Raw genomic sequence first — 70,376 nt, 5'->3', positions numbered from 1 at the left:
TGTGGGAATGTCATTGGAGTTCAATGTGTAATCTTATCAGTACCAAAACAGAGCTTTGGGCACGTGTCACTGTTAATTGATACTCTAGGCCTATAGGCATGGGAAGTCAATCTCCATTGTGTGCTAATCTCAGATCGGCTTCTAAAACAACATTCGTTGGCTGAATGAATTAGGCTTGGCCTAGCCTATACCTTTGACTCTAAAGCTGTAGTAATAAGAACAGGCTTAGCCTAATATCACAATGTGTTCTTGGGGCCTGAAATGAGTGTCAGAATATTGTATTGTGGTCTGTGCTTAACATGTAGGCTGAATGTTAAAACACAGGCATTGAGAGGGAAGTAGATTACTTGTGCTCTCTCAAAGTTGAGGCTGGAATGGCAATGTGTATGCCACAAACTGTTCAGCTTAGCTGTGGTGTATCAGTGCACTCTGATTCTCTGAAAGCACAGGGACGGGACCTTTGGACAGACATCGCTGGAGAGAACAACCTCTACACAACATTGTGTGTGTGTGTGGACCCCCCCCCCCCCTTCAAATGAGTAGATTTGGCTATTTCATCCACACCCGTTGCTGACAGATGTACACAGCCATGCAATCTCCATAGACAAACATTTGCAATAGAATGGCCTTACTGAAGAGCTCTGTGACATTCAACGTGGCACTGTCATAGGATGCCACCTTTCCAACAAGTCAGATTGTCAAATATCTGCCCTGCTAGAGCTACCGTGGTTAACTGTAAGTGCTGTTATTGTGACATGGAAACGTCTAGGAGCAACAACGGCTCAGCCGCAAAGTTATAGGCCACATAAGCTCACAGAACGGGACCACTGAGTGCCGAAGCGCGTAGTGCATAAAAATTGTCTGTCCTCGGTTGCAACACTCACTATCGAGTTTCAAACTGCCTCTGGAAGCAACGTCAGCACAAGAACTGGTCGTTGGGAGCTTCATAAAATGGGTTTCCATGGCCGAGCAGGCACACACAAGCCTAAGATCACACTATGCAATGCCAAGCGATGGCTGGTGTGGTGTAAAGGTCACTGCCATTGGACTCTGGAGCAGTGGAAACATGTTCTCTGGAGTGATGAATTACACGTCACCATCTGGCAGTCGGAAGGACGAATCTGGGTTTGGCGGATGCCAGGAGAACGCTACCTCCCCGACTGCATAGTGCCAACTGTAAAGTCTGGTGGAGGAGGAATAATGGTCTGGGTCTGTTTTTCATGATTCAGGCTAGGCTCCTTAGTTCCAGTGAAGTGATAGCTTAATGCTACAGCATACAATGACATTCTAGACAATTCTGTACTTCCAACTTTGTGGCAACAGTTTGGGGAAGGCCCTTTCTTGTTTCAGTATGACAATGCCCCTGTATACAAAGCGGGGTCCATACAATGCTCCTGTGGCTGAATGCTGCAGGGACTTGCTTCCAATGTTCCAACATGTAGTGGAACGTTTTCCCAGAAGTGTGGAAGCTGTTATAGCAGCAAAGGGGGGACCAACTCCATATTAATGCCCATGATTTTGGAATGAGATGGTCGACGAGCTGGTGTCCACATCATTTTGGTCATGTAGTGTAATTAGATCTGGTGACTGAGAGGATCAGGCTGTCTTACAAAGTAAACTGTAACTGAGAGAGCAAGGCTACGTATGCTCAATCTTAATAGGTCTACAACCCAATTAAACCTTTAAGAGCTACAGTGTATATGCAATTCTTTTTTTTAAAATGGGTGTAAGTAAACCTGAGCCATATGCTGTTTTTTATTGGTAGGCCTAGGTCTTCAGCAACTGCCTTTTTTATATAGAGAGACAAATGATATGTAGTTAGGGCTACATGCTTTCAAGGAGGATTGTTCACCGGAAAGAGCTCGCTAAGTCACGTGACATGCGTTCTAAAAGGGACCCGGGCTGTACACGACTCAAAATACTTTGACAGTAGGCTCTATTCCCATTCTAATAAGTTAAACATGCTTCAGTATTTGCCCAGAGTCTATAGTTGATCAAACTTTGAATCCAATCGGAGGTCTACTCCGGCGGTTGGGATGACGTGGAAGTCATAGGTTATAAGTGTCAAACTTTGAAGGTACAGATAAAAGCAGTGATTTTTCATCTGTTGCACTGTTGTTGGTCAGACCTGTGGTATAAATAGGGGACTATTGCACACATGTACACACAGTTTCCAGCCCTGTAGCTGACGGCATGCTGAAACCTGTTGAAGGACACGCGTGCGGGTGATTCTCATGAAACCAGTTTTTAACAATGGCAGTAGCAAGTTCGGTTAGAATACCATGATGTATTTGCAACAAACCACTATAATTCTGAAGACTGATTCCTAGTTTATGGCACAGTGTCTTATTTTGAATACATTTCTGCCAGAATTTTGTACATTTCACCCCAAATTCTCATTAGTGAAATCCATCCAAAAAGGCCTGGTTTTAACCTCCATCGTTTAGCCCCCCCCTTGAATTCCAATTAAATACTAGATAATAGTATTTTAAGGCAAAACCCTAGTTTTAGCAGAGATTTTATGAAAAGTGCCCATCTCCCTGTTTGCTGAAAATACTAGTATTTTGTTGGCCTGACATTTCTATTTATGAATGATGGACACACAATGGATGTGAAATCTTGAGCTTACTTTCCCAGACGTTTTGAATGGAAATGCTGTCATGGACACTGTCACATAAGTACCATCCTCTCCCCTTCAATAAATGCGGTGAATCTGCCTGGTTGCGTAACGCTCTAATCCTTTCCATTCGCCCGGGAATTGGAAAGGGCCTCAAGCACATCTGCGAGGCTTTTAATTAATTGGCTCAGACCCACTCTGGGAAACCTTGGGAGTGCAGCTGCGTAGAGTACTGTTTGTCATGGCTTTGGACTTGGTTATAGCATGAGTGTGATCAGATGTCTGGAAGGCTGACCTTGTGACCCAGTAGATCTTATGCTGATATGGACTGCATGCTTTGTGAATTGATTTTGGTAAATGTTCTGAACTAGATTTGTTAATACACTGAACAAAAATATAAATGCAACATGCAAGAATTTCAAAGATTTTACTGAGTTACACATAAATTCATTAGGCCCTGATCTATGGATGTCACATGACTGGGAATACAGATATGCATCTGTTGGTCACAGATACCTTAAAAAAGGTAGGGGAGTGGATCAGAAAACCAGTCAGTATCTGGTGTGACCACCATTTGCCTCATGCAGCGCAACATCTCATTCGCATAGTTGATCAGGGTTTTGATTGTGGCGTGTGGAATGTTGTCCCACTTCTCTTCAATGGCTGTCTAAAGTTGCTGGATATTGGCGGGAACTGGAACACTGTTGTACAAGTTGATCCAGAGCATCCAAAGCATGCTCAATGGGTGACATGTCTGAGTATTTAGGCCATGGAAGAACTGTGACATTTTCAGCTTCCAGGAATTGTGTACTGATCCATGCAACATGGGGCTGTGCATTATCATGCTGAAACATGAGGTGATGGCGGCGGATGAATGGCACAACAACGGGCTTCAGGATCACATCACGGTATCTCTGTGCATTCAAATTGCCATCAATTTTCAAAATGCAGTTGTGTTCGTTGTCCGTAGCTTATGCCTGCCCATACCATAACCCCACCGCCACCATCCAGCAAACCGCTTGCCAACACAACGCCATACACACTGTTTGCCATCTGCCTGGTACAGTTCGTCTGAGAAGCTCCAGAGTGGCGCAGCGGTCTAAGGCACTGCATCTCAGTGCAAGAGGTGTCACTACAGTACCTGGTTCAAATCCAGGCTGTATCACATCCAGCCGTGATTGGGAGTCACATAGGGTGGCGCACAGTTGGCCCAGCATTGTCCAGGTTTGGCCGGGGTAGGCCGTCATTGTAAATAAGAATTTGTTCTTAACTGACTTGCCTAGTTAAAACCTCTCTGGGATATGTGGGCTAGAGTCCCACCTCGACAACAGCCAGTGAAATTGCAGAGCGCCAAATTCAAAACAACAGAAATCTCATAATTAAAATTCCTCAAACATACAAGTATTATACACAATTTTAAAGCATAACTTCTTGTTAATCCAGCCACAGTGTCTGATTTCAAAAAGGCTTTACGGCGAAAGCATACCATATGATTATGTTAGGTCAGCACCTAGTCACAAAAAAAGTCATTTTCTCTATTTCTGCTTTTTGTGACTCCTCTCTTTGGCTGGAAAATGGATCACTAACCTTTGATCTTCATCAGATGGCACTCATAGGACTTCATGTTACACAATACATGCATGTTTTGTTCGATAAAGTTCATATTTATATCCAAAAATCTCAGTTTACAATGGCGCGTTATGTTCAGTAATGTTTTGCCTCTAAAACATCCAGTGATTTTGCAGGGAGCCACATCAATTTACAGAAATACTCATCATAAACGTTGATATAAGATACAAGTGTTTTACATAGAATTAAAGATACACTTCTCCGTAATGCAACCGCTGTGTCAGATTTCAAAAAAGCTTTACGGCAAAAGCACACCATGCGATAATCTGAGTACAGCGCTCAGACACCAAAACAAGCCATACAGATACCTGCCATGTTGTGGAGTCAACAAAAGTCAGAAATGGCATTAGAAATATTCACTTACCTTTGATCTTCATCGGAATGCACTCCCAGGAATCCCATTTCCACAATAAATGTTTGTTTTGTTTCGATAAAGTCCATATTTATGTCCACATACCTCCTTTTTTGTTCGCGCGTTCAGTTCACTATTCCAAATGCAGAAGGCGCATAAGTCCAGACAAAAAGTCAAAGTTGCATTACAGTTTGTAGAAACATGTCAAACGATGTATAGAATCAATCTTTAGGATGTTTTTATCATAAATCTTCAGTAATATTCCAACCAGACAATTCCTTTGTCTTCAGAAATGAAAAGGAACTCCGCTCGCTTTCATGGCCGTGGCGTGACTGAGCTCATGGCATTTTTCCAGACACCTGGTTCAAATAGCTCTTATTCTCTCCCCATTCACAGTAGAAGCCTGAAACAACGTTCTAAAGACTGACATCTAGTGGAAACCTTAGGAAGTGCAATATGACCCCACAGACACTCTATATTGGATAGGCAATCACTTGAAAAACTACAAACCTCAGATTTCCCACTTCCTGGTTGGATTTTTCTCAGGTTTTTGCCTACCATATGAGTTCTGTTGTACTCAGACATTCAAACAGTTTTAGAGACTTCAGAGTGTTTTCTATCCAAATCTACTAATAATATGCATATTCTAGCTTTTGGGCCTGAGTAGCAGGCAGTTTACTCTGGGCACCTTGTTCATCCAAGCTACTCAATACTGCCCCCAGATCCCAAAGAAGTTAAATTATAAAAACAACATTTGAAACCGGGATTCATCCGTGAAGAGCGCACTTCTCCACCGTGCCAGTGGCTGTCGAAGGGGAGCGTTTGCCCACTGAAGTCGGTTATGATGACAAATTGCAGTCAGGTCAAGACCCTGGTGAGGACCACGAGTATGCAGATGAGCTTCCCTGATATGGTTTCTGACAGTTGGTGCAGAAATTCTTTGGTTGTGCAAACCCACGGGTTCATCACCTGTCTGGGTGGCTGGTCTCAGACAATCCTGCAGGTGAAGAAACCAGATGTGGAGGTCCTGGGCTGGCATGGTTACACGTGGTCTGCGGTTGTGAGGCCGGTTGGACATACTGCCAAATTCTCAAACTATGTTGGAGGTGGCTTAAGGTAGAGAAAGGAACATTAAATTATCTGGCAACAGCTCTGGTGGCATGCTGACTGACGGAATATCCAATTGCATGCTCCCTCAACTTGAGACATCTGTGGCATTGTGTGACAAAATTGCAAATTCTTTTGGTGGCCTATTGTCCCCAGTAAAAGGTGCACCTGTGTAATAATTGTGCTGTTAATCAGCTTCTTGATATGCCACGCCTGTTAGGTGGCTGGATTATTTTGTCATAGGAGAAACGCTCACTAACAGGAATGTAAAAATGTGAGAGAAATAAGCTTTTGTGCGTATTAAACATTTCTGGGATCTTTTGTTTCAGCTCGTGACACAAGAGACCAACACTTTACATGTTGCATTTAAAAAAAAAAATGTGTTCAGTATACTTGGTCATGGAGAAAGGCACGCATCTTATATTCCAGATAATGAAAATTTTTCAAATGGCGAAAAACTGACTCGTTCAGTAAAATTATAAAATGATGTATGTATGACTTCAAGAGCAAGCCCAAAGCATAACTTAACAAATCTATGTGATGTCATTTCTTTCTCCCCTGTCTGTACACTGCTCTCTTGGTTCACTGACTCATCTCTCCTTCTTCCAGATTTGACTGCTGCCATGGCTGACATGGAAGTGTCTCTCTCCCCTGCCCAGATCGAGGCACTTTACCTCAGCCCCTCGCTGTCCTCCACCTCCACATTTTCCTGCCCTTCCTCACCTGGATCCTCTTCTTCCTCGTTCTCCTGCTCAGACTGCTCCTCGGACTGCCTCAACCAACACCAGTCGTCTTCCAGTCCCAGAAGCTCCAGCCCCAGTGGCTGCAGCAGCAGCGACAGCGATGGCATGCGGGGCTGCAGCCCTCCTTTGGATATCATATCTGAGGACGCTGTGGTGCTGGACCTGGTCATCAATCCTGAAGTGGCCTTAAAGGCTTGCCAGGAGGTCCTGCAGAAGGTCAAACTCCTGAAGGTTGAGGAAGAACCGGAGTTGTTGCAAAATTGCAGCCCGCAATGGCAGCTGCCCAAAGGGACCGTATACATGGAGCCTTGCAACACGGGTTCGACTAAAGAGGAAGAACGACATTATTCTCCTCAACAAATAATGCAGAAATGCCCTCCGTCACAACAGCCTTGTGACACAGGTTCGATTAAAGAAGAGGAAGAAGAAAAGTGTGACCCTCCCCGACAAATTACGCAGACATGCCCTCTGTCGCAACAACAGAATGGCGACCAGTCCTCTGCGGCAGCCAAGCAGTCCTTGCTTTTGCGGCTCTTTGAATCTAAGCTCTTCGACGTCTCCATGGCCATGTCCTACCTGTACAAGTCCAAAGAGCCTGGTGTCCAGGCCTACATTGGCAACCGCCTCTTTAGCTTCTCGGACGAAGATGTGGACTTCCACCTGCCCCAGCTGCTCAACATGTACGTCCACATGGACGAGGATATGGGCGACGCCATCCGGCCCTACGTGGTGCACCGCTGCCGCCAGAGCATTGCCTTCTCTCTGCAGACGGCATGGCTACTCGGCGCCTACTCCTCCGACATGCACATCTCTACCCAGCGCCACTCGCGCGGCACCAAGCTGCGCAAGCTAATCCTCTCAGACGAACTAAAGCCCCATGCAGCTTCTAAAGGTGTGGGTGCTGCGGATGCCAGGCCTGGGCTGTGGGTCGGTGCCCGCATTCACCACCACCAGCGGCACACCATGGAGCCATCCCTGGCCCACGACAGCCAAATCAACCCCGCCGATGCCTACCTCTCGCCTTCCAAGCGGACACACCAGCGGTCCAAGTCGGACGCCACACATTGCACGAGCCTGGGGACTAGCCTCAAGAGAACAGCCAGCAACCCCAAGGTGGAAAGCGGCTACGATGAGGTGAGTGCCTTAACATATTTTGTCATGCTAAAAGAGGGACGGGAGAGTGGTGTCAGAGTTGTGGAGTATAGAATGTCTTTGTATGTTTTTGTTTTTAATCATGTATTTTAATAGTAGGCCTGTTGCATACATGTTCTCTTTTTATAGTCCCTATGTATGATGAAGCACAGTAAACCCTGTGTGGATTTTAGTTGAGGAATCTGAGCCCCTACCCTGAATCCCAAGTTTTTCTCCATCTGTGTCAGTAGTAAATAGTTGTCCTACATAACACTGTGGGAAACTTGGTTCAACCATTCTGGATTGTGGTGTGCCAGCAATACTTTTATTATTCGCAGGTGCGGCATCTTCCATGTCTCACAATTATAATACTTGTGGCAAAACTGTTCTGTCAGAATTGAACATTCTTTGGGAGCCCGGGATTACAAGTGTTGGACCTTGAGGAGCTCTATTCCAGCTCTTTCTATGGTCTAGCCAGACTACCCTCAGTCTAACTAATAAAGGGGTAGGGGTTAGGTAGCATCTGTCCCACATCTCCAGAGTTCCCTCCCTATTGTTTTGGGCGTGCAGTCTCCTCCCTCTCCATTTTGGCTGGGCTTCTCAGCCAGATTGCTCTGCAGCTGGTGTCAGAGTGAGGTTGAGGGTGGGTCCCTCTCGAATGGAGAGATGGTGAAAAAATGGGTCACTTTCTATCATTGCAGACATTGGATTGTTTAGTAGACGCTTTTGTGAGCATGTTTGTGTGTTGGGGCAGGATTTGTCAGTGTTGACGAGTGATATAGTCCTTGTGGTAAATCGTGTGAAAGCCATGCCTCTTGGTTGGAAGAGAGACACGTTCAGACTGTAGTTTCCTTATGATTGCTTTGAGTGCACAGGGAAAGAATGTTGGAGAGTTTGTGCTTCCCCTTGTCTGGCCTTTCTCTCAGTCTCACTGTTTCTCTGGCTTGCAGCCTTCTGCCAGTCCCCTCTCTCTCATTAGTGGATCAGGTATTTTATGAGAAATAAAATGGGGTAGTTTTAGATGGGGCAATGTCCTGAACCAGAGCAGAGAGATGGTCCCTCTCCCCTCCTTGATATATTGTACTGTCCTCACAGTTACACGCCTTTAAAAAATATATAATTATAGACTTTCTGGGCAAGTGGACTCCAAGACATCTTGCTGTGTTATGCATTATCTCACTACTACCAATGTTTCCCCTCCCACCTCTCTTCATTCTGTTTATTTGTGCCTGTTTTTGTCATCCTTTTTAATATCCTCTACCCATCCCTCTCTCAGCTAATATCCTCTTTCACTCTCCCTCTCTCTTTTCCTTTCCTCCCTTCCCCACTTCTGCCTGCATCAAACCTCCCTGCCGATGTTGTGGCCAGTGATCCCGGTTTAATCTGTGTCGGTGCTGTGAAGAATCCTGTAGGGCACAATAACAATCCACAGAACGCAACCAACAGCCCGAAGGAGTTCAAGGGCGCTTCATTTTATTGACTTTGCTCTTTAGGATTTATTAGCAAAGATGGGTAGGAAACTGCTTCTCCAATAGAAATACCCGATTACGCTAGTAGGTGATGTCATGGCAACGTTAGCTAGCAAAGGTCCTGTGCAGAAACGCATCATCGGGTCTAACGGTCGTGCAAGCTGTCAAATCAAAGGCACTCCTTTGATATAAAGTTGGTTTTGTTGGAAATAAAAACGTGTCACTTTCGAGGTTGTAGTAATTACAGTTTCTGCCTCTTAAGCTCGGCTCGAATCTATGTTTTGGATTTAAAAAAAAATAACAATGAAGAATAGATTTGTCACTTCTCCCATTGACTTGCCAAACCCCCGGTCTGGTCTGCAGAGTCTGCTTCACAAGCGTTATGGGAAGTCTCGCTTGTTGCGCCTGTTTAGAAACTAGTGATCACTAGTTGGATGGCAAGCAGTCCATTTTGCTTTGATAAATACTGTACTGATAGTCCTTATTTCTAAGGCTTCACTCGCCATCTTGTTAGTCCTGGTTATTTGCCTAAGACTGACTAACTTTGTTTTGATCTTTGTACTTGGCCTCTGGCTGGATTGCAACAGTGAGGAAAAACCAAGAGGCACCAATCACAGTGAAGAGGAAGAAGAATGCTGTGAAATATGTCCACCATTTTGAGCCGCACTGTAATGTGAGTGGGACCGCCCCCGCAGTGCAGGTTGGGTGTTGCATAACGGCCCTTTTGTTTACAGTCTGGGCTCAGCTGTCAGTGCCCAGCATGCCTTCTCTGCCTCACTACTTCCCTCTTCCTGCCCCCTCGTGTTGTCTTGGCAACAGCCGCTGGGCTGGGGCACTGGTGGATTCAGATGGCTCCCTTTTTCCCAGAGTGGGATGCAATGTAAACATACACTACCGGCCAAAAGTTTTAGAACGCCTACTCATTCCAGGGTTTTTCTTTATATTTACTATTTTCTACATTGTAGAATAAAAGTGAAGACATCAACTATGAAATAACACATATGGAATCATGTAGTAACCAAAAAAGTGTTAAACAAATCAAAATGCATCTTATATTTGAAATTCTTCAAATAGCCACCCTTTGCCTTGATGACAGCTTTGCACACTATTGGCATTCTCTCAACCAGCTCCACCTGAAATGCTTTTCCAACAGTCTTGAAGGAGTTCCCACATATGTAAGCGCTTGTTGGCTGCTTTTCCTTCACTCTGCAGTCTGACTCATCCCAAACCATCTCAATTTGGTTGGGGGATTGTGGAGGCCAGGTCATCTGATGCAGCACTCATCACTCTCCTTATTGGTAAAATAGCCCTTACACAGCCCGGAGGTGTGTTGTGTCATTGTCCTGTTGAAAACCAAATGATAGTCCCACTAAGCCCAAACCAGATGGGATGGCGTATTGCTGCAGAATGCTATGGTAGCCATGCTGGTTAAGTGTGCCTTGAATTCTAAATAAATCAGTGTCACCAGCAAAGCACCATCACACCACCACCCCCATGCTTCACGGTGGAAATACACATGCGGAGATCATCCGTTCACCCACACCGCGTCTCACAAAGACACAGCGTTTGGAACCAAAAATCTAAAATTTGGACTCTAGACCATAGTACAAATTTCCACCGGTCTAATGTCCATTGCTCGTGTTTCTTGGCCCAAGCAAGTCTCTTCTTCTTATTGCTGTCCTTTTAGTAGTGGTTTCTTTGCAGCAATTTTACCATGAAGGCTTGATTCACGCAGTCTCCTCTGAACTGTTAATGTGTCTCTTACTTGAACTCTGCGAAGCATTTATTTGGGCTGCAATGTCTTAGGCTGGTAAATCGAATGAACTTATCCTCTGCAACAGAGGTAACTCTGGATCTTCCTTTCCTGTGCGGTCCTCATGAGAGCCAGGTTCATTATAGCGCTTGATGATTTTTGTGACTGCAGTTTAAGAAACTTTCAAAGTTCTTGATCTGTATTGACTGATCTTCATGTCTTACAATAATGATGGACTCGTTTCTCTTTGCTTATTTGAGCTGTTCTTGCCATAATATGGACTTGGTATTTTACCAAATAGGGCTATCTTCTGTGTACCACCCCTACCTTGTCACAACACAACTGATTGGCTCAAACGCATTAAGAAGAAAATAAATTCCTTTTAACGAGGCACCCCTGTTAATTAATATGCATTACAGGTGACTTCCGCATGAAGCTGGTTGAGAGAATGGCAAGAGTGTGCAAAGCCGTCATCAGTGCAAAGGGTGGCTATTTTTTTTGTTGGTTACTACATGATTCCATATGTGTTATTTCATAGTTTTGTCTTCACTATTATTCTACAATGTAGGAAATGGTAAAAATAAAAACCCTTGAATGAGTAGGTGTTCTAAAACTTTTGACTGGTTTTGTGTGTGTTTATATAGATGTTTTACGTATCCGTTCGGAACAGGCATTAATGTCGAGCCCTGCGTTATTGACTTGGACATCAAGACATTCGGTGGAAGGCAAATGCTTAACATTGATTTGACTGCTGTGAAATCAGTTGTAAGTCTTTAGACTGACTTCCTTATCAGACAGCTCCTCTGTACTAGCCTATGTGTTGTCACCATATTAGCTCCACCCTTAGAATACCTTTTTGTAACACGTTGCCCTGTGTTTAACAATCAGGTGCAATCAGGACTACAGGTGCAAAGGACGTCTGCTCTACTGCTGACGTACGTGCACAGACAATGTACTTCTGCCACACCTTGTTGTGTTCTGCAGGTAACCCAAGCCTCCGGCTCTGTCTCCCTGTCGACTCTATCCCCAAGGTAGTTGTCATCAGCAACGTGTACTTTGGTTACATGTCTATTGGGGGCGCAGCTAATCGCTCATTTTGGCTAGACTCCTGAAATACATCACAAGAGGGTGACACAAGTAGCTCAACCTATTTTTGTGTCATTTAAGCACCAAAAGTATAATCGGGCACACAGCCATGCAATCTCCGTAGACAAACATTGGCATTAGAATGGCCTTACTGAGCTCAGCGACTTTCAGCTTGGCACTGTCATAGGAGGCCACCTTTCCAACAAGTCAGTTGGTCAAATTTCTGCCCTGCTTGAGCTGCCCCTGGTCAACTGTAAGTGCTGTTATTGTGAAGTAACGACATCTAGGAGCAACAACGGCTGCGCCACAAGCTCACAGAACAGGCGTGGTGGGTGCTGAAGTGCGTAGCGCGTAGAAATCGTATGTCCTCTCCTGCAGCACTCACTACCGAATTCTAAACTGTCTCTGGAAGCAATGTCAGCACAATAACTGTTTGTTGGGAGCTTCATAAAATGGGTTTCCATGGCAGAGCAACCGCAAACAAGCCTAAGATCACCATGTGCGATGCCAAGCGTCGGCTGGAGTGGTGTAAAGCTCATCGCCATTGGAAACGCGTTCACTGGAGTGATGAATTACACGTCACCTTTTTTTTATTTAACTAGGCAAGGTTAAGAACAAATGATTTACAATGACGGCCTACTGGAGAACAGCGGGTTAACTGCCTTGTTCAGGGGCAGAACCACAGATTTTTACCCTGTCAGCTCGGGGATTTGATCCAGCAACCTTTCGTTTACTGGCCCAACGCTCTAACCACTAGGCTACCTGCCGCCCCATCTGGCAGTCCGACGGACGAATCTGGGTTTGGCGGATGCCAGGTGAACACTACCTGCAACAATGCATAGTGCCAACTGTAAAGTTTGGTGGAGGTGGAATAATGATCTGGGGCTGTTTTTCATGATTCAGGCTAGGCCCCTTAGTTTCGGTGAAGGGAAATCTTAACGCTACAGGATACAATGACATTCTTGATGATTTTGTGCTTCCAACTTTGTGGCAACAGTTTGGGGAAGGCCCTTTCCTGTTTCATCATGTCAATGCTCCCATGCACAAAGCGAGGTCCATACAGAAATTGTCGATCGGTGTGGAAGAATTTGACTGGCCTGCACAGAGCCCTGACCTCAACCCCATCGAACACCTTTGGGATGAATTGGAACGCTGACTGTGAGCCAGGCCTAATCTCGACTCTATGATAGAGCAGGTATCCACTCAACCTTTTCAAATCTAGGAATTACATTTTGGGAAGTATTACCCAGCCACTTTATTTGTTTGGAAAACAAATGATTTTGCCTCGTTAAGCACTGGTCCAGAATCAGTTTTGTTATTTTTCTGTCTAGAACAGTTGATTGGTTTGAATAGGGAAATCAGGTCCCAGGTATACTCGGGGACCCTTCCTCAACAGAACGTCCTGTCCACTGGAAATAATGTACAGGCAGTCTGACGTTTGGTCATGATCCAGAAAAATACACATCTTCACAGGAAAGGCATTTTGACATTTGACTACAAAAATAGAACGCAAAGGAAGCTGCGTGGTTTGCCTGTGAACACAAAAAGACCAAGGAAATCCTATGAAATACGGGTTCCTCATCCTGGAAAATCGGTGCTTGTGAATATGCCTAACTAGGGCTGTGCTGGTCATGAAATTGTCAGGCGGTAATAGTCATGCAAATGACTGCCGGTCTCACGGTAATTGACCTTTTTAACATAAACATGTTTAGTGTGCCTTTGGAACATCTAGATTTTAAAAAGTCAAATCTATTTTATATAGCCATCACAATAAAATCCATGATTTAGTTGTGATAAGACATTTAAGTTTATAGGCCTAAAAATCAAAACAGGCTGCATGATGCAGCTCTGTATCTTGATGATTTGTAGAGGGGGAGATCTAATCAATGGAAGATGGAATTAAAAGGGAAATGAGAGAAGGGTTACAATGATCAAAAGCCAACAGGTATGCTGCTATTTATGCTATAATCTGAGTGGAGTTATATGTAGGCTAACCGTAGGATGGTGAAAAGCGCATTTAACTTTATGGCTAGCCTCAATTAGCCTAGTTAGCTTGCTTCTCTCGGTTTGATGCAGTCAAGACAGGTACTGTGTAATCGGATGGGAGGATAAATAACTAGCAAGAAGTTAAGTGGTTGCGGTCTCTACCTCCTGTGCCTCCAGGCTCATGGTCCCCCGAGCCTCCCGTGTCTTACTCACATGTTCACACACACTCACTGAACGTTCTCCACTCACTAACAGCCTACAGCTTCTGTCTCCATGGCTCCGGTTGAATAAAGTAGCAAAACACCATAAGTTGTGACTAAACATCTCCAAGGCCCAAGGTATCTGGGTGTCGCTCAACTCCATAATTTTAACTATTGTGGTACTGCAATGGGTTGACATAGAATTTTATTTATTTGCTTCCTTCTCCCTGTGTCCATGCATTCTTAGTCTTATACCTCCCTTGGTTCTCTTCTGATTCCGCTCCTAAAACATCCTCCATTCAATTCCCATCATACCCATCTTCCTTTCTCAGCCTTTTTATATTTTTTGTAGTCATTCAAGGAAGGACCTGAAAGTTGTGCCACTTGTTATTTGCTGTAACTCCTTGTAAATTTCTTCAGAACACAAAAAGACATCGGTCTTGATCTAGATTCTAACTCTCCTCCTTGCCTCTCTCCTCCTCTCTGTAGCCTTTGCGCCTGACGCCGCAGAGGGAGTTCATCAAGTCTCTGATAAGCATCGGAAAGCAGCTGGCCACACTGCCCACCAAGGAGCAGAAGACCTGGCAGCTCATCTCAGAGCTGTCACAGCTCAACCACAAGCTGCCCGCCCGCGTCTGGCTGCCCACTGCAGCCTTCGACCACCACGTGGTGCGCATGCCCCACACACAGGCTGTGGTGCTCAACTCCAAAGACAAGGTGAGGCGACTTGTTGTAATATATATGTATAAGGAGGTACACACACACACACACACACACACACACTACAGGCTCCAAAAACAAGGTGACCAGAAGGCCTAGTAGTTTGACACGTTAGTTTTGTTATTATTCATTTCCTGAGGAGCGTTGCGTTTAAATGGAGTGGGCCCCAATGCTCTTTGTCAATGGAACTTCCTGCTTAAATGTGTCTTAGAAAAATAGGTCTAGAACTCCAGTCCCTAAGTATGACCTCTTCATTCTCCCCTTCCTCTCAGGCCCCATACATCATCTACGTGGAGGTGCTGGAGTGCGAGAGGTTCGAGACATCCGGCATTCCCCTGCGCATCCCAGAGACGCGCATCCGCAGTGCCCGCTCTGCGGACAACCTCCTCCCGGAGTGCATTGGCATCACAGCCGAGCAGCGCGCCGGCAGCTTCTCCACCGTGCCCAACTACGACAACGACGACGAGGCTTGGGCCGTGGATGACATTGGCGAGCTGGAAGTGGAGGTACCGTGTGGCACAATGTGACTTCTTCAAGTAACATTTTGATGACTAGGCTGTAAGGGAAGGAGGGAGTGAATCAGATTTGAATGTACTTTAACCCTGGGGTCATTCTATGGTTCCAGCTCCCAGAAGGCCACACCAGTAGCAGTGACAACATCTCCCAGTTCTCTGTGGACAGCATCACCAGCACGGAGAGTAAGGAGCCTGTCTTCATCGCCGCCGGCGACATCAGGTATAGGGTCACTGTCAGCCAGAATTGCTCTGCTAGCTTGTTTCTCTTTAAGAGGTTCTTGTTATAGTTTCACGTTTTGGGTCCATCGCTATTGTCTGGATAGTGGTTTTACAACCACATGTTTCTTTTGTCTTAGGCGACGTCTGTCAGAGAACCTGGCCCACACCCCCACAACGTTCCGGAAAGATCCGGAGGACCCGTCTGCTGTGGCGCTCAAGGAGCCCTGGAAGGAGAAAGTCAGGTGGGTGATTGGTACATAGAAATAGAATTACTAGAAGATACAGAAAATTGGTGGGCATACACAATCCCCCACTGAGGATGCATGTCTATCCCACTTATTTGTATTTATTTTTTATTTAACCTTTATTTAACTAGGCAAGTCATTTAAAACATTCTTATTTACAATGACGGCCTACCCTGGACAACACTGTGCCAATTGTGCGCCTCCCGTAGTTCCGCGAAGAACAACACATTGTCAAGTCATTTGCTGTGTCCTTACTATTTCCTTCCGCTCTCTCCATCCCTCAGGCGGATAAGGGAGGGCTCCCCTTACGGTCACCTGCCAAACTGGCGGCTGCTGTCGGTCATTGTGAAGTGTGGGGACGATCTGAGGCAAGAGCTACTGGCCTTCCAGGTGCTCAGTCAGCTACAGGTACTTGACTCTCCACAGTAGAGTCCCATTCCACAGAAATCCTCTGTGGTAGTGTTATTAGCGTTCACTCACTAATTCGCTCCACTTCTCCCCTTTCCTCTCCAGTCCATCTGGGAGCAGGAGCGCGTCCCCCTGTGGATCAAGCCATATAAGATCCTGGTGATGTCATCAGACAGCGGGATGATTGAGCCTGTGCTCAATGCTGTGTCTCTGCACCAGGTGAGCAGAGAGAATTAAATGGACCCAATTGGGAGCTTGATCTCATGACAAAGTTGCCTAACAATAACTTCAAGCCGAGTTGTTTAGCTTTGTAGTCCTGTACCTCTTGGGATGAAAGATTTTGGTAATATTAGTAACGGTTTGATCACGCACTGGAATTTTGTGTCAGTTGCTAATTCTAATGGAATGCTGTCTCTGTTGCTATTTTATGCAAAATGCTTTTCTCTGCTCCAGGTGAGGAAGCAGAGCCAGCTGTCTCTGCTGGACTACTTCCTGCAGGAGCATGGCAGCTACACCAACGAGGCCTTCCTCACCGCCCAGCGCAACTTTGTGGAGAGCTGCGCCGGCTACAGTCTCATCTGCTACCTGCTGCAGGTTAAAGACAGGTGGGCAGCCCTCCCTTCTCACCCCTCTTCAGTTTCACTACTTCTATTACTCGCATGTTCCATTTCCCCTCTTCCTTTGTCTTTGAGCCTGTTTGGCTGCGTTTACACAGGCTGCACAATTCTGATCTTTTTCCAATAATTAGGCATAAGGTCAGAATTGGGCTGCCTGTGTAAACTGTTTTTGTGGTCTGATCTCAACTACCACATCCCACCCTCTCCTGTAATTCCTAAACTGTTTACTCAGTCCCCCTATCCCTTCTCTTATCTCCTTTCTTTCTCCAGACACAATGGAAACATCCTCCTGGACTCTGAGGGCCACATAATCCACATTGACTTTGGCTTCATCCTGTCCAGCTCGCCCAGGAACCTGGGCTTTGAAACCTCCGCTTTTAAGCTCACCAGCGAATTTGTGGATGTGAGTCAAATAAATCCTACTGCATGCAAATTTGCATTGTCATATAAAAGTGTAAACCGGAAAACACTGTGGAATTGATCATACAACTAGCTCCCTAACAATCTGCGTAAATACATTTTGTTAGTGTTCAGACGCTATTAGTGACAATGAGTTTGCTGGTTAGCTGCAGTAGCCTGCATAACCTGTTGGTTTTGTATGTGTAAAGACTAACCTCTTGTCTGTGGTTCTCTCTCAGGTGATGGGAGGCCTGGATGGAGACATGTTCAACTACTACAAGGTGCTGATGCTCCAGGGCCTGATCGCTGCTCGCAAACACATGGAGAAGGTGGTCCAAATAGTGGAGATCATGCAGCAAGGTACCGTTGGCTAAAACCGTGTATTAGCATGATCAGTATGTTGTGGTGGTTTTCCACAAACACGATCTTTCTCTGTGGTCTTGGTATTGCAACTCCTCTGACTCCCTCTCCCTGGGTCTCCCCTCTCTCCTCCCCCACCAGGCTCTCACCTGCCCTGCTTCCATGGCTCCAGCACCATCCGCTACCTGAAGGAGCGTTTCCACATGAGCCTGACGGAGGAGCAGCTACAGGTGCTGGTGGAGCAGATGGTGGATGGCTCTATGCGCTCCATCACCACCAAACTTTATGACGGCTTCCAGTACTTCACCAACGGCATCATGTGAATGGTTCCACACCAAACTCTACCACATGGGACTACCACATGGGACAACCACATGGGCGAGCAAGCAAACATGCATATAAAGATGGTGGCAAACCTGTGCATATGGACTCACCCATGTGTGCTTGCCATAGCAGCACATTTAGGGAAATGGACTCTTGTATAGACAAGTGCAACAAGTTCCTGTTTGTGAACTCTGTATTTTCTTTGTCTTAGACGGACCTCTGTTTTCCCCCTCCTTGTTTTGGCCTTGTGGAGGGGGAGTTCGCACTTCCTCTCCCTCTTGACCTCCTATCCATAGGACTTTTACCGCATTGACTGTTCTAAAACGAGGCATAAAGCACAGTTCAAATCACACACTCGAAAAGGATTAAGTATCAATATCGGAGGAGGTACTTAATTGAAAAGGGGGAGGGGCAACACTGGAGAGGGAGTGGTCTATATTCAGAGGAGCCAAGAAGACTTTTATCAGAATGGATGAAAGACAAATAACTGTGGATCAATTGTGCAAGAGCGTCACAAAGCAGTACATATTGAATATATTTACTTATTTTTGTTCTTAGAGAGCAAGATGGACTTTGAGAAGCCACTGTGTAACGACAAAGAAAGCACAAGACATATCATTTGCGGAGGTTTTCTAATGGTCATTTTCTTTGTTCTCTGAAAATTCCTATGGTTATCAAGAATGAGCCAGTCTGTAGAGGGGGAAAAAAGGACTATAAAGACCATTGGTGTATGAGTGTTATCTGTCAGGAAAACAACTCCTTAATCCAAGGTTTTGATACGTTTTGAACAATGTTTAAACTCGAACTGGAAAATTGTGAACTAGGACCAACTCATCTCTTATTAGGGGTCCAAGCATATGCAGCAAAGCTGCTGGTTGTAAGTGTTTTTGTTCCCATCCTTGATAACAGGTCTAGTTTCATTTCAATCTGGGTTTTGGACAGCTGGGGCTCGTTCAGTAGAACACATCTGTAATGCATTTAGTGTTATAGATAGAAATGCCATGAAATAGAAAGTTCTTTATCATCTCAGTTCTCCAGGGACTCTTGTCCTTACTGATAAGCACCAAGCAACACAGACTATCAGGAAAGGGCAGAATGTTTTACCATTTTAATATGCCGACTGTGTCATACCAACATGCGTCATGTAGAACTTTGCTTTGCTTGTTTCACTCTTTAAACCACCATACTTGAAGGAACGCTAGCGTAGTGATGAGCCTCATGCACTTGAGTTATGTTGAACCAAAATGGCTACCTGTGGTTAAATTTATGCAAAAACTCAACATTGACGTTCCACTAATGTTAGTCTTTAATTTCTAACGAAATGTGATTATTAACGCATTATTATTGTATGTTTTGTTAACTGAGGTTGCATATTTAAAGAATGCTCAACACTTTCCTCTCTGGTTGGCTCTCAGGTGCATTCCTGTGAATAATTCGGGCTAATCTAGAGCGAGAGTTGTCCTTGAGCAGATTATGTAAATAATGGGAGTGATTTGTCATTCCTGTCCGTTGGTCTGTTTTATTTCTCCTTGTTTTGAACAGTATGAGCTCGCTATCACAAGTCAACTTTGTTTATGTGAATGTTTTTATTTTACTCTACTAAACCGTTTTTTTTTTTTGCGCTGTCTCAAACACAAACGTGTATTGAAGAGAGCGGTTTCAAGAGCTACATGCTTGGATAGCCTATAACTTCTATTACCTGCTCATGTCTGAAAGCTGAGTCGTTGGTGGGGGGGGGGGCTTTTGTGTGTAGCAAAAGTGACAACTTTTCTCTCATGCAGTCATTCCTGTGAGAGAACCGATGCCTTGACGTACAACTTTTATCAATGCAACAGTTGGGACAAGGGAGTGCAGGTCATGTACCCAGGAAGTGCTTTTATCAGAAGTTTAACACTCCTGCTTACTCTTCTCTAAACACTACTACTTCATTGCTTTTTCCTTCATTAATTCCAACCCTAACCTTATTCTGTAAGATGATATAGAACTATAAAGTGCATTTCATCTTTGCTGGAGTGGGTGCTGTCAGTCAAACCTTTGATTTTGATGTCTCCCCATTGAGAAGCAGAATTTTGTCCTTGTCCAGTGTCCATACCAGATACATGCTTGTCCATCCAAGGGGTATATTCAGTGCAGAACAATGTTCAGACTGCTCCTGATAGAAATGTATTGTATAGATCACTTGTTTCAAATAGAAAGTGATGTCTGCTCTATATGAATGTTTTTTGCCTTCTAAGTTCTGAACTGTGTGCCCTCCTGAAAGAGACATGGTTTTAGACAGAATTGGTCCACACCAAGCAAAGCATTTATTCCAGTAATTAACTATGGTTGATATGGAGTGCCTTTGTCCTTGATACTAAAGACATTTAGAATGTACAGGGGAAGAAATTTGTCCACTTTACATTGTATCAAAATGCTAACACTTAAGCTTCCTGATTGTTTCACTTGTGGTTGAGACTAAATGCATGACTCATTCAATAAATCAAATTGTTTTGTTTTTTACTTTTCTTGGTTAACGTGTGATAAATTACATATACACACACTCATTCAGACTAGTAATTTGTGTTGCAGTAGATTTCTAGTTTCCCAATTAAATAACATCCCACTCTGCAGATTTATCCAAAATTCATCAAATGAGAGAAACACTGAGTATACTAAACATTAGGAACACCTTCGTAATATTGTGTTGCCCTCACAACAGCCTCAATTTGTCAGGGCGTGGACTCTACAAGGTGTCGAAAGCGTTCCACAGGGATACTGGCCCATGTTGACTCCAATGTTTCCCACTATTGTATCAAGTTGGCTGATGTCCTTGGACCATTCTTGATACACATGGGAACTGTTAGTGTGGGAAAAAAACCGCGGCATTGCAGTTGACACTCAAACCGCTGCGACTGGCACCTAACATAACCCGCTCAAAGCTACTTTTCTTGCCCAATCACTGAATGGCACACACACGATCCATGTCTTAAAGCTTAATACTTCTTTAACCTGTCTTCTCCTGATTTAAGTGGATTTAATAAGTGACAAAGGGATGATAGGATTCACCTGGTCAGTCTGTCATGAAAAGAGGTGTTAATGCCTGTCTTGGACTCCCTTCGAAAGATGGAGCAGAAAAAGATGGAAAAGAAAGAGGGGCAGAGAAGTTGGGGCAAAGTTTTTCAAGAAAAAAAATAAAAGGTTCAAGGAGTCAGGAAGTAGATGGCTGCTTTTAAGAGAACGAGTGGGATAAACTTACACAGAAACGGGTTAAAGCGGACAAGAAGAAACAGGAGGACCTCGAAAGGAAGATATGACAAAGGTGGAAACCAAAAAAGAAGCCAGAAGAGGCTGCAAGAGCAGAAGCTAAAACAAGAAAAACCAATGATTGCATTTTTTCAAAATCAATGGTCCTGCAACAAGTGGAAAACTGTTATGCGTGTGATTAACTTCCATTTTAGTGTCCAGTTCCACTGTATCCCTTTAACAAACTATTCCACAAGTATTAGAAAATTGAGCTTAGCAGGTGAAAACAGCCGATAATGATGCTGGTTTTATCACATATTGGTTGTATGAGTCGATTATGTGAAATAATGACATTCACCAGACAAATGAGTCATTGGACACCATGACAGTTTGTTAAGATTTTCCTTTACTGACATGACAAATTAAATACAAATGAAGAAGTGGCGAAGATTAAGACTTGGCGTCAATGTGTGGTCTAGTACTGTAGCGTTGCTAAAAGCCCCTCCGCCCTAAAGCTACTTCAAAAGGGCTTGTATATCTGACCTTTGCAAAACTGCAGTAACCGCCTGAACTGGCCTTTGTTCCTAAGTACTGTAAATCAAATGCAGACTTCTTATAGTTGGTTCAAGTGCCAGGTTTGCTTAAAAATCTAGTGCAGTCAACGTGCTTTCCTGTGTGTATATATATATATAAATATATATATTTATTTCCACAGAGGTTGGAATAATATTGTGAAATTCTGAAAGATTATAACGCCGTTTAAGGGCTATTTGAAAAGACCGCCTGAAATGTCATTCTGTGATGAGAAAGTTTTGGCTTGCCTGGTGACATCAAACATCCAAACCGCTCTGTCAACAGCTGGTTTTCCCCTCCCCACTCAGACAGCCCTATAAGAATTCTTGCTTGAGAAATGGCTCTTTGCTAAGAAGCTATTTGTTTCTTTTTGACCATTTTAATTGAAAACAAAAATCACAGTAAAGTACTTAAATTGTTACCCAGAAACAATTTTAAATGGAGATAAAAACAGCTGCATTGGACCTTTAATGTGACTTCTCTTACTTCCATATAGTTATCTTTCACACCGCCCCCTACTGGTCTTAAGTCGTCCATAACAGATGCTCCAGCAGAACACCTTCCCTGTCCTTATCCATTCATTTTTTGCATAATTCCTCCCTGCTACCAACTACAGCACAGTACACTATAGGACAGGGAAAGTAAGGCCAATGCTTAGTCTAGCAGATAGGACCTTTGGGAAAGCAGCCCTCAAAGCCATATCTTCGTTTGTGCTTGCAGAATCCTCGTCTCGGCCCTCGAGCCAGGCATAACTGTGCGCCGTTCTGTATAGGACAGGAATGTACGAGTTTCCATCATGGCGTAAATGCAGATGGTGACTTCCCAAGAGTTCGCTTAAAAACCGGGCTTTCTAAGGCTGTGAGGATGGCAAAAGAGTAGCAGAGAAAGGGGGGGGGGGGGGGGGGGGTTGTCTTTGTGCTCTAATTTTAACCAAACTTTTTTGGATCTCCTATACGCAATTTAAAAAGCTGCATTATCCATTTTAAGATACATCATCTGGTCTGAGCTGTAGTGACTGCCCTTTAATTTAGACCTTAGCTTTCTTTACACATTTGTTACAGATGTGTTTCATGACTCTACCTGGGTTGTAATGGACAACTCAGCTGCTGTAACCCACCAACTGCATTGGATTTCCTGTCTGGTGCCTCAATTGGCATTTAGATTCTATTCAGTGGTTTTGCGAAGCGGGACTAGTACTGCCACCTTCTGGCCTGGATGTTCAAAGGAAACCACGGGTGCGAGGTGCGGTGGTAGTGAGTGAGGTTCAACCTCGAGGTTAGGTTAAGTGTGAGGGGTGGGTTTGGCATTGAGGTGGCAGGGGCACAATCCCCTAACTGTGTGTGTGTGTGTATATATATGTTAGGGGTTGGCTTAATGCAAAGAAGGGCAGGCTAAAATCATAGGGAGATCATGGAGACTAGGGTAAGGTTAGGTGTCGCTATAATATGGCACAGTCCGAATCATCCTTTTTCTCCCGTCTCCTCGAACCTCCCGGCTGGGCCGCCGCTTGACCTCTCACCTGGAAGCAAAACAAACCGTCATAGAGTAAGGAAGTGGAGAAGCTTCTATGTAGGTAGTTTGTGATGATCAAGGGGACTTTTTCAGCAGATGTGAATCATTGATAACAGAAAGCTAGTATCAGAAAAGTACAATAATGCACTGTGGTGAGAGAATGTGTTTTCTGCTCAAATAAATTGTAGTGTAATTGAAAAAGCCCCAGTGGGCACTGTTTCTTTACCAATCGTCTATACCAGTGGTCAAACCTTTTCAGCAGGGACCCCACTTTTTCCACCAGAATTTCTGGGGACCCCATTTTTTAACCGCAATAATTTCTTGCCACCCCACCCCAAATCTAATGACAATCTTCAAAATCTGAAAATGTAGATTTTTACATCAAGAAATAACCTTCAATTCATTACATTTTCATCGCTTATCCAAATTAAAACAAATAAATACATTTACTCAGTTACATTTTTCTAATCTTTCTCAAAAACATTTGTATATTATGCCATACAATAATCTTTACTTTGAAATGTTTAGTTATTAAAATGTGTACAAAAATAAATATGGCGACCCCACTGCAGTTCCCCCTCAACTTTGAATACCACTGGTGTATTGTATTTATCTTTCATACTGTTGAAGTATTGAATTAAAGCATAAAGAGGGCACTCTCTTTCCTTCTAGTATATGCCCAGACAGTGTGGTTGGTTACCTGCTGTGCTGGGGCCTGGGAGGGACCTCCTTGTTGTTGTTGCTGCTGCTGGTACTCCTCCTCCTGCAGCTGTCTGGCCAGGTCCAGGTCACTGAGGGGCCCCGGGGCCGCCCCCTGCTGCTGCTGCAGAGACATGGCCACCAGGTAGTCCTGGCAACCAAGCATACACCACGGGGTGAGTGAATGTGTAGTCATGGAAATGTGCAGAGAGGCTGAAATCCTTAATATCAATGCATGATTTCCTGTACATAGAGATCTCAAGTTAGGATCAGACAGCGTGGCAGTTCTACCCATAAAAAAACCTTAATAAGTATCTAGATGCAGCTTAAGATATGGAGATTGTCTCAGTAGTGCATTAGATACCGCCCACTGCATCTGGGTGCTTCTCAAATAACAGGTATCCTCAAACTGAAACCGGCGAAGCTGTGTGGTGGAGTGGGGGGGGGGTCACTGACCTGGTCGATCTGTCTCTGCTGCTGCTGGGGCGTGAGGTCTTCGGGCTGTGTCACGGTGACGCTCCTCTGGGGCGGGTGGCACAGGCGGAAGTCTGAGTCGCAGAAGTTGCCGTCGCCCTCCACGTTGTGTAGGCTCTCCCACACCAGCCCCCCCTCCTGCAGGAAGCCCTGGTCTGTCACCAGTAGGTACAGGTGGCCCTGTGGGGTCACAAGGTCAAAAGTCATTCACTGGGGGGAGTGAGCAGCATTTTAGAGAATGAGGGAACGTTACAGAACGTGCTACATGCCTCTCATGTAGAATACAGTCTGTTCTATATATTACATTTCTATCTGCAAGGTTCTATATGTTACACTCTATAGATTGAGCCCTTGGTAAACGCAAACACACGCACCTTGTGCTTTATCATAGTGCTAAAGTGGTTGTTTCTGAAGAACACGGACAGCTCGCCCTCCTTGACTGTAGTGTTGAGTTCACAAAGTCCATGATACGACAGCTGGGTCGCTGTGGACTCCAGAAACTGCTCTGCCACCAAACCTGATGGCACGGAGATGGAGAAGTAGAGGCATAATAGAGAAGGGGGAATGGTTGTATTACAGAGGAAATGGCCAAGTGAACATGTATGCTTGTGAGAAAGAGGGGGGGAAAAGAGTACAGAATGCAATTGGGATTAAATGATCAACTTCCCATCAAGACCCTCGTAAATAAAACCAGTTTATTAGAGCTGGGCTTAAATGTAAGTCTGAACCACGTGTAGCTCACCAGGACAAGGGTTAGTTACAACTCAAATGTATGCGAAGTAAGGATTTGGAAAGTCCTGTACCTTCACTGACACGGCTGCTGTTGGCCGAATGCTTGTAGTCGATGATCTTCTCTACCAGCTGGTTGTAGCTTAGCTTTCCCACCGCTGCCACCATCTCAGGGCTCTGGAGAAAGAAAATATTTTGAATCTGATCCCCAAAACAAGGGATTTGGGGCATTAATTGTGAATGGAGGGCTTTTACCTTCACATGTTCTACAATGTCGCTTACCTGAGGGTCCACCAGCCAGCCATGGTAGAGTGGGATGTCCAGCAGGTCAAAGGCGATACACTCTGGTGTGTACTCAAAGTCTGACACGCCCGTGAAACGCACGTTGACATCAAGGCCCGTGGACAGCTTGGGCAGAACTGCCATGGCATCGCTCATGTTCTGCGGAATCAAAAGATAAAAATACATATAAAACGACAGAAGTTGGAAACTGAGTTGGAAGCCAGGGTTGGGGGTTACTTCTGTTTCGATTACAGTGCATTCAGAGATTGAACGAAGATTAACTTCATGAATTGAAGATCAGACCATTTTCTACAAGTACTTTGAATTCATATTTTGAGCTGGAATGGAATGGAATCGTACTTGCGTAAAACAGAGTTGGTTGCACAGAAGGCCAGTATCAGCTGTTCCTAGATTGGTTTCTCATATGGTTAACACCATGGTTTCAGTGACATGTACGGTATGGAAATTAGATTGATGTGCGATAAGGCAAAGTGGATATGCAGGCTAATCTTGTAGTACAAAATTCACAAGGGCTTCTAAGAGACCGGCACTCAATCATACCTGTCCACACGTGTTTTGCCTATAGTTTCTTTATCACTGTCGAGCAGCGAATTGAGCAGCGAATTACAATCCTCTGAGCTTAGCCATGAATAATGAACCAGATCGTGGTTATACACACCCGCAGCTCTGATGTCTGAAAACAAAAGCTGTCCAGTCAAAAGAGCACATCTAATTGAGCTTCCAGTGCCAGAGCCAGGTGGTTGGATCGTGGTGCTTACAACACCAAGGACATGGGTTTGATTCCTGCAATCAGCCACACATACTGAATAGAATTGGCTGACTGTAAGTCACTTTGTATTAAAAAGCTGCTAATGACCACATCATTAAGTTAATTGGCTCCATCCACACAGGCACCATCTTGCCACCTTGGTACAGTATAGTACGTTTTAATCCCTGTTCCCTAAACTCCTTATACTTGTACTCTAGTGGCAGCTGGTGAGGCTTAGCATCGATGACACAGCTGATTTTACTGTGAGAACAGCCCCCTGTGTGGCTTCTGCCTCTGCAGTGCACTCCGCTTCCCCTTAAAAATGACTCGCTCTCAACCACACAAACGGTTTTGTGCCACACAGCTACAAAATAGATAGACGGCACCTGCAGAAACACACGCATGCGCACAGCTTCAGTGAGTGTCAAGTAAGTGGACAGACCCCGGCCTGAGTTTGTGTGTTAAATACAGAGGTGAGTTTACCTGCCGTGTTTGTGTGTTAAATACTGAGGTGAGTTTACCTGCCGTGTTTGTGTGTTAAATACTGAGGTGAGTTTACCTGCCGTGTTTGTGTGTTAAATACAGAGGTGAGTTTACCTGCCGTGTTTGTGTGTTAAATACTGAGGTGAGTTTACCTGCCGTGTTTGTGTGTTAAATACTGAGGTGAGTTTACCTGCCGTGTTTGTGTGTTAAATACTGAGGTGAGTTTACCTGCCGTGTTTGTGTGTTAAATACTGAGGTGAGTTTACCTGCCGTGTTTGTGTGTTAAATACAGAGGTGAGTTTACCTGCCGTGTTTGTGTGTTAAATACTGAGGTGAGTTTACCTGCCGTGTTTGTGTGTTAAATACTGAGGTGAGTTTACCTGCCGTGTTTGTGTGTTAAATACTGAGGTGAGTTTACCTGCCGTGTTTGTGTGTTAAATACTGAGGTGAGTTTACCTGCCGTGTTTGTGTGTTAAATACTGAGGTGAGTTTACCTGCTGAAAGTTGAGCTCCATTCCCTCAGCCTTCTCCCTGGGTTTGATGGACAATACACACTCTCCTGTGGCAGAAACATAAGAAAGACAAATTGTTGGTAGTATAACGATAATGTGGTTCTCAGACAGTCAGTGACCAAACAGGAATGTGTGTTATAATATATTTGCCTCATGGTAATGGTCAGAGTTTACAGATTTATCAAATCTGCTAGATATTTCAATGACTTAAGCCCTCGGCTCCTGGGGCCAGTGATGATCTTTTGTTTACGGCCTGATAATATGCAACCTCTTCAGTTGCTTGTACTTTCATGCATTGGTTGCATTTCCATGTGCCAGTGACAACCTCAATGTAAATGTGTGAAACATACAATAGCTTCAGTGTTGAAGTCTGTATGGAAGTGCAGATATACACTCCTATGTTTCTTACCAAGGTGAGCCATCAGGTCCTCTGTGGTGATAACTTCTGTCTGGGCGGGTAGCTTGGCCTGGGGACAAATCACACACACACGATTCTGATTCATAAACCCTTTCCTTGAGCCATGTTCGTTTAACAACAGATTCTGTGAAGTTGGATACAGATATTATTGGAAGTTATAACATTAGAATGAATGGTGCTGGTCAAGGAACAATCGAGGCCTGGACAAATATACTTGACACTGAAGAAAGAGCTCAGCTAAAGTCTAACACACATAGAAACAAAAACTATAAAGCTCAACACGTACACACATATATATATATATATATATATACCTATTTGTATCTTTTTACTTTCAGGCCCACAGAAATGGGTGGTATGGGGAGGGCTTTTTCTCTTCTGAGTGAAATAAATATATGTGGAAGAAATGTAATATGAAATTAATATGAAATTATATATGAATTGGAATACTGTACCTGTAACCCCCCCCCCAACAAAATAAATGTCAAATAAATTGAAATTGTCACAAAAAACAATGGATTCTCTGGCGCAGACATGCTGCCCTTCATAAACTTTCATTCTGCGTTGCTTGATTTTAAAAGCTAAAAGTGACACTGTTTTCATGTTGATAGTACAAACAAGATTATAGGATTCAGAAGTCCTCTGTCCTCTCTTAATACAACTCCCCAACATGAACCTGTAATTCCTGCCTCTAGAAACTTCCCTCCCGCCGGTGCCATATCACTAATTCTGGCCTGCCTACACACCTCGGACGTGTCATCCTCAGAGTGTGTCAATCTCATCCTTATTCTCAGTCACCTTAAGAAGGCCACTGAAGTCCCTCAATAGTAAAAGTGCATCTCAATAGCCTAAAGTGGCATCCTCTCTTGGCTCATTTCTTTAATCTGCACCGATCTGGACCAGTGAATGCAAAATCCCCCAATAGTCCTGCAATATAGTGCTTTCCCCTATCATATGGTTTGACATCAGTGCAGATGAAGTAGGCCTAAAGCCACTTAAGACAATTGAGATGCGTAGTCATGGACCCATTAGTCCCAGCTAGCTGGTTCTACACTCCAACTTTACCTTCCAGCGCAGAAACAGGGTGTTCATGATGGCCAGCAGGGGACAGGGCCCGTTCTCACTCTGTGTGATGATGGGGGTCTTCTTCTCTTTCCAGGTGATCCACTTCACAAAGTAGTAGGCCGGCATCATGGGCTCTAGGTCCGGGGCAGCGGTGGCTCCCCCTGTGGCAGCGGTGGCTCCCCCTGTGGCAGCGGTGGCTCCCCCTGTGGCAGCGGCGGCTCCCCCTGTGGCAGCGGCGGCTCCCCCTGTGGCTGCGGCGACGCCAGCCAGGACATCGTCGGCCAGGTAGGGGACATCGGCAGACAGAGAGCTGCCCTCGATGCCCAGGGCAGAGTAGGAGGACAATGGCTCGTCGTTCCCGTTGTTGCCCTCGAAGAAGTCTAGGCTGGGGATGGAGAAGGAGGCGGAGTCGGTGGTAGCTGACTGGCTATACTCGTCCGACCTTCCAAATGTGGCCTCTGAGCTCTCCCCGTTCCCTTCTGTCAGAGTTTGGCTCTGCAAGGTGGATCGAGCGTCTTCTGTCGTGCCGTTTTCAGACATGGCTGCACACGTGGTGGTTGGTGTGAGTGAGGTTTCCATGTATCCGTCAAAACCTTCTGCTTCCATAATTGGGGTCTTAACTGATGGGTCTTTGGTGGAGTCTTCATGGTCCAAGGGCTCCGCTTCGTGGATTTCTTTAGCCGCAGACGATCCTGCTGTAAGGCCGCCCTCTTTAGAAATGGCCTCTGTCAGAGAGCAGTCATCTTTGACAACGCTCAGGAGATCTCCTCCTACTATCTCGGTGCCAGAATCCGCCATCGCTGGGCAATGTTCAATGTAGCACTTAATCAATTGAAAATAAGGCCAAGTCGTCGGTAAAGACTACTTCAGACTTAGGTTGTATAGGAATAGAAAAACAAACTCAGCCCTTTACATTAAGTATATTCACAGATTTAAAAGTTGGCAGTGACCTTATATGTGAACCTTGAAGGAAATCTTGACGATCAATTCCCTGGCATTCCTGAGTAACAGTGTCCTTAGTTTGCAAGACGGGGTTGATGGACGGCTACAGCAGAATCCACAGTCGCTCTGTCTGTTTTATGTCATAAGAGAGTGGATTTCATACGGCCTTAAATATCTACTTGCACATTTTCTTTCAGTTCAAGTGTGGGATGTCATAACAAATAGGCTATCTTTTCGACATTGCACATGGGCTTCTGGTAAATGTAGTGCAAGTGTAAAACTACAAGCTTTCCTCTAACAAAAAATAAATAATTTTCTTTACACAAAATATATATACACACATTTAAACTTAACAACAAATATATTATAGATCATTTTCAGCACTGCCGCTGTCCATTAACCTTATACAGTAAGATACCTACAGCTCCCTGTCAAATAGGTTTGGTTTGATAGCTTCTGGCAAGCTACAGCAGCAAACTAGAGCAAAGTTATCTTTGGGGGGAGGCAAAACTTATCTAACTAGTTATAAAAGTTGTGCTTTTCCTGACGATACAAGGGAATATACTAATTGAAGACTGACAGAAAAGCTACAGCGAAGACAAGTGAAGAGCGGGATGGAGCTAGTCAAGCTTGTCCCGTGACATGAATGACTCGTAGGTTTTTAGGATATTAACGCGGCATGGTTGTCTTCTTAGCGTCGTCCCAGAATACGAGTAACCATATTCTTAAATTGTACCAGACCTGCAAGAAAAAGATCAGTGATCAGTCCGTGAAATAATAAGTTATTCTCTAACAACACATCTCCTTCCTTACCCTGGGTTTGACAAAATACTGAGAACGGAACTATAAAGTCGTAATAGAAAATATTGCATCTGTCAAGTGACACCAGAACTGGCTACTGACCATAGCTTGCTAACGTTATACCCCCGTGCTGACGCTCAGAAGTTGGTAGCGCCCATCACCACCGTGCAACAAATATCTTGATGATGGTGGCAGCTTGTTAGCTAGCTAGCTGACCAGCAGAAAATAAAACAATTTACCATCAAAGCCAGTTGACAGCGTAAATTGGCAAAAACGTCGTGAAATTTAGACAGGTTTTGGTCCAATCAAGAGCAAATTGAGATTTTTACGAAAAGATACTGACCGACTTGTCCACATTAACGAGCTTCGCTGGCAGACAACGGGCATGATATTTACATTCCACGGTCTATTCGCAATCTTGACTTCGCTTACTCCACTTCCTCTACCACAGTCTGTAAACAATGACGTCACGAGCTGCATTAGCCTCAGGGGGGAAACTATTTTTTAGATGTCAAGCACCAAGTTACATACATAAAATACATGTTGTATAATATGCCAACCAAAGATATTTCAGAAAAACTGGAGAAAAAAAACTCTGCAAATATGCGAATTAATAAAAAAAAACAGCTACCTTAAATTATTGTGAAGTTAATCTTCATGGGGACACAAGTGGTTGGAGTACTGAACTGCAGGTGTTAATATACTGGTAGTGTTCATGAGCGTCATAGCTCCTTCTTGCTGCGTAGTGCGCAGTATTGCAGAGATGAAAGTCTAAAATGTGTTTGTATTATTATAAACTGGGTGGTTCGAGCCCTGAATGTTGATTGGCTGACAGCCGTGGTATATCAGACCGTATACCATGCGTATGACGAAACATGTATTTTAACTGCTCTAATTACGTTGGTAACTAGTTTATAATAGCAGTAAGGTACCTTGGGGGGTTCTGGTATATGGCTAATATACCACGGCTAAGGGCGGTATCCAGGCATTTCGTGCTTAAGAACAGCCCTTAGCCGTGGTATGTTAGTCATATACCACACCCCCTCGGGCCTTATTGCTTAATTATATGTCACACACTGTGTGTGTATAAAGACGATAAACACCTGCTCTCACTAATGTAGGAACTGGATAAAATAGTATAATTGTCAAATTCTCACACAGCTTAATTTCTTCCATTTATTGTCTTGACCATCAATATGATTCTAATAATAGGATTTGTGTTGGCCCAATGTAGAATACATAGCAAGGTTCTGGCAATATTTTCTGTTGATATTGTCATGAGGCAAAAAGTATGGGACACATAAATAGGCATAGGAGCTCTGAATAAATATATTATAATTATTTTTAAGCGTATTTTTGTTTTGTTTTTCGGGCTGCTCTAGGGTTTAATCACTATATCCTGCCTTGACGCTCAGATAAGCAGGATCGTGATTAAAAGTATATATTTTTACTTGATAGCTAGCTAGCTAGCTGTCTGTTTGAATTCAAATCATGTGGCATTTTGTTTGATCTGTTTGGAAGTATTACACCAAGGACTGCATGCTGTGTCCAGAGGTAGCAGACGAAGTTCAGGGACTGCTCAGGGAACGCTCCTAACCACTTCCAAGATGTGGTATCTTTTCGTGAGCTTTTCAGCAGCAGTCGCATCACCCAGGTGAGTGCTACATTCCTGGCAATGGAGGACCAGTACCAGAGGAGAGGCTCTAATGGAACGACTGACCATTCCCTGTCAGATTGTCATTGTTTATTATCCTTGGCTGTCCCATCAATGCCCTCTCTACTGAACCTACGATGAACCTAGACTGCCTTTCCAGCTCAAAATGCCTCAACTTCATCCGAAACCGACTGAGATTTTCAATCTCCATCATTAACATGTTTTGTTTGTTTGCTTTTTGTGCGGTTTGAGATTCTTTGAAAAGCGCCACACAAGTTAAAATATGTTATTCATTATTATATCTGTAACCTAAGTATGCCTAGTACGCTAGATCTACTGCGTAGCCTAGGCCTACGATGTTATTTGTTCGTAAATGTTTTGAGCCATTTTTTGGAGGACCACAATTCACCATTTTTTTATGTCATTCTAGATCATTTTACATGCATGTGTGGTTGTATTATGATTTAACTTGTCAAATAAATATATCTATATATCTACCACACAGCTCTGCAGTGGATTGCTTTTTGGCACACGAATTTAGTGGAATATTTACCCGCGTTCCGAGTCTTTTCAGTGAGCCGGCTCATTTGGCGCCTAAACGGCTCTTCGTCCAGTAGCGCTTAAAAATGTCACCTAAAACCATGAAAACATAGCAAATATCTAATTTAGGCGTACAAAGTTACCTTCCATTGTGTCAGATCGTGACATGTGAATTCAAATACATTTTTACCGGACCATATTATTAGATGACTTGCAAAAAAAGGAATGTACAGCAAAATGTGTGTGAACTTGAAAACGTATCTCACCTCACTATTTATTGTTCCTGCAGTGAGGAATTACAATCTTCATACAATGTTTTTATAACTTATCTGCAGATAATCGTTGTCTGTAGCTTAAAATGCAGTAACAATAGGCAAATCAGGGAGCCAAATGAACGGCTCTTTCACAGATGCAATTTGGTTCATGACGTTCACCAAAAAAGAGCCGTTCAAAAAGAGCCGTTCGTTCGCGAAGGAGCCACCACTACCACTTTCTACATTACAGCCGCTACACTTCAGGAGCTGCTGTCTTTCAAAACGTGGTGTAGGAATATTTTGTCAACTTGTCTTTGCACAGGACCCAGGTCTGTAAACATTCTGTTTTACAGAATATCCCGGGCGTGCTCTACGCTGGCGAAAATGGAGGGGTTTCTACAGAGATGTAGCGCTGCAATAAAGGTAGGCAAACACACGAACACGTTTACTATGCATTGCATATTTTACAAATGTCTCAGTTGCTCTGCTCAATGACTAGCAGTGTCCATTGCGCGCTCTCTCTGCTGTCTGTCATGCCATATTTGTTTTTTTCTCCTATTGAATTAGCTAGCGTATTACTATTATATTACTCATCATGTACTATTCTATTACTAAACCATTCCAATGTTTCTGCAACTACCTCCCCCTAACAAGTAACGTTTGAAATGTATTCTACCCTCTTGTGGCTTTGAGTCAGTTAACGTTACTCTTGTCACGGAGTGAAATTTAAAAGTTTAGTCTTGACAGCCAACTGTCAACTAAAATTGAGAGTTTATTGATTGAACATAGAGTCAAATTGCAGTTTGGTTCAAGATTCAAAACATTTGTTTCATACAAAGTATGCATCTTCCTGTTGTAAAAGGTCTAACATACACAAACCACAGAGCGCCATGACTAATGAAGGGGTGGTGTGTGGATGAGTTGTCAGAGAGCAAAAGGTAGAATATTGCCCACCGTAACTTTCATTACAGTCATTGTCGAATATTGCATGATGCAGTTCTTGCACAGCAAACCCTACACCAGGCCTCGTTGGTATGTTTTCAATATATTTAGCAAAGTGTTGTCACAGTAGAGTCAGATAACCGATGGCGTGAGGGTTAATCATTTGTATGACTTTTTAGTCAAGTGCAAAGAGCTAGACATGGTAAACAATCCCTTAAGCAATTCCCTATCCGCCCCATCCCTTGCATTTACTGACCATGTATTCTCTCAGTGTGTGCATAATCAAGACGAAAGCTGCCATGTGTGGTGGGTTCGCCTGTCTATATACAGTGCATTCGGAAAGTATTCAGACCCCTTTACTTTTTCCACATTTTGTCACGTTACAGCCTTATTGTAAAATGTATTAAATCGTTTTTTCCCCCTCATCAATTTACACACAATAGCCCATAATGACACAGCAAAAACAGTTTTTTAGAGATTTGTGTACATTTATAATAAAAATAAAATTAACGGAAATATCATATTTACATAAGTGTTCAGACCCTTTTCTCAGTACTTTTTTGAAGCACCTTTGGCAGTGATTACAGCCTTGAGTCTTCTTGGGTATGATGCTACAAGCTTGGCACACCTGTATTTGAGGAGTTTCTCCCATTCTTCTCTGCAGATCCTCTCAAGCTCTGTCAGGTTGGATGGGGAGCGTTGCTGCACAGCTATTTTCAGGTCTCTCCAGAGATGTTACATCAGGTTCAAGTCCGGGCTCTGATGATGCCAGGTTTCCTCCAGACGTGACACTTGGCATTCAGACCAAAGAATTCAATCTTGTTTTCATCAGACCAGATAATGTTGTTTCTCATGGTTCTGAGAGTCTTTAGGTGCCTTTTGGCAAACTCCAAGTGGGCTGTCATGAGTTTTTTACTGATGAATGGCTTCTGTCTGGCCACTCTACCATAAAGGCCTGATTGGTGGAGTGCTGCAGATATGGTTGTCCTTCTGGAAGGTTTTCCCATCTCCACAGAGGAACTCTAGAGCTCTGTCAGAGTGACTATCGGGTTTTTGGTCACCCCCCTGATTGCTCAGTTTGGCCAGGCAGCCAGCTCCAGGAAGTCTTGGTGGTTCCAAACTTCTTCTAGAATTTTTTTGGGGTATTTTACCCTCTTTTTCTCCCAATTTCAATTACGTTCTTGTCTCATCGCTGCAACTCACCAACGGGCTCGGGAGAGGCGAAGGTCGAGTCATGCTTCCCCCGAAACATGACCCACCACCGCGCTCCTTAACACCCGCCCGCTTAACCTGGAAGCCAGCCGCATCAAGGTGTCGGAGAAAACACCGTTCAATTAGCGACGAGGTCAACATACAGGCGCCCGGCTGCCATAAAGAGTCACTAGAGCACGATGTGCCAAGTAAAGCCCCCCGGCCAAACCCTCCCCTTACCTGGACGGCGATGGGTCAATTGTGCGCCGCCCTATGGGACTCCCGGTTATGGCCAGTTGTGACACAGCCTGGGATTGAATGCGGGTCTGTAATGATGCCTAAAGCACTGAGATGCAGTGCCTTAGAACGCTGCTCGACTCGGGAGGCCCCCAAAACTTCTTCCATTTAAGAATGATGGAGGCCACTGTGGGCTTGTGGACCTTCAATGCTGCAGCATTTTTTTGGTACCCTTCCCAGATCTGTGCCTCGACACAATCCTGTCTCAGAGCTTTACGGACAATTCCTTCGACCTCATGGCTTGGTCTTTGCTCTGACATGCACTGTCAACTGTAGGACCTTAGACAAGTGTGTGCCTTTCCAAATCATGTCCAATCAATTTAATTTATCACAGGTGGAGTCTAATCAAGTTGTAGAAACGTCTCAAGGATGATCAATGGAAACAGGATGCACCTGAGCTCAATTTCGAGTCTCATAGCAAAGGGTCTGCATACTTATGTAAATAAGGTATTTACGTGTTTTATTTTTAATACATTTTCAAAAATGTCTAAAAACCTGTTTTCACTTCGTCATTATGGGCTATTGTGTGTAGATTGCTGAGGAACATTTTTTATTTATTAATCCATTTTAGAATAAGGCTGTAACGTTACAAAATGTGGAAAAAGTCAAGGGGTGTGAATACTTTCGGAAGGCACTGTAGTCTAGGTGGGCGGAGTCTGGGCTAAAGCGCTCACATCCAAATTCCTGTGGCCCAACTGCTTGACTGTTGTGCATGTGACATAAATAGTGACATAAGGTGGCACCTCTGTCACTATGCCTGGACGGCAGACATCTCATCCCCCCCTCCTTCCACTGTCTTTGGCTGTCAGTCACATCAAAGGTTTAAAGGGTAGGTGTCTAATTTCAAGGGGTCGGCCATTTCTTTTTAGTAGTCACCATTATCGCTCTTTACTTTAGTTTTTTTCCTTCCGTCAGAGAACAGCTGTGGTGGTATCTCATATCAGAGAACACATTTGAGACATGACGTAACACGAATTAAAACATGAAATGGGCTGAATTTAATTCCCTTCTTAAAACCCTCTCTGTATGACACTGTAGTACAGTATGTACTGTAGTAGGCCTAGTTGTAGTTTGTAGTGGCCTATTTTCTTTTTGAATTACAGCGAGCAAGGGGCATGCATTCCTTAACCCACCATTACTCCCAAGCCAATGGGCTATGATCTATTCACTTAAAAGTTCTTCACTCCTGGCATCCTCCAAGTATTTCCCATTTTATATGGGCGTAATCAAAGCTTCGTGGTATACTTCCTGGCTCTTGTCGTCTGTTAGATTTAATGTTTCTGCCCTCCAGTCAGATGCTTCTGTTTGGTTCATATCAACCACTTAGGTCAGGTTATGTCTGGATACTCCCATACAGAAGGTCTCTGTATTCTGGTGGGCACTGGGCAGCCTTAGTTTAGCCACTGTCACTTCACATTATTGCTTCCTCACATGGCTGGAGACTAAGGGCTGGTTTGAGCCAGGAGCATACCACCCTGCATCCCACTACTGGCTTGCCTCTGAAGCTTAGCAATGTTGGTCCTGGTCAGTCCCTGGATGGGAGACCAGATGCTGGATGGGAGACCAGATGCTGATGGTGTTGGAGAGCCAATAGGAGGCACTCTTTCCTCTGGTCTAAAATAATTATCCCAATACCCCAGGGCAGTGATTGGGGACATTGCCCTGTGTAGGGTGCTGTCTTTCAGATGGGATGTTAAACGAGTGTCCTGACTCTTGGTGGTCACTAAAAATCCAATGGCACTTATCTTAAGACTAGGGCTGGCTAAATTCCCAGTCTTTCCCTCATACCTCATTCATCCAGGTTGTTGCTGTACATGAGAATGTGTTCTCAGTCAACTTACCTGGTAAAATAAGGGTTAAATAAAAATCAATAAATACACATTTCTGGACATGGATTAAGCCTAGTCCTGGACTGAAAGTCTATGTCAATGGAGATTCTTAATTAAAAGGTATTTTTAGTTGTAGGACTAGACTAATCGGTGTTTGGGAAACCAGCCCTATGTGTTAATGTTTATGTCTGGGGTCATCTCTGACTACTCTGCCTACTGTGGAGCTAGAATAAGAGAACTAACGTTTTGTACGCCTGTCCTGTCTCATGCACACACACTGGGGTTGAGGAGCCCACAACATGCTCATCCACATGTTCATCAACATGCTCACCTTTCCCATAATCAAACACTTAGAGTCAATATAAGGTTATTGGCTGCAGCAGTCTTTCTTTTCAGTGATGGGGCAAGACTATGGGTATGTTCAATTGATCGAGAGAGTAGCCTAGATCGAGACAGTAGAGATCTGTAGAGGTCAGATATTTCCTTCCTTGACTATGTGTGCCATAATTCTGTTGTTATGACATTGTAATTACCGGCAGGATATATTGGTATTGGTAAATTCTGACATTGTTGAAATGGTCCATTTCTTTTCCTAAGATTTGATATGATCTTTTATAAACAATACAAAAACATATACATACAAAGGACAACATCATACAAACATCAACTACATCACACCTGTCCAGACCCAGGAGCACACACCCCCATCTTCAGCACCCGCATCACTTTCCGCCACATGGCCTCAAACTGCACCATTTTGTTTCTCTCCGTAGCCCACACACTTCACATTTTTAGAATTAAAGCATTTTACCTTCCGTTAATGACGGACGATTGGCTCTTTTCCAGTTTTTAAGTATACGTTTTTTAAATACGATTGACGAGAAAAGTATCGTCCAATCCGTCGGGTATCTCTTTTTATGTATATATATTTTTTTTTCCCCCCCCAATTTCGTGGAATCCAATTGGTAGTAGTTACAGTCTTGTCTCATCGCTGCAACTCCCGTACGAACTCAGGAGAGGCGAAGGTCGAGAGCCATGCGTCCTCCGAAACACAACCCAACCATGCTGCACTGCTTCTTGACACAACACACATCCAACCCGGAAGCCAGCCGCACCAATGTGTCGGAGGAATCACCTGGCGACCGTGTCAGCGTGCACTGCACCCAGCCCGCCACAGGAGTCGCTAGTGCGCAATGAGACAAGGATATCCCTGCCGGCCAAACCCTCCCTAACCCGGACGACGCTGGGCCAATTGTGTGTCGCCCCATGGACCTCCCGGTCGTGGCTGGCTGCGACAGAGCCTGGGCTCGAACCCAGAATCTCTGGTGGCACAGCTAGCACTGCGATGCAGTGCCTTAGACCACTGCGCCACCCGGGAGGCCCCGTCAGGTATCTCACTGCACCCTCATATGTCATGTCTTGAAATATGCAGACAGACAGATTAAAATACATTTTTGCCTATCTAAGGTATGTCCAACTACCGAAGTTCACAACCGTTACCTAAAATTACACCATTACCTACATAAAATAACACTATTCCCAACAAAAGGGGACTCAAAGTGAAATTTATTTAACTGAAATGTTATACTGATGATGAGGATGAGAAAGAAATGTAGAATGAGGAAGAATAGGGCTTGTCTCTCCTTGCTCTCTCCACACGCCTTGCTACTCTATCCACCAATTCCACGGTTTAGCAGGGTCTTAGCCTTACCTCTCCAAATCCCTGAGGCCTGTTCTAAGTGGATTGGAGAGAGAATGCCTCAGTGGGGTGTGGTTTTACATCAACCAGATGGAATGAGAGCTATGATAGGTCACTCTGAAAGGGAGACAAGTGAGAGCCAGTGTGCGTTACTGCATTTGATTTGTGCTTGAGTAATAATGGAACACTGTTGACTCATCAATATCAACTCAATGAAGCTGACAAAGTGTCTCAGTGATCCTTGGCCTGAACACTGCACTCAAATGCAGGCCTAAATGGATTGTTCTGTGAAAGTGGTAGAATTCACATTAGCGTGGGATATGAGGATAACTGTTAGAAAACAGCAGTGCCCTGTTATAAAACAGTAATTGACATTTCTCAGTAATAGAGTGAGTTGCATATGAAGCCCGTTGCAAAACAGTTAGCATTCCCCATTAACACCATTATCTACAATTGATGGCAAACAAAACAGGTGCACAAGGACATGCATAAAGTTCAGAGCTGCGTGAATCAGAGCATCCTATCATGATCATTTTACTATCATAACATTCCCCCTCTGCACTTCCATATTTGTGTCACAGGCCTACATTTACCCACCAACCAAGTTGTTAATCTCTTATCTAACCCTTGTTTATATTTCTAGCCTCGTCCTTGAATGGATACTGCAATACTGGATTACTATATCTGTAGTAGAGGTGGCCCTGAATTGTTCTATTTGCCATGGAACAGTCGTGGAGTCACAGTTGGAGAGCTCTGCTGCACACACACTCTGTGGTTAAATATAGTCTCCTTTTGGTTCCTGCTTGCCTGCCCGGATCTGACCACTACTACGGCTTATGGGAGGTGACAGGCACGCTGGGACGAGGGAGATGCGAGGGAAGGGGAGGCTGGGCGGCCATGATGCCATGTTGTAGTACACTCACACTGGCTGCCCGTTACCGTCACCCTTGGGGCCCTTAACATGGGGAGAAATGGCTCTCTCCCCCCAGTTAGCTACACCCCATACTGATGGTGAGAAAAACCAGTCTAGGAGGCAGACCTGGCTATATTTCTTGATTTACCATTGAAGTCAATAGGATGCACATCAACTCCCAATATGTTGAGATCAACAGGAGAGATCCTATCCTGGTTACGCTGGTTCACAAAGTACAATCGTGGACCAATCTTGTAGATTCATTGTTAAATCTATGGTGGCCTGATGGGGTGAAGTAGTTGTTAGCATATAAATACCTGCTAAATAGTTTGTGTTTGGGCCTTTTCTCCTAATTTACAGATAAATACAGGTTGAGAAACTAACTGAACCAGCTCATTCTAGTGTTCACAATGCAGAGCAAAGGGGGTCAGAAGAACTTTGCTGAATCCAGATGGCTGGTTTGGCTTTTTTGTGTTTATACTGAATGCTGCCACACACACACTGGTAATTAGTGCTTTCATTGCTTTTGAATCATCACACCACAGCAAGGCCGTCTCCTCCGTTGTCAGTAATAACACTGTTTCTTCCATCATGTCACAGATAAAGCGAGACTAATCACACTCATTATCACAGTGGGTCTACCAACCGACAGCGAAATGATCCAAATGAAAACATCCCGCTGAGTCTAATAAGGCTATATCACAATTTCAGCTGCACATTCACTCATTGTTATTAAACTTAAGGTATTTGATGTTCGTTGATAAGCCTAATTCGATTATAAACAGCAGTCCAAAAATGTTAGCATAGGCTAGATGCTAACTAACTACTGTGAGCCTGCTTGAAATAAGGCAACCCTTGGTTTAGATGATACCAATGCTTTTTACATTTTGACTAGTGTAGCCTTGGATGTGTTAAAAAAAACTTTACAAATCTACAAAGTATAAAGCTGACAAGGAATTTTACCACCCTCTTGCCCCCCCTCTTTTTCTTCCACCTTCCTTTATTTTTTATAACCTCCTTAGGGCAATGCGGAGGGAAGCTCTGGGATCCACGTCATCCTTGGCAACGAGGCCTGTGACCTCGACTCCATGGTGTCGTCCCTTGTCTTTGCCTACTTTCTGTCCAAAGTGAGTCGGCTAGCTTCTAGCATGTACCGCCTCATTAGGGAATCCCTCAACCCAGGTCGGAAATAAGTTAGCATACCTGAAGTATTCATTCCCCTCCTCATATGTTTAGGTTTTTATACTGTAATAAATATTGACACTTTACTTCAGGGCCGCCGAAGGTGGGGCCCACCGGCCCTTGAAACCATTTTAGGCTCCCCCAGATGCTTCCAGAATGAGCTTATGTAATTATGAACAATATTTTTTTTTAAGTTCTACACCTTCAAAACTTGATTGCTGGCATGCAAAACATTTTGGGACTGTATCAACAGTAGACTAATGAAACAAATACCAAAAGATAGTTTTTGACTGGAATTTTCCTTTAAGTCCCATACAAGCAAAATGACAACAATATAGAGCAGTTGTTTGAAAGCAAATTGGTGGACGAATACGTCCTGCTATGCGGTAATGAATAAGTATCTTCTCTTTGACTTGTGAACAGAGTTGAGAGAGATGGGCCAAAGTCATGAAGCACCGCAGGCGCGGACTTTGCGCTGAGTGACTCATTTGTAAGTCTGAGGGCCATGAATAGCTTGACCAAGCGTAACCAAAATGCCCAGCATTTTCCAAAATTGAACCAGACAACCCTCAGAGTCACTCAAGCATAAAAACAGTCTCTACTTATCTTTCATTACTGCATTGATCCATCCGTCCTCTCTAACCCCTGGTTAAAGCTGTTCGCTAGCTTATACGCCCCCGCTACTCATGAAATATTCACACAACCTCAGATACTCAAGATCCCCCAAGGCCTGAGAAGATGGACAAAAACATTGCAGAGGAATCCAGCTAGCCTCAGCAGCAAGGTGTGTTGGTGTCAGATATCTGTTTTGATCTGGTCTCCCTCTTCCATCCTTCCCTCCTTTTCTCCTCCTCTTCTTCCATCCCCCTTTGTTCCCAGACGTCTGGCAGCTCAGGTAAGACTGTGGTGCCGGTGCTGAACATCCCGAGGGCTGAGTTCCCCCTGCGGTCCGACAACGTGTTCCTACTGAAGGAGAGCGGTGTTCCGCCGGAGGCTCTGGTGTTCCGTGACGAGGTGGACCTGGCAGGGCTCCATAGAGCCAAGAGGTTGATGCTCACCCTGGTGGACCACAACGTGCTTCCTAGGTCATCGGTTGCAACATTACTCTTTCTATTTATTTTCTGTTCTAAACTCGCATTCTCTTTCTCTCGTTCTCTCCGTTGCCATCTCTTTGCCTTTCTCTCACTCAGATTTTCTTCCATTGATACCTACAGTATCAAGTAGTATTGACAACACAGGTCAAAGTTATGGGAAAGTGCGTGATATGTGGAGGGCCAGATTCCTGGACCAAGATTGAGGAAACACATAGTTAAGGATGTATGACACAACGTATTTCACAATATTCACTCAACCCTGACTTTTCCATGTAGTGCCGACATCGACTTGGAGGAGGCAGTTGTGGAAGTCATTGACCACCACCACCTCGAGAGGACACCCTCCATGTCCTGTTCCGTCACCGTGGAAACCGTGGGTTCCTGTGCTACCTTGGTGACAGAGCACATTCACCACAAGGCACCTGAAGTGCTAGACAGACAGGTGGCCCAATTACTATACGGTAAGGTTGCCACAGCAACAATTTTCTTACATCCAGCATTCTCTATAACATGTCAACATGTCAAACAGTCCTCAAGGGCCACAATGTCTCTGGGTCTTTAATCAATGTATACCTCAGAACTAGGCAGCGGGGAATATGGCAGGATGAATTTTCACTGAATTCGACAATTCTCTTGTAGTTGCGCTTGTTTGTCAATGCCAGCAGTAACCATTGGCTCAGTTCACCTATACTTGGCAGTGTGCCCACACAGGGGCCATCGTGCTGGATTGTGTCAACATGGCCCCTGAGGCGGGCAAGGTCACACCCAAGGACAGCCAACTGTCCTTCCTGCTGGAGTCGCGTTTCCCTGACCTGCCGCCCAGGGGCGCCCTCTTCAAGTCCCTACAAAGCGCCAAGTTTGACATCTCAGGTAAAAGGTGGGAAAAACATGCCATGGGAGAGGTGTTGAGAGGTGCACAAAAGGAATCTGCCTTGTCATTTGACATAAGATGTTATGACAATATGACATTATTATGTCAGTATTATGACACTGTTATGACATAACGTTCAAATAAAGTGTTACCATTATTTAAAGAGAATGTTGTAGACTAAGTGTGAGATTTCACACAACCTCAAAAGAATGTTGTGGAGTGACCATCTAGAAGTAAACAAAATAATATGTCAAACCCTTTAGGTAGGAACCTCTGCTCTGTTGACCCAATGACTGGACAAAGACATCGATCACGTGACACCATTCATTCCTATGTAAAACTCAATAGCACATTGAAGCCAAATAAAGTCTGTTAAGATGGCATCTCATAGAGACATAACATGCACAGTTTGAGCTACTCCAGGAAGTGATGTTGCAGGCTAGCTCAGTGCTGCCCCCTCTCATTGAGTAACTCAAGTTGAAGGCCGACCGAGGTACCATGATATTGGTACCACTATTGTCTTCTTAAAAAAATGTATTTACACAAAGATTGCAATCCTGTTTTTTGCTAATAATGCCTGCAGTAACGCAGTCGGCCTTGAACTTCCGTAGCTTCAATCCGAGGGGACTTTTTGCCTTGTGTTGACCAAATTCCAGGTTTGTGTTACGTTATACAGTGCCCTTGACTTTTTCAAAATGTTGTTGTGTTACAGCCTGATTTTAAAATGGATGAAATTTAGATTTTTGGTCACTGGCCTACACACAATACCGCATCATTTCAAAGTGGAATGATGTTTTTTGACATTTTTACGAATTAATTAAAAATGAAAAGCTGAAATGTCTTTTGAGTCAATAAGTATTCAACCCCTTTGTTATGGAAAGCCTATATAAGTTCAGGAGTACAAATTTGCTAAACAAGTCACATAATACATTGCCTTCAGAAAGTATTCACACTCGTTGACTTGTTCCACATTTTGTTGTGTTACAGCCTGAATTTAAAATGTATTAAATTGAGATTTGTTTGTCACACTCTGTGTACAATAACAGTGTTTAACATGATTTTTGAATGATTACCTCATCTCTGTACCCTACACATATAATTATCTGTAAGCTCCCTCAGTCGAGCGGTGAATTTCATACACAGATTCAACCACAAAGACCAGGGAGGTTTTCCAATGCCTGGCAAAGGGCACCTACTGGTAGATGGGTAAAATTTGTTTGTTTGTTTAAAAAAAGCTGTTATTGAATATCCGTTTGGGCATAATGAAGTTATCAATTACACTTTGGATGATGGGTGTATCAATACACCCAGTCAATACAAAGATACAGGTGTCTTTACTAACTCAGTTGCTGGAGAGGAAGGAAACCGCTCAGGGATTTTACGATGAGGCCAATGGTAACTTTAAAACAATTACAGAGTTTATTGGCTGTGATAGGAGAAAACTGAGGATGGATCAACAACATTGTAGTTACTCCACAATACTAACATAAATGACAGAGTGAAAAGAGGAAAGCCTGTACAGAATAAAAATATTCCAAAACATGCATCCTGTTTGTAACAAGGCGCTAAAGTAAAACTGCAAAAATGTGGCAAAGCAATTCAACTTTTTGTCCTGAATACAAAGTGTTATGTTTGGGGCCAATACAATACATTACTGAGTACCACTCTCCATATTTTCAAGCTTATTATGGATGCAAGGACTGACCATACATGACATCCCAATTCTAGTTTAATCATGTTTTGAGGAAATACAGTGTTTACATTTACTTTGTTTACAAACATTGGAGTGAAACCAGCTTATAGTTTGGGTTATGATGAGGTACGACAGTTGAATTAAACTCATGAGGCATTTCTAAGTTATATTCTTCAAGAATCAAATGGGTAAATATAATTAATTTACAAGTAAAAACATTTATGTAGCAACTACTTATTGCACCTTTTTAAAGCTTTTCATCAAACTGCCCTGTTTTCTTTTTATTTCAGATGGTCCCACCTTAATGTCCTCAGATAATTGCTATCATTTTTGGTCTAATTCTCATTTCTGGAAAAGGCTTAAAATAAAGGTTAAAATCCAGGTCATGTGCCATGATTAACCAAAACACAGGGCCCTGTATATATGATCTACATTGTAACTTATGATATGCTGTAGTGTTTGTCATACAGTAGTGTCTATACCCAATTCCATTGTAGTGCCATTGTAATACTGCTTGTCCCATTGGTTTGTGTTACAGGTCTTTCTACAGAGCAGATCCTGCTAAAGGACATGAAGGCTGTCTCTGGGGGCGACCTGAGACTGGCAGTCAGCGCTGTGTACATGACACTAGATGTACGTACTGTCTATCCATGCCGTTACTTCACTTAATCCACTCTGCCACCACCATGCTTCAGCCACCATGCTTTAAACTGAGACTCAAGGATGTTAAGTAATCACAAGAGCAGTGCAGCCAGAGAGTGTAAAGGAAAGGGGCTGCACTCGTCAGCACCAACACATACACTGTTAAACATCTGCACAGGAGTTTGCATCTCTCTAATCCATTGTGACAGCTGCCTGACGACAAATGCTGACGAGAGCAGCCTCCTGCTTCACGCGGTCTTTGTGTCGGAAGTTGCCCTGCTCCTCTTGGTAAAGGAATATGGCTGAGTCTACCTTTAACAGCAGCCTCTCAGTATCACACTGGGTGTATGTGAACATTTACTCTTCCCCATTAACAACAATGCATTAGCATTGCCTAATTTGCCTTTGAATGACCAACCAACTCTTTAACAAATTTGGGTTTGCAGATGATTCACTAAGTCATATTTCCTACTCCTTTGAGAGAATTGTATTCCACTATTAGAATCTTAAGTCTTCATTCATGCTACAATGTTACCAATATATCTATAATCTTGGGAGAATATCAATTTTCTAATTCATTTTGGCAATGGAGTCTGCCTCAGGGAGGTGCAACTACGCTATAAAGACAAAAGTATGTGGACATCCCTTCAAATTAGCAGATTCTGCTATTTCAGCCACACCCGTTGCTGAGAGGTGTTTAAAATCGAGCACACAGCCATGCAATCTCCATAGACAAACATTTGCAGTGGAATGGCCTTTCAACATGGCACCGTCATAGGATACCACCTTTCCCACAAGTCAGTTTGTAAAATGTCTGCCCTGCTAGAGCTGCCCCAGGCAACTGTAAGTGCTGTTATTGTGAAGTGGAAACGTCTAGGAGCAATATCGGCTCAGCCGACAAGCACAGAACGGGACCGCAGAGTGCTGAAGTGTCTGTCCTCGGTTGCAACACTCGCTACCAAGTTCCAAGCTGCCTCTGGAAGCAACGTCAACACAAGTACTGTTTTCGTCGGGAGCTTCATGAAGTGGGTTTCCATGGCCGAGCAGCCGCACACAAGCCTAAGATCACCATGCGCAATGCCAAGCAGTGGACTCTGGAGCAGTGGAAACACGTTTTCTGGAGTGATGAATAACGCTTCACCATCTGGCAGTCCAACAGACAAATCTTGGTTTGGCAGATGCCACGAGAACGCTACCTGCCCCAATGCATAGTGCCAACTGTAAAGTTTGGCGGAGGAGGAATAATGGTCTGGGGCTGTTTTTCATGGTTTGGGCTAGGCTCCTTAGTTCCAGTGAAGGGAAATCTTAATGCTACAGCAAACAATGACATTCTAGACGATTCTGTGCTTCAAACTTTGTGGCAACAGTTTGGGTAGGGCCATTTCCTGTTTCAGCATGACAATGCCCCTGTGCACAAAGCGAGGTCTGTGTAGAAATGGTTTGTCGCGATCGGTGTGGAAGAACTTGACTGGCTTGCACAGAGCCCTAACGTCAACTCCATCGAACACCTTTGGGATGAATTGGAACACCGACTGTGAGCCAGGCCTAATTTCCCAACATCAATGCCTGACCTCACTAATGCTCTTGTAGCTGAATAGAAGCCAGTCCCTGCAGCAATGTTCCAACTTCTAGTGGAAAGCCTTCCCAGAAGAGTGGAAGCTGTTATAGCAACAAAGAGGGGACCAACTCCATATTAATGTCCATGATTTTGGAATGAGATGTTCGACGAGCAGGTGTCCACATACTCTTGGCCATGTAGTGTATATGCAGTGACAAGGCATCTAGGAGTGAAAGTGACACCTATGTTAAACTAACGTCTCTGAGTGTAAATTGTAGAGTCTGATTAGCGTAATCAAAATAGATCAGTAGCTACTGTGTTGCTTCAGACCAGGCTTAACAATAGTGACAGGAGTCATGTCTGTTAGTTAAGAACACTCCCTGATATCTGAGTGGCCATCGCTGCTGCAAGTCAGAAGATCCCAGAATGTAAAAAAAACATAGGCCCTTTTTGTAGCTTGTCTCATCGCTGCAACTCCCCAAAGGGCTCAGGAGAGTCGAAGTCATGCGTCCTCCGAAACATGACCCGCCTAACCACACTCCTTAACATCTGCCAGTTTAACCCGGTAGCCAGCCACACCAATGTGTCAGAGGAAATGCCGTTCAACTGGCAACAACCACTAGAGTGCAATGAGCCAAGTAAAGCCCCACCAGACAAACCCTCCCCTAAGCCAATTGTGCGCTGTCCTATGGTACTCCTGGCCAAGGCTGATAGTGGCACAGCCTGGGAATGAACCCGGGTCTGTAGTAACACCTCTAGCACTGCGATGCAGTACCTTAGACCGCTACGCCACTCGGGAGGCTGAATATATTCATTTTACAAATACTTTCTATTTTACTGGCTTCAGCCCCAAGCCATTACATGTATCATGCATTGACTGTACATACATGCATGGCACAGTTTTGTTGTATGCCAGAATTCTTCTCTATCAGATCTGGGTTGAAATACTATTTTAAATAATTTATACTGTATCTGTACTTGATTGAGCTCGGAACCAAGCAAACGCTCAAAGTATTTGAAAGATTTTGAATAGTGTTTGAACCAAGTTATGTTCTCTATATAATAATGTTTTTTTTGTTTGCTGTTGTACGCCATCCCGTTCGTTCAACAGGTGTTCCTACAGCGGAGGAGCCTACAACAGGAGCTTTGTGAGTTCTGTCACAAACATCGTTTTGGTGCGGTGGTCGCCATGACAATCTCTTTCAACGAACGCGGTGAGCCCCATCGGCAGCTGGCGGTCTACAGCTCCAGCACCCTCTATAGGGAGGAGGTATGAACTGCAGTGCCATGCTTACTCTTACAGTATATTGACCCCTATGCCTATATGATGTGAAATGAATTTATATTTATAAGGGTAGTAATATAATAGATTTGATAGGGGTAGTTATATCATAAGTAGTATTTCCACCTAGCCCTCTAATAGACGTGGCTGAATTTACCCATTTTGTGCTTTCCTAAATATGCGGCACATTTGTGTTCATGACCCTGAAAAATATTTATATGAGTTCAGTTTATTTTTTTATTTTACCGTTATTTTACCAGGTAAGTTGACTGAGAACACATTCTCATTTACAGCAACGACCTGGGGAATAGTTTCAGGGGAGAGGAGGGGGATGAATGAGCCAATTGGAAGCTGGGGAGATTAAGTGGCCGTGATGGTATGAGGGCCAGATTGGGAATTTAGCCAGGACACCGGGGTTAACACCCCTACTCTTACGATAAGTGCAATGGGATCTTTAATGACCTCAGGGAGTCAGGACACCTGTTTAACGTCCCATCCGAAAGACGGCACCCTACACAGGGCACTGCCCTGGGGCATTGGGATATTTATTTTTTTAGACCAGAGGAAAGAGTGCCTCCTACTGGCCCTCCAACACCAAAGAGGCCATTTGAATATCGATGTGAATCTTTCCTCTCCACTGTTTACAAATACCCCAAAAAATCTGTCTACTTTTGTGCCAACCAACCTATCTTAGTTAGTTCAATATTGGCCCTCAGAAACTATTCCTTGGTGTGAAAATAAATGGTATTGTTATGTATTATTATTTGATATTAAGCATGTCTGTAAGTGAGATATATTTACATTTACATTACATTTACATTTAAGTCATTTAGCAGACGCTCTTATCCAGAGCGACTTACAAATTGGTGCATTCACCTTATGATATCCAGTGGAACAACCACTTTACAATAGTGCATCTAAATCTTTTAAGGGGGGGGGGGGGTTAGAAGGATTACTTTATCCTATCCTAGGTATTCCTTAAAGAGGTGGGGTTTCAGGTGTCTCCGGAAGGTGGTGATTGACTCCGCTGTCCTGGCGTCGTGAGGGAGCTTGTTCCACCATTGGGGTGCCAGAGCAGCGAACAGTTTTGACTGGGCTGAGCGGGAACTGTGCTTCCTCAGAGGTAGGGGGGCCAGTAGGCCAGAGGTGGATGAACGCAGTGCCCTTGTTTGGGTGTAGGGCCTGATCAGAGCCTGAAGGTATGGAGGTGCCGTTCCCTTCACAGCTCCGTAGGCAATCACCATGGTCTTGTAGCGGATGCGAGCTTCAACTGGAAGCCAGTGGAGAGAGCGGAGGAGTGGGGTGACGTGAGAGAACTTGGGAAGGTTGAACACCAGACGGGCTGCGGCGTTCTGGATATATATATATATATCAAAGTTGCCTGTTGCTATTATTAGCGTGCTTTTCCTTTTGGGCAAATGCAGGCATGACAATTTGAGAATATTAGTCAATGTTAAAAAGGCAACTATGAAATAGTAATACACTGTGTGTTTCTCATTCTGCTGTAGGTGAGCCAAGCATTAGAAAAGGCGCGCAACCCCTCTCTGAGCTTCTCTCCAATGAGCAGCCCCTTCAACAACATCAAGTCCTATCTCCAAGGCAACGCACTGGCCTCCCGTAAGAAAGTGCTGCCTATCCTCAAGAACTTCCTGAAGGAGTGGGACAGAAAGCAAGTGCATTGTGAGGAGGCGGAGGACTTTGAGGAGCTGGACGACCACGTTGACCCCACGGGGTCGCCTAGTTTCGATGACGACGCCCGGCCCCGCTGCTTCTCAGCCTCCCGGCACCACCGCCGCCGCCTGCTGGGCACCGAGGACTCTTGGACGGAGGAGGACTTCCAGGTGCCGGCCACTCCCATGAACAGCCTGGTGGAGGGCTGTCCGCTGGACGCCGGCCTGCCACGGATCAGCGCAGAAGCCATTTTGGAGAAGTTCAGCCGCATGGGAGGGGAAGCAGGGGAAAATAAAGATGGCAACTGGCCAGGTGAACAATAACCTTCTGTTGATGCCTTTTAACCCTAGTACCCCTGGCTGACTGTCCTCGTGCACCTCAATCCAACCAACAGACTATAACAAGGAGTGTTCAAAGTTCAGAAGCATATCAATCATAAGGGACATCTCATAGAAAATTATAATGACAATCTAAAGGGGCCATGTACAGTAACTCACTCACTGGTTATATAGCAATCCTAGGTTTGCTATCGGCAGCTCCGTTGACATTGACTGGAAACAGGTCCCTGTTCAGGAGGAACAAAACAGAACAAAACGTTCCGAAACAGGGAGGTACTATCTGAACTAAGAAATGCTTGTTTTTGTTTTCCGTTGCAACACGTTTTGCTACGGTGTGCCCGAATGAACACAACCCTGGACTACTGTGGCCGTCAGACTGATCACCAAGCTCTTATGGATGCTTTACTCAAGTCAGGACTAACAACACCATAGAACATTATGAAGAATAGGATATTCTCCTAAAAGACTGGCAACCGGATGAAAAAAAGGGATGACTAGCAGTACTGTATCAAGGACTCCAGATGGAGGTTGAATGAAGTGTGTGTTCTCTCATAAACGCATCCGAGTACATGGGACTGCCTCATTGGTTAGTCAGTGCCATCGCCAAGTGTAGGGGGAGTGGATTGGAAATGTGGAGAATACATAATGGACTAATTTAATTAATCTTTGAAGGGCCTATTTCAATGTCACAGGCATTTGAGTGAACCTTTATGATGAGGGAGAATCTTGCAGTGGAGAATGACTTCATCCATTATGACAGCATGTGTTTCAGTAGTCCTGGTCCTGGAAGACTGCTGAGTCTGCTGGTTTTTAGTGCAACCAATCTATGTACAGCTTCATAAGTGCGTTATTGGGCTGATGATTGAACGCGTGATATCTCCTGACGTGTGTGTGTTCGTGTGTATGGAGTTTTCTTGGTTAATGTCTTGATGACATTATCACCAGTCCCACAGTTCTCCTGATTGTCGGAATCCATCTGAAAAGGAGGAAGAATTCACATCCTCCCCACAAAAAGAGAGAGAGAGGTGGATAGATAGATACCAGATGATGGATGCAACTCTGCTGCTCGTTTATGCATACGAACCTCCTGCCCCCGTTCAGAGATCTCTCTCACTGAGATGTAGATCACAATGCTACCTCAGCTGTCCAAATATACTTATCATCTAGAATCACCATTGATTATGTTACCAGTGAGGAATTAGCCTGATCCGAGATCTGTTTGCGTTCTTGCCAACCCCTATCATCAGAGTTGACTATACAGCACCAACAGATCTGGGACCGAGTTAGTGAGGAATTGCTCTGATCTGTAATCTGTGTCGCATACCCAGAGAGCCTCGTGGCGGTTCATTTGAGGAAACATTAGTTCAGATGTCTGCTTCATTAGCTGGCTGTAGTTGGGCCTGAGGAGTAGTTTTCAACGTACTGTACCACAGAGATGTGCAAACACACCCAGGCAAACCCACATACAGATGAATGCATAGACACAAACACATTGGCTGCTATGCATGGTAATGATGTTAAGGCTGGTGCCTTGTCATGTTTTTATCGTTGTGGATGTGGAGTCTGTTTGGGTAGACCTCTGTTCACTACATACAGTACACTGCAGCTCTAATGTTATGTAGTTGGTGTGAACATCTTCAAATTCAGTTGGCCAAGTGAAACTGAGCACAAGACAGTGACACTATTCCATTTCATTCTCTGGTCTCTTCCCTTGGATCCTACCGTTTCAGTGTTCCCAGATCACAAGGTTTCGATACGTGGAAGTAATAAGATGATGGCTTCCTCTGATAGGGTATGTGAAGCTTTCACCATATTACTCTCACCTATCCAGTCCTTTAGGATCTTGGATCAATTGCAGGGAGGATGGTAGGGACTAAAATTGTATTTTGTTATAATTTAACTTGATATCTTTGACAAAAGAAAACATCTTTAAGTGTTGACTAGCGCTGTGTTGAACCATTTAATTAAGATATTAAATGAAGATACTTGATTATATAAATCAACCATGCAGTTTCATTGATATCCTCCCTACATCAGTGAGAAGGTATGTTCAGTCACCTAGTTTATAGTTAAACAATATATGGCGTCTAAGCTAGCATGGTATTGATAATGAGTTTGCTAATAGACATACTCTGAAAGATTTCTATATTGAGCCTCAGGTATTAAGGATTTGGCAGTCATTGGCTTGTAGATGTTCAGCAAGCTTAGATTTTTTTAAATGTTTTGCCAGCTAAACATGCATGAGCAAATTTGTTTTTGACAATGTCAACACCAATGTACTGTATCTTGTATCCCAAATCCGTTGTTCCCAAGAGGGGTCACAAAAAAGCAAAGCTAATTATGTTTGTCTTCTTTTTTATATCTCCACATACCTTTTGTGGAAGTGTTTCATGGGAAATGTATTTACAATGCAATGGCTCAGTGACTGTGCAGTTTAATATGAACCTCTCTGGGCTAGGCGGGACGAATTCGTCCCACCTACGTAACAGCAAGTTGAATCCTGTGGCGCGATTTTCAAAACCTTTGAAATGCTATTACTTCAATTTCTCAAACATATGACTATTTTACAGCTATTTAAAGACAAGACTCTCGTTAATCTAACCACACTGTCCGATTTCAAAAAGGCTTTACAACGAAAGCAAAACATTAGATTATGTCAGCAGAGTACCAAGCCAGAAATAATCAGACACCCATTTTTCAAGCTAGCATATAATGTCACAAAAACCCAGAAGACAGCTAAATGCAGCACTAACCTTTGATGATCTTCATCAGATGACAACCCTAGGACATTATGTTATACAATACATGCATGTTTTGTTCAATCAAGTTCATATTTATATCAAAAACCAGCTTTTTACATTAGCATGTTACGTTCAGAACTAGCATACCCCCCGCAAACCTCCGGTGAATTTACTAAATTACTCACGATAAACGTTCACAAAAAGCATAACAATTATTTTAAGAATTACAGATACAGAACTCCTCTATGCACTCGATATGTCCGATTTTAAAATAGCTTTTTGGTGAAAGCACATTTTGCAATATTCTAAGTACATAGCCCAGGCATCACGGGCTAGCTATTTAGACACCCGGCAAGTTTAGCACTCACCAATATCAGGTTTACTATTATAAAAGTTTGATTTCCTTTTGTTGTCTTCGTCAGAATGCACTCCCAGGACTGCTACTTCAATAACAAATGTTGGTTTGGTCCAAAATAATCCATCGTTATATCCGAATAGCGCCGTTTTGTTCGTGCGTCCCAGACACTATCTGAAATGGTAAATCAGGGTCGTGCGCATGGCATTACCGTACTGGCATTACCGTACTTCGAAGCATGTCAACCGCTGTTTAAAATCCATTTTTATGCCATTTTTCTCGTAAAAAAGCAATAATATTCCGACCGGAAATCTCCTTTTAGCTAAACAGAGGAAAGTAAACAAAGCTTTCGGTCGACGCGGGCACGAGCCTGAGTCTCACAGTACTGTAACCAGCCACTACCCAAACGCGCTACTTTTTTTCAGCCAGAGCCTGCAAAGCCACGATTCAGCTTTTTACCGCCTTCTGAGACCCTATGGCAGCCGTAGGAAGTGTCACGGGACAGCTAAGATCCTCACTCTTCAATAAACAGACAAGAAGAACGACACCTTGTCAGACAGGCCACTTCTTGAATGAAACCTTCTCAGATTTTTACCTGCCAAATGAGTTCTGTTATACTCACAGACACCATTCAAACAGTTTTAGAAACTTTAGGGTGTTTTCTATCCATATTTAATAAGTATATGCATATTCTAGTTACTGGGTAGGAGTGGTAACCAGATTAAATCGGGTACGTTTTTTATCCAGCCGTGTCAATACTGCCCCCTAGCCCTAACAGGTTTAATATGAACACTAAACACTAGTTTGCCTATTCATTTGAATGCCTTTCCTATGCCATTTGTCATGATTACATGTTTTTGTATGTGCTCTGTGGTGTTTTAATGTCTCCATGCGTTTAAGGTTTGAAATGTTAGCTAGCTGGACTTGTTTAGCTTCTAAACAGGTTGAACAAAGACAAGTAATTCACAATGTTTTTTTTTTTTTACCAAATTGGTACCCTTTTTCAGTTTCTCATGGTTTAAATCAGAAGATGCCCCCCCCCCCAACCCCTCCAAATGCAGTTCCTTTCAGCATGGGTAGTTTTGTGAATTTTATGCAGTACAATCAGGATTCAACTTCCCTTGTATTCAAGTATGCAATATGAAGTGTTTGCTGTGTGGTTCCTTTATTTAAGTGAGAAAAAAACTGAATGTGAAAACCACGTGTAAGAAAATATTATAAGAGTAAAAATATGCTGTTCTATTAAAGATGGATTTTAAGAGTTTGTGTTGTAGTCTGGCTTCATTCATGCTTCTTACTGATTCTGGGTTATTGAGCTGATTCAAAATCATAACCTAAAGCTAACGTTTGTGCAAGGCACTATTGGAATCTTTAGTGTCCTATCACTAACTCGCACCCCTCCAGTCAGCTGTGTCATGTTGTTTAGGGTGTGCTCTCACCATTTCCCCCACCATATGCTGTGTGCGTCCACGCCCAGCCATTCCTGGTCATGTCCCAACATGCTATTGTGTGAATATACAGGGCTGTGAAAAAGTATTTGCCCCATTTCAAATTTTGTCCACTTTTACATATTTTTTATACTTAATGTTATCAGATCTTCAACCACAACCTAATATTATATAAAGTTAACCTGAGTGTACAATTAACTCAACAATTTCATACTTATTTCATAAACAAAGTTATGCAACTCCAAATGCCCCTGTGTGAAAAGTAATTGCGCCCTTACACTCAATAACTGGTTGTGCCATCTTTAGCTGTAATTCCTCACATCACTGGAGGAATTTTGGCCCACTCTTCCATGCAGAACTGATTTAACTCAAGAGACATTTGTGGGTTTTCAAGCATGAACTGCTCGTTTCAAGTCCTGCCACAACATCTCAATTGGGATTAAGTCTGTACTTTGTCTAGGCCATTACAAAACTTCAAATGTGTGGCTTTTTAGCGATTTTCATGTAGACTTGATAGTGTGTTTTGTATCATTTTCTTGCTGCATGACCCAGCTGCGCTTCAGCTTCAGCTCACAGATGGATGACCTGACAGATGGATTCTCCTGTAGAATTATCTGATACAGAGCAGAATTCATGGTTCGTTCAATTAAGGCAGGTCGTCCAGGTCCTGAGGAAGCAAAGCATCCCCAAGCCATCACGCCAGGCGTAATGGGACCCATGTGGGCAAGAACTGGTTGAATCAATGTTGTTTCAACGTCATCAACCCCAATATTTTCATGTGATGATGTTGAATCAATGTGGAAAATGTTTTTTCCTTTATGAAAAAAGATTGCAGTCAGAGTGCAGTATTACTGCAGTATGCAGCAAATACTTCATCCAAAATAACACCGTTTTTTTTACTGCAGTAATTTTGAAGTTTAACTTCAGTTAGAGTGCAGTATAACTGCAGTTCAAATGCAGTACACTGCAGTTATTCTGCAATTATTGCATCCAAAATACCGGACTGCAGTTATTGCACATTTACTGCAGTTTCAAAACTGCAGTCTTTTTTTGTAAAGGTTACACCCAACTAAAATCAAATTTCATGGTGAATGTTTTGGTTGATTCCACATTGAATTGAAATTAGTTGACAACTCAAGGATGTTTTGTGCCCAAAACATCCCTGGGTACAAAATCTATTATGTCAATTTTCTATGGACCTTTCAAATCCACAGAAGTACATTCCTTTTAGTATCAGAATAGGGGTTATGGTGTTTGTATGTGTTTTATAGTATAAATAACATTGAGACAAAGCTTCCCCAATGATTTTTCTGCCCATGTTGTAATCATTTGTTTCAGTGCTGACGTTCTTGTTTGATTCTAGATGTCACACTGCCCAATAGCCTATTTACTGAGCAAGCATGCACACGTCTTCACTCTAGAGTCTGTGCAGTCAATCTATGTTGCCTTGGTTACAGGGATGGGCTCCACTGGCAATAAATACACCACACCTTGACTGACTCTCAGGTGTGGCAATGTGTCCGCGCAATTATGAGTTCAGCAAAGCCATAACGTTTACCTCTTTCACTGAAAAGTTACTGTACTTTTACAAAGACATTGAAAAGTTTGTCGGCCCGTGAACCAAATACCATCAACAAGGTAACGTTACACATTCGTTGCTTCGTATTCTACATGCATTCCTGTCTCAAGTTGTGTTTACCATTTCATCGCATGAATCTAAGCAAGACAAACGTGGTGATATTGGAGCAGTTTAAATGTGTTCTTACTGGTAAGGGTCTTACAAAAGTCATTTTACATTTCCATTGTAATACAAGTTTTGAAAAAGAAAGTACAAAACGGTGAAAGACAGTGGGTGTTGATAGCCGTGTCTTAGATACCGTTAGAAATAAGCGACAAGACTGGGATCCTATTAAATACACATTACACACTCAACTTGATGAAATGTCTCGCTTTTTAAAATGAAAAAGCTCTAAGTCAAAATTGTGTATTGTAGAGTATTTGTTAATAAATCAGAAGTTTATACATTTATTGCGAGCCATAAAACTGAACAGTGTACATCTCTAGGTTTTCCACTAGAGGCCAGCAGAGGAAAAAATCCCTCAGTATCCAATAATTTGGCAGAACTGATCAGACATGAACTTGTTGGTGTTACATTTTATATATATATATATATATATATATATATATATATATATATATATATATATATATATATATAGTCATTTCTTTTCACACTCTTTATTCTTCTCAAATTAAAATATGAAGTTACAGCAAAAGTTGCTCCTCAGATGTAATAGCTGTTTGGACTTGGTTTGCTGATACTCTGACATCAACTGTGTTCACAGCTACTATCAGGAAACTTGGCACTGTGAACCTACACAGCAACAACATGGAGCAAAGAGAGGAGGCGCAAGAAGAGGAGAAGGACATTTACATTCCCAGGTCAGCGGTTTTGGTCATCAGACTGAATTGTTTTGGTTGGACTAAATTCAATACATTAGTTATATTATCAACATACTAAATATCCAAACATCAGTTGTTTTTTTACAGTGAAACATCTATATCTAATTACAATTCCATAGAAATATAATTGTTTACCTTTCTTAACATTGTAGGTCACCTCCCAGGAATGCTCATGGCACAAATGAAGTCTTTGGGAACCCCACATTAGCTGCTGATGACAGACCAGGTAACACTTCTATTCAAAATGGCAATAACAGAACAGTCACTGTTATAAAGCTACATATAATTGCAAATCCTAATAATGAAATGTCATGATAGCCCCGCCCAGCAGCCTGGCTCTGATGGAGCCCCGACCCAGGAAGAAACGCCTGATGGCCCCTGCACTAAGTCTGACACTGGAGCGCAGTGACTCGGCGGTGTCCGACGACTATGCCACAGCTGCCCTCATTCCCTCCCCCGAAGACGACGACCTGAGACTGGACATCGACTTGGACGCTATGGAAACACCCTCGGACAGCGAGTCCCTCCACTTTCCAGTGCACGACATGGATTTGGAGGGTGAGGACAGGGTGCAGTGGACAGGACAGACTAACAGCCTTTATCTTTGATCTGTTTATTCACTCTCACAGGTCCAAGACCAACCCATTAACTTGTTGAACCACTTTCACTTTGATTATATTTGACATTTTTCATATAGATAGACACAAATGTTGGACAATACATAATATAGCTATTATCTTTATACATGCTTTGAATTAGGTGATCTTGGCCCCATAGATATAATATATTATAGATAGTACACAACCACTCTCTGTCTATGCATTGTGTTACCTACTGGACATTATGGGAAATTTACCATTGAAACATTATTCCCATTCACAGATGACCTGCTTCATCTGGGAGTGGCATCACGTTGCCATAAGGCCCGTGGGTCAGTACCAGAGCAGATGGGAGTGGGCTCTCTTGACCAAGACCAGGTGGACAGCCAGGGCACTAGGTGGCGCAGGTTCTGCATGGGAGACCCTCCTCAGGAGAGTCTGGTCAACATGAGTGTACTGGAGCCTTACCTTCAAGTCTTGTCCCATGGGGGTGAGTCCAGAATCCCAGCACTCACTTAACCTGTTACACTTGCCTATCGGACATTATGCGAGATTGTGATCTTTTTTCAGGCCAATGGAATTCGGCTAATGTGAGCGTTTGTTGTCAGATCAACTTGGATGACACAAAGAGCATATTCACTTTTTTATTTGCATCTTTATTTTTCCCTCATCGAAATGTTGTTTTCTTTCCAGGTTACTATGGAGATGGGTCTAATGACATCATTGTGTTCTCTTCCTGCTATCTCCCTGAAAACACCATGGAGAACTACCAGCATGTCATGGACAACCTATTCAGGTGTGAGAGCTAATAGTAAAACACTATCTGAATTGGCCACTCTTCAGGTCAACGTAACTAACTCCAGCACCACTAAACATTGCAGGTACATTGTGGGAACGTTGGACCTGATGGTGGCGGAGAACTACGTCATTGTGTACCTGTGTGCCATGGCCCAGCGCAACAAGCTCCCCGGCATTGGCTGGCTCAGAGAGTGTTACACCACCATTGACAGAAGGTTAGTTCTGTTTACTCAAATAGGCTTAGTTTGTGATCCTATTTCAGAAAACTATATTCCACAGTGAGTAACAAAACAGTACAAAAATCATTCAACTCAGTCTCTCATGTCAGTCAAGTCTCCCAAGTCGTAGGCCACGTTCCAAGCCGTATACATTGCAGTCATCAACTGTGCAGTCAGAATGCTCAGGATGTGGTTAGTGGATATGTTTAACAGCTATCCAGGCATTGTGAGATCTGGCAACTGCAATGTAGTTGGCCTGGAATGCAGCCAAAGTCAAGTCTCAAGTTATTTTATGCCAAGTAATTAAGTCTCAAGTAATCAAATCGTTGAAATTTGTCTCAGTCGGTGAAAAATATGTATCAGAGTGGAAAATCAACTAAGCTGGCTATCTCAAGACTTCGAAGAAGAGCAGGATGTTTTCCGTGTCGACTGTACAGGTGAAAACTAGATGACAATAGTGCCTAGTGTGTTGCATATTCAAGTGTGCAATTTTAGATTTTCCCGCCAAAACCCTCTCTGCTAGCAGGTTCTGTTTGTTCAGTAAGACCCAGACATGAACGGTCCTTAGCCACCTGTTGTTCCAGATGATCTTGAAGAGGTTTAGTGCCTCCTGCAGTCGGTTGGTCTGACTGTCCTCCTGCATCACCATGTCATAGCTGCTGCTGTCCACCACAAAAATAACATCCCACACATCAGCAAAACATTGCATCCACTTTCCGCTTTTGTACCTCTGACCTCTAACATTAGATAAATTAAACCTTGAAAACGTCTCACATCCCTGAAGCCTTTTTACTGTTGTTTTGTATGGAATGCATTTTCTCCTCTGCACTGAGTTCCAAATGTAAATATTGCATCTGATTTACTATCGTGCTTTTCCCAGATTCACCAGCTCCTAACGGTAGTAACTGGCGCTGGCAAGTTATTGGGTTATTATGCTTGTCTTCTCGTAGCTGTTTATCATTCCTTTTGTTTGCTTCTCTCCGTGCCTTCTGAATACGTTGGTCTTTACTGCACAGGCAACCCATATTAAATGAATAATACTAGATTCCTAGACTTACCAAAGAAAAAAAAAACTTTTCAAAATGTTAGAATTAGTTACGTTTGTAGGCCTATTGCCAGTTACAATTAAAATACAACCTGTGGATTAAGGCCTTGACCTTATCAGTTAAGCCTACTTCTGTTTATACGGCATGCCTACCGTAAATTCTGGACTATAAGCCACAACTTTTTTCCCAGCTTTGAACCTCGCGGCTTAAACAATGACGCGGCTAATATATGGATTTTTCCCGCTTTCAATTTTTTTTTCAAAAAAAAAAAATCACATTCTGTGACGTGCTCTGTTTTTTTGGCGGCATGAAGCTTTCATTAGACCAATGAAATTGCCGAACGGGTTAATGTCAAACAACTTTTTTGTTTACTGTTTAGATTAAATCGAGCGCTCTCAAACTTCCCATCATTCTGATTACAGTAGTCATTTTGTCACCCTCATCATGGCAAAGACACGGAGAAATGCATATGATGCAGCTTTCAAGTTGAAGGCGATTGATCTGGCTGTTGGAAAAGGAAATAGAGCTGCTGCACGGCAGCTTGGTCTTAATGAGTCGATGATAAGACGTTGGAAACAGCAGCGTGAGGAATTGACTCAGTACAAAAAGACAACTAAAGCTTACTGCTAATTTTTGATTTTTTGTTACAAGCCGTGTTTCGTTAAAGCCTATTTATTTTTGTTACAAGCCGTGTTTCGTTAAAGCCTATTTATTTTTGTTACAAGCCGTGTTTCATTAAAGCCTGTGTAAAGTTCATTTGTTTCAATGTACCGGTAGGCACCTGCGGCTTATATACATGTGCGGCTTATTTATGTTCAAAATAATATATATTTTTTAAATTCAGTGGGTGTGGCTTATATTCAGGTGCGCTTAATAGTCCGGAAATTACGGTAATTAGTTGATAAGTGTACATTTAATATATATATATATAAAATAATTCTTCTTCAGTCTGAGAAATTAAGAAAATGGCAAAGTGTTACAACAGACCCCTTCCTCCCCTAAGATGGCACTCTGTGTCTGGCAACGAAGTGGGACGACACAGAACGCATCCTCTGCCCCTCTCAGAAGCTTGATTCCTAGAACGTTTTTACTGTGAATCTGCAATGAAGTCATCAAGCATAATGTAGATGTAAACGTTCAGCAATGAATCTAAATATAGGCAATGTGTTTTCAAATCGAGATTCCCACGATGTCTTACTGTGGAGACACACTGAATTTTAGCGCTATTCTCTAGAATCAATCGATTTTCACGTGTAGCCCAGAGTTCTGACAAAACAATGCAGTTCCGTCAAAGCGGAAGCTATATGTTCCTCTTCCCTTCCGCACAGCGAGAGTAAAGCAGGTGGAAGAACGATAATTTAGCTGAAACAAATGTTTCCGCAATTCCACTAAAATGGATGCATGCGATCATTACATAAAGCTCGTTGCTAATTCGAAAGTCTTGCTGTAGCAGCACTGCCCAAATTGTATATTCTTTATTGCCCAACCTTGTAATTTCCCCAACTTGGCATTTGGTGAAATAAATGTAGGACTCGGCTAGTGGGAACGTGTTGTTTGTGCAGATGTGAATGTGAATGATCCAGGGTGTAGTCCTTACAGTCCAACTTACTCTGATATGATCTGGCTGTATGCAAATCAGGGCAAAACACTCCACCCAAAACCTGTTCATTTGTAGTATTCTATGGCCCATTCAAATAAATTATATCATTATATGACATCATATTTTATTCAGCTGGGCAATTTGTTGTTTGAATGATATAGTAGTGTCCCTACTCAAAGGCAAGTAAGCCTAGTAGTTGATTAGTCTGGCTAACACCTAACACTCAAAGTCCTGCAGAGTCTGGAATGGCTCTTTGATGTTGTCGTCACAATGTGTCAATGATGGGGGGCTGTGCTTTTACTGGTTGGCTCTACTCTGTGTCTGTCACTTTAACACCCACATGCACAGCCACATACAGCCCCAGAGCGCCGCCCCTTTCATTACAAGTTTTGATTTTCAAATCCAAAACAACAAGAGGTCTCAACCCCCGAGGGAAAAAAACTACATTTGAGAGAACCAATCAGACCAGTGTGGTCAAAGCTCTCCGTGTGCTGAGAGTCACGTGGGTTGTGTCATCCAGGTTAGTAGCCTGAACCACCATCCTGACTGCTGCGCTCTCCTTTAGTGAAACAGAATATCAGCTATCATGTTGAGTCTCAAGTCATCGAATTTGTGACTCATCGCGATCTAACTCAAGTCTGCACCTCATTAGGTAATTACTATGTAATGACTATTTAACCATATTATCACAAAGTAATACCAGTAGGCTACTTCTATACCACTACCAGTACTTTTAATTTAAAAAAAAACACTTAAAGCATAAACCTGCAGTTAAACCCTCAGTAAATATTCCCAAGTAATGCCATGTACTGTATACTTAAACAAATTGTGTATGAGAGTTTGAATGTGCAATGTAGCAACTATACTGTATGTACAGTATAGGAAGCAACCCACAGCAAGTAGCTGGCCATAAGAGTGTCACATTGGGCCTTAGCATCCAACAAGTTCACGAGAGCCTGCTTTGTCACTCCTCCTTCTTCAGCCAGAGGATGGCGTCAAAGCCAAAGTGTAGTTATGAGTTTCCTCCTGACTTCCCTCACAGCCGACCTATAGTTATCAGGCTAGGAGGAAGTAGATTCCAGGGTTGTGTTCATTAGGCACCAAATGGAAGAAAATGGACTGAAACAGGTACGGACTACATGGACTTTTAAAATGTTTGACATTGTGTGCCCTAATGAACACAACCTTGTCATGAGTGTTATTATTTTCAGGATGGTTTCAACAGTGTCCAAAGGCTTGTGTACAGTATGGCCACTAACATAATTTCTAGAAATCTTTGATGTTCTAAACCTTGACCTGGGTCTCCTTAATCCTACAAATGTGACTAAATGTCTGGACCCAGTAAAGGTAGCAAGTGAACTGCAGGAGGAAAAAAGCTGCTAAGACCATCATATTAACCTAGTATCTGGTTGAAATGAAGGTCTAAACTTGACTATTCATGTCCCTTTATATTATCTGAATATACTTAGTCACATATCAAATATGTGTAAAGATTTCTAGAGGTTGCTTATCGTTCAGACACTCATACACAGTTGAAGTCGGAAGTTTACATACACTTAGGTTGGAGTCATTAAAACTTGTTTTTCAACCACTCCACAAATTTCTTGTTAACAAACTATAGTTTTGGCAAGTCGGTTAGGACATCTACTTTGTGCATGACACAAGTCATTTTTCCAACAATTGTTTACATCCAGATTATTTCACTTATATTTCACTGTATCACAATTCCAGTGGGTCAGAAGTTTACATACACTAAGTTGACTGTACCTTTAAACAGCTTGGAAAGTTCCAGAAAATTATGTCATGGCTTTAGAAGCTTCTGATAGGCTAATTGACATAATTTGAGTCAATTGGAGGTGTACCTGTGGATGTATTTCAAGGCCTACCTTCAAACTCAGTGCCTCTTTGCTTGACATCATGGGAAAATCAAAAGAAATCAGCCAAGACCTCAGAAAAAAATTGTAGATCTCCATAAGTCTGGTTCATCCTTGGGAGCAATTTCCAAACGCGTGTTCATCTGAACAAACAATAGTAAGCAAGTATAAACACCATGGGACCACGCAGCCGTCATACCGCTCAGGAAGGAGACGCGTTCTGTCTCCTAGAGATGAACGTACTTTGGTGCGAAAAGTGCAAATCAATCCCAGAACAACAGCAAAGGACCTTGTGAAGATGCTGGAGGAAACAGGTACAAAAGTATTTATATCCACATTAAAACGAGTCCTATATCAACATAACCTGAAAGGTCGCTCAGCAAGGTAGAAACCACTGCTCCAAAACCGCCATAAAAAAGCCAGACTACGGTTTGCAACTGCATATGGGGACAAAGATGGTACTTTTTGGAGAAATGTTCTCTGGTCTGATGAAACAAAAATAGAACCATAGTTATGTTTGGAGGAAAAAGGGGGAGGCTTGCAAGCCGAAGAACACCATCCCAACCTTGAAGCACGGGGGTGGCAGCATTGTGGGGGTTGTGGGGGTGCTTTGTTGCAGGAGGGACTGGTGCACTTCACAAAATAGATTGTGGGAAGCTTGTGGAAGGCTACCCGAAATGTTTGACCCAAGTTAAACAATTTAAAGGCAATGCTACCAAATACTAATTGAGTGTATGTGTAACCGATGTGAAATGGCTAGTTAGTTAGCGGTGGTGCGCGCTAATAGCATTTCAATCAGTGACGTCACTCGCTCTGAGACTTGAAGTAGGGTTTCCCCTTGTGTTGCAAGGGCTGCGGCTTTTGTGGCGTGATGGGTACCGATGCTTCGTGGGGTGTCAGTTGTTGATGTGTGCAAGGGTCCCTGGTTCGAGCCCAGGTTGGGGTGAAGAGAGGGACGGAACCTACACTGTTACATTGATGCTGTTGACCCGGATCATTGGTTGCTGCGGAAAAGGAGGAGGTCAATGGGGGGGTGAGTGTAACCGATGTGAAATGGCTAGTTAGTTAGCGGTGGTGCGCGCTAATAGCATTTCAATCAGTGACGTCACTCGCTCTGAGACTTGAAGTAGGGTTTCCCCTTGCGTTGCAAGGGCCGTGGCTTTTGTGGCGCGATGGGTAACGATGCTTCGTAGGGGTGTCAGTTGTTGATTGTGCAAAGGTCCCTGGTTCGAGCCCAGGTTGGGGCGAAGAGAGGGACGGAACCTACACTGTTACATATGTAAACTTCTGACCCACTGGGAATGTGATGAAAGAAATAAAAGCTGAAATAAATCATTCTCTCTACTATTATTCTGACATTTCACATTCTTAAAATAAAGTGGTGATCCTAACTGACCTAAGGCAGGGAATTTTTACTAGGATTAAATGTCAGGAATTGTGAAAAACTGAGTTTAAATGTATTTGGCTAAGGTGTATGTAAACTTCCGACTTCAACTGTATTTGTGATATGGTTTTGGACCCAAGAGACCAGGGGTGGCGGAGTACTCAGGTTGCGGTGTAGGGTTTGAGCATAGCCTGAAGGTAGGGAAGGCCAGTATCTCTCTTGCTGCTCCATAGGCAAGTATCATTGCCTTGTAGTGGATGCGAGCTTCAACTGGAAGCCAGTGTAGTGTGTGGAGGAGCGGGGTGACATGGGAGAATTTGGTAAGGTTGAACACTAGGCGGGCTGCAGCGTTCTGGATAAGTTGCAGGGGTTTAATGCACAAGCGGGGAGCCCAGCCAACAGTGAGTTGCAGTAGTCCAGATGAGAGATGACAAGTGCCTGGATTAGGACTTGCCCCAGTTTCTGGGTGAGGTAGGGTTGTCCGCAGAGAGTGAGGAAGGCAGGGGTGGACGATTAAGGAGGGAGGAGAAGGTGGAAAAGAGTTTCCTAGGGTTATAGGCAGATCTTGAAATTTAGTGATAAAAAGTGGCTTAAGCAGTGGATACAGAGGAAGAGAAGTTAGAGAGGAGGGAGTGAAGGGATGATAGGTCCTCCGGAAGTGTCGTTTGCGCTCAGCTGCCTGCAGCCCTGTTCTGTAAGCTCGCAATGAGTCACTCGGCTACAGAGCAGGAGGGGAGGCCGGGCCGGCCAGAAGAAAAGGGGGCAGTGCGAGTTATACGATACGGAAAGGGAGGATAGTAGGGTATAAGAGGCAGAATCAGGAGACAGGAGGGAGAAGGATTTAGCGGAAAGGAGAGATGATAGGATAGAAGAGGAGATAGTAGTGGGAGAGAGTGAAGATTGTGACGGTGCATGACCACTTAAGTAGGGGCTAAGTGGCTAGGATTGGAGGAGAGGGAGACCGAAAAGGAAACAAAGTTGTGATCAGAGACCTGGAGGGGGGTTGCCGTGAGATTAATAAGCAAACAGCCTCTAGTAAAGATGAGGTCAAGCGTTTTGCCTGCCTTGTGAGTGGGAGGGGACTGGGAAAGGGTCAAAAGTGGCAAGGAGGGGAAAGAAAGAGTTGGAAAGAAATGAATCGAAGGCAGACGTCAGGAGGTTGAAGTCGCCCAATATGAAGAGCAGTGAGCCATGGTCAGGAAATGAGCTTATCAAGGTGTCAAGCTCATTGAGGAACTCTAAAGGCACCTGGTGAATGATAGATGACAACAATGTTAAGCTCGAGAGGATAAGTGACAGTGACCACATGGAATTCAAATGAGGAGATGGAGAGGTGAGTGAAAATCTCCACTTAGGAGAAATGAACAGCCATGTGCCACCACCATGCGACAACCAGATGCTCACGGACTATGAGAGAACACATAGTCAGATGAATAGAGATCAGCTGGAGTAGCAGTGTTCTCTGGGGTGATCCATGTCTCCGTCAGGGCCAAAAAGTCAAGGGACTGAAGGGCAGCATAGGCTGAGATTAACTGTGTTCTTGACCACAGATTGGCAGTTCCAAACGCTGGCGGAGTCCAGGAATTCCACTTGGGTTGTGCATAGAGGGTACACTAAATTAGAAGGGTTGCAGTTAAGGGTTGGGGAGCGTCTAAAGCCTACACGGAGAGGAGAGAACTGGGATAGAAAACACACACATATACTGAACAAAAATATAAACGCAACATGCAACAATTTCAAAGATTTTACTAAGTTACAGTTCATGTAAGGAAATCAGTCAATTTTTTGAAAAATTCATTAGGCCCTAATCTATGGATTTCACATGACAGGACAGGGGTGCAGCCATACAGTAGGTGGGCCTTGGAGGGCATAGGCCCATCCACTTGGCATTCACGCCCACCCACTGGGGAGCCAGGCACAGCCAATCAGAATGAATTTTTCCCCACAAAAGGACTTTATTACAGACAGAAATACTCCTCAGCAGCCCTCCTCAGATGATCCCGCAGGTGAAGAAGCCAGATGTAGAGGTCCTGGGCTGGTGTGGTTAAACATGGTCTGCGGTTGTGAGGCCAGTTGGACATACTGCCAAATTCTCTAAAACAACATTGGAGGCAGCTTATGGTAAAGAAATGAACATTCAATTCTCTGGCAACAGCTCTGGTGGACAGTCCTGCAGTCAGCATGCCAATTGCACGCTCCCTCAAAATCTGTGGCATTGTGTTGTGTAACAAAACTTCACATTTTATAGTGGCCTTTTATTGTCCCCAGCACAAGGTGCACCTGTGTAATGATCATGCTGTCTAATCAGCTTCTTGATATGCCACACCTCTCAGGTGGATGAATTATCTTGGCAAAGGTTAGAAATGCTCACTAACAGGGAGGTAAACAAATTTGTGCACAACATTTTAGAGAAGTAAGCTTTTTGTGCGTTTGGAACATTCTGGGATTTTGTATTTCAGCTCATGAAACATGGAACCAACACTTACATGTTGCGTTTATATTTTGGTTCTGTATAGTTGACAAAGCTACAAAAGAGCAAAATGAGAATCTGAAAATAACAAAGTAAGATATTCAAGTGAGAGAGTGGTGTGGAGCCTTCCTCTCTATATTTCCTCGATTAACGCCACAGAGGAACTCGGCAGAACCGTCTTTGTTTTCGGCAACGTTACCTCTGCTGACATGACCGCCACTTACAGCTGCCCCTGAGAAAACAGGGGACACTGAAGTACTAACATCATCATGTTTTACATAGCATGCCAAGTTCACAGTGTTTATGAGCTGGTTTCCCAGACAAGATTAAGTGTTTGTGGATGAAAAAGCACTTTCAATAGTTCCACATAGAACATGCTTTTCGGTTCAGGAGTAGGTCTCACCCGTGTCTGGCAAAGCGGCCCTTAGAGTCTACAGACATGTTTCTTTGTGATGTTTTCTCTACCAATAGAGCTAGCGGTCTGCCTTTTGACACCTGACCATGTCTATCCAACTTCCCCTCTCACTTCCTGTAGTTTGGCTCGGCCCTTGTTAGTGTGAGAGGTAGACCCCTTACTCAGCAGTTTCGACTGTCTGGGGAGTCACACAGACTGGGCCCCAAAGAACCTCTGGTAAAGATACAGGTCTTACGGAAGGGTTTAAACTGTCAATCATGGTGATGTGACAGGTGTGTGAGAGAGGTAGTGGACATCTGCAGTAGATATACTGACAGATTGAAAGAACAACTGTTACCTTTGCTCTTACACTTGATTCTGTTTTTCTCATAGGTTGAGGAAGAATCTGAAAGCTCTATACATTGTCCACCCGACCTGGTACATCAAGGCCCTGATCACCATCATCAAGCCCTTCATCAGGTGAGGACCACCATCCCCTGAGACACCAAGTCCAGTCTGTCAGGGTTGCTGTTGTTGGTGAGTCAATGGGCCCTGTTACTCCATGAAGCAAAAAGGGACAATGACAGAACAATGGCCACTGTTAGAGCAGCCAAGTACAACTCTTGTGTATATATTTGATCTAAATCATGCTGTCCACTACTGTATCTTTATTTTTGACATGTTGGCTCTATGCCGTTACATAAAACGAATGTCTTCTGGTCCCGTCATCCTCACAGCTCCAAATTCGGTCGCAAGCTTCAGTTTATGGACAGATTTCGGGAGCTGTCCCAGCACATCCCTATTGAGCGTGTGCAGATCCCTGACTGTGTCAGACAGTGAGTGACCTCATCAGACACTTTCACACATTCACAAAGAGCCATGTTGATGAACCCATAAATAGAAATCCCCAACACCTCAAATATGTATTGTGTGAGTAACATCGAGTTATTCCTAATCACTCTGAACTACTATTGAGCAAATAAAAGTATTCACTTAAAAAAAAAAAAATGCTTTACAGTGAGAAAACAGTGAGACCTTCTATTGTGACGGTTCATGAAAATGTATGGCCTTTGTATGTATTTATTGTTTTTCCAATCTATTTCCATTCACCTAGGTTTGACGAGAACATGGACAGGTGACACACTCAGAATGGTGATCTGGAACACGGTGTAAGGTTAGGTACATGAAGCCAAAAAAGTGGACTAAAAAGGCTCAAATCTGGCAACCCATGACTTTGAAACTAAGGATGAACCTGGCTGCCCAATCTGATATCTGTTGTCCTATGAGATAACTTTAGTCATACATCACTTGGCAAAGTATCTACTGAAGGACCACAAGTAGATGCACTGAGTGTACAAAAACTTTATGAACACCTGCTCTTTCCATGACATAATGTCGACTGACCAGGTGAAAGCTATGATCGATTATTGATGTCACTTGTTAAATACACTTCAGTCAGTGTTGATGAAGGGGAAGAAACAGGTTAAAGAAGGATTTGGGCAAGACAAAAGATTAAAGTGCCAGGCGCACCAGTTCGTGTCAAGAACTGCAATGCTGCGGAGTTTTTCATGCTCAACTGTGTCCCGTGTGTATCAAAAATGGTCCACCATCCAAAGGACATCCAGCCAACATTACACAACTGTGGGAAGCATTGGAGTCAACATGGGCCAGCATCCCTGTGGAATGTTTGACACCTTGTAGAGTCCATGTCCCAACGAATTGCAGCTGTTCTGAGGGCAAAGTGAGGGTGCAACTCAATATTAGGATGTTCTTGCTGTTTTGTACACTCAGTTGTGAGTACATTGTAACAATGTGTACATACACTAATTATTACATTACTATCTACCATGTACAGTGGCGACCGGTCATTCAGGGCAAGTGGGGCAGAGCCCCACCTGTTTTGAGCCCAACATTTTTGGGGCTTTCCTGTTTTGCATGTTATTATGGCGTTAATACTTGTCACATATCAGTTTGCAAACAATGTAAAAAAAATATCATTGAGTTAATAAAGCTGCATACAAACATGGCCTCTTTTTTGTTTTCTTGAGTAAGTCAGCTCCAAAATACCGGTGTTTCAGCTTAGCTCAGTGTTTTCTGTGGTGGTGGGGCAAGCCAGCAGAAAATACGGAGCGTTGTGCCGTGATTGGCTCAGTGTTCTGTCACTCATGGGGACACTATGTCACCGCCAAGCCTAAAGGTAGAGCTAGAAAATGTAAGCCTTTTGGGTGCTGCCACAGAGTTACATTAGAAGTGCCCATCCAAGAAGGTTCAAGGTCATTGGCCACAGATAAAATGACGTCAAATCACGTTATATCTACAGTAGCTTTGATTGGACTGTTAACATCATACTTTCAAAATCTTAGCTTGCAGTCATCATCATGAATCAAGTTGACAATCTACTGACAAATAATTTTTAATCCTTCTCATATGAAGAGAAATAATGAAGAGAAATTATAGATTAAATGTACCGGTGCTCATCGGCCATTGGACATAAACATTACACAACGAGTAGGAAATCGTAATTCAACAATGAGTGGTTTGGAAGGAATCAGTGGCTAACTGCAAGCATTGCAAAGCAATCACTAGCCTGCTATTCAGTGGAGTGGTGTAAGATTAAGGGTCTCTTTTCCTAGTTTAAAATTATAAACATTCAAAATTGGCCATGCTGTCACGTTTTGTGCCGCGCTCACACCAATTGTTAACTCAGAAGTGCAAAATCTGACTTCAGTGAATTCAAGACAACTGGGAACTTGAGAAAAACGAGCTATGACTGGGAAAATACATTTTGAACTTTCATCCATTTTCATTTTAGTCAGTAGTGATTGCATACATTTCATTTTTGTACTGGCCCCCCGTGGGAGTCGAACCCACAACCCTGGCGTTGCACACACCATGCTGGCGTTGCAAACACCATGCTCTACCAACTGAGCCACAGGGAAGACTACAACCAACTCGGAATTGTAAATTCGGAACTC

General features: G+C 43.5%; 4 protein-coding genes across 9 annotated transcripts in view; 3 read left to right on the top strand and 1 right to left on the bottom strand.

The window, feature by feature from the left end:
* Window positions 1-20,379, top strand: part of LOC106569902 (phosphatidylinositol 4-kinase beta) — a 25,258-nt gene extending 4,879 nt beyond the window's left edge. Inside the window, exons 2-12 of the mRNA XM_014141620.3 lie at window positions 6,315-7,582; window positions 14,563-14,790; window positions 15,066-15,299; window positions 15,419-15,528; window positions 15,665-15,769; window positions 16,057-16,180; window positions 16,286-16,399; window positions 16,634-16,785; window positions 17,068-17,200; window positions 17,436-17,556; window positions 17,698-20,379. Of these exons, the coding sequence (XP_013997095.3) occupies window positions 6,329-7,582; window positions 14,563-14,790; window positions 15,066-15,299; window positions 15,419-15,528; window positions 15,665-15,769; window positions 16,057-16,180; window positions 16,286-16,399; window positions 16,634-16,785; window positions 17,068-17,200; window positions 17,436-17,556; window positions 17,698-17,879 (2,757 nt within the window). The 5' untranslated portion in view covers window positions 6,315-6,328 and the 3' untranslated portion in view covers window positions 17,880-20,379. The remainder of the gene's footprint in view (window positions 1-6,314; window positions 7,583-14,562; window positions 14,791-15,065; window positions 15,300-15,418; window positions 15,529-15,664; window positions 15,770-16,056; window positions 16,181-16,285; window positions 16,400-16,633; window positions 16,786-17,067; window positions 17,201-17,435; window positions 17,557-17,697) is intronic.
* Window positions 20,380-21,487: 1,108 nt separating this feature from the next.
* On the bottom strand, window positions 21,488-30,829 carry LOC106569905 (ubiquitin carboxyl-terminal hydrolase MINDY-1). 5 transcript variants are annotated; one of them, XM_082961181.1, is made up of 11 exons: window positions 30,705-30,815; window positions 30,464-30,572; window positions 28,619-30,301; window positions 27,545-27,602; window positions 27,118-27,182; window positions 25,372-25,530; window positions 25,164-25,266; window positions 24,735-24,877; window positions 24,343-24,540; window positions 23,888-24,037; window positions 21,488-23,194 (listed from the first exon to the last, which is right to left on the bottom strand). In XM_082961181.1, exons 3-11 carry the CDS (start codon window positions 29,414-29,416, stop codon window positions 23,114-23,116), a joined length of 1,755 nt encoding a protein of 584 aa, XP_082817307.1. In that variant the 5' UTR covers window positions 29,417-30,301; window positions 30,464-30,572; window positions 30,705-30,815; the 3' UTR covers window positions 21,488-23,113. The 5 variants fall into 5 exon arrangements, with proteins under 5 accessions (XP_082817307.1, XP_082817308.1, XP_082817309.1 ...); XM_082961182.1 differs by having other exon boundaries at window positions 30,464-30,568; window positions 30,705-30,812; XM_082961183.1 differs by lacking the exon at window positions 30,464-30,572 and having other exon boundaries at window positions 30,705-30,829.
* Window positions 30,830-32,996: 2,167 nt separating this feature from the next.
* On the top strand, window positions 32,997-54,371 carry LOC106569907 (exopolyphosphatase PRUNE1). Of its 2 annotated transcripts, XM_014141632.3 has the most exons (8): window positions 32,998-33,232; window positions 40,703-40,807; window positions 41,742-41,947; window positions 42,233-42,417; window positions 42,668-42,826; window positions 45,059-45,153; window positions 47,832-47,990; window positions 49,511-54,371. In XM_014141632.3, exons 1-8 carry the CDS (start codon window positions 33,194-33,196, stop codon window positions 49,994-49,996), a joined length of 1,434 nt encoding a protein of 477 aa, XP_013997107.1. In that variant the 5' UTR covers window positions 32,998-33,193; the 3' UTR covers window positions 49,997-54,371. The 2 variants fall into 2 exon arrangements, with proteins under 2 accessions (XP_013997108.1, XP_013997107.1); XM_014141633.3 differs by lacking the exon at window positions 40,703-40,807 and having other exon boundaries at window positions 32,997-33,232.
* Window positions 54,372-56,015: 1,644 nt separating this feature from the next.
* On the top strand, window positions 56,016-69,428 carry LOC106569908 (bcl-2/adenovirus E1B 19 kDa-interacting protein 2-like protein). The gene is made up of 10 exons (XM_014141634.3): window positions 56,016-56,193; window positions 56,901-56,997; window positions 57,171-57,244; window positions 57,337-57,576; window positions 57,901-58,107; window positions 58,311-58,413; window positions 58,499-58,630; window positions 67,795-67,881; window positions 68,139-68,237; window positions 68,516-69,428. Exons 2-10 carry the CDS (start codon window positions 56,945-56,947, stop codon window positions 68,538-68,540), a joined length of 1,020 nt encoding a protein of 339 aa, XP_013997109.3. The 5' UTR covers window positions 56,016-56,193; window positions 56,901-56,944; the 3' UTR covers window positions 68,541-69,428.
* Window positions 69,429-70,376: the final 948 nt, after the last annotated feature.

This window comes from Salmo salar, chromosome 14 (assembly GCF_965601325.2).
Source record: "Salmo salar chromosome 14, fSalSal1, whole genome shotgun sequence".
NCBI lineage: Eukaryota > Metazoa > Chordata > Actinopteri > Salmoniformes > Salmonidae > Salmo > Salmo salar.
The sequence above is the reverse complement of the archived record's forward strand: the minus strand, read 5'-3'. Positions and strand labels throughout refer to the sequence as shown.

What these genes read in the sequence shown, in the direction of transcription:
- LOC106569907 (XM_014141632.3), top strand. Translation starts at nt 33,194, where the DNA reads ATGGAGGGGTTTCTACAGAGATGTAGCGCTGCAATAAAG. An exon ending in TTGCCTACTTTCTGTCCAAA is followed by an intron (nt 40,808 to 41,741) that starts GTGAGTCGGCTA and finishes CTTTGTTCCCAG; the next exon opens with ACGTCTGGCAGCTCAGGTAA. An exon ending in GGTGGCCCAATTACTATACG is followed by an intron (nt 42,418 to 42,667) that starts GTAAGGTTGCCA and finishes GTGCCCACACAG; the next exon opens with GGGCCATCGTGCTGGATTGT.
- LOC106569908 (XM_014141634.3), top strand. Translation starts at nt 56,945, where the DNA reads ATGGAGCAAAGAGAGGAGGCGCAAGAAGAGGAGAAGGACATTTACATT. An exon ending in AGCTGCTGATGACAGACCAG is followed by an intron (nt 57,245 to 57,336) that starts GTAACACTTCTA and finishes ATGTCATGATAG; the next exon opens with CCCCGCCCAGCAGCCTGGCT. An exon ending in TACACCACCATTGACAGAAG is followed by an intron (nt 58,631 to 67,794) that starts GTTAGTTCTGTT and finishes TTTTTCTCATAG; the next exon opens with GTTGAGGAAGAATCTGAAAG.
- LOC106569905 (XM_082961183.1), bottom strand. Translation starts at nt 29,416, where the DNA reads ATGGCGGATTCTGGCACCGAGATAGTAGGAGGAGATCTCCTGAGCGTT. An exon ending in GGACCTGATGGCTCACCTTG is followed by an intron (nt 27,183 to 27,544) that starts GTAAGAAACATA and finishes TTTCTGCCACAG; the next exon opens with GAGAGTGTGTATTGTCCATC. An exon ending in CAGCAGCCGTGTCAGTGAAG is followed by an intron (nt 24,878 to 25,163) that starts GTACAGGACTTT and finishes CCGTGCCATCAG; the next exon opens with GTTTGGTGGCAGAGCAGTTT.